Raw genomic sequence first — 72,089 nt, forward strand, 5'->3', positions numbered from 1 at the left:
GTAGTGGCTAAGGACTTGCCAATACCCAAATCAGTAAGGCATGTGAGCCAAACACACTCAACTGTAGCTGTAAACACTGCCCTTACTCAGCTTCATAGCTAAAAGTGGCCACATTGGGTTGCTTCTTGCTAAGCCTGATATACATGAATCACTAAGGCAAAAGTAAAAACCACCCATGGAAACTCATGTGTCGTAGCATCCAACCTAGTCTAGTCTATAAATGCATGGAGTTGTGATTTACCTCCCTTGGGATAAAATGATCCAAAGTGCCTTGTACCCTTTAAGTAACGGAACACCCATTTGAGAGACTACCAATCCTTGTACCCTTTAGGTAACGGAACACCCATTTAACAGACTGCTAATGCTTTGTCCTAGGTTATGCATAAATCTTCTCAACATTGAGACCCCATACACTGAATGTCAAGCCTGGTGTTACATAAGAAGATAAGGCATCCAACAACTTCTTGATACATACCATCACAAGGGTCACCTGTATCTTTAAGACTAAGTTGCAAACCAAGTTCTATAGGTTTAGTGACAGGTTTGCAGTCTCCAAGAGAGCTCCAAGATTGCAACTCTTCAACAATGCCTCTATGTATCATGTCTACAGCATAATAATGCCATCATTAAGATACCGAAACTCAATGCCCAAATAATAGTACAATGGGTCAAGATCTAACATTTCAAAAGACCTCTGTAAGTTAGCTATAAATATTGAAATATAATCATCATCAGGACTTGTGAGCAGTATGTCATCAACGTAAAGCACAATGAGCAAAAATTCAATCTTTAGTACCCTTAATGTAGAGGGTACTAATAGTAGAATTATTGTAAAAACCTTGTGCAACCAAGTATACACGTATCTTCTCATACCATGCTCTTGGAGCCTGCTTAAGACCATACAAAGCTTTTTTTAATCTGTATACTTTTGATTCTTGACCTTTTTAAACAAAACCATGAGGCTGAGATGCGTAGGCCTCCTCATCCAAATCTCCATTTAAAAAATAAATTTTGATGTCTAATTGACGTACATTCCAACTTTATGTGCTACTAATATAATGATACTCGGCATGGTAGTCATATGACATGTGGGTGCAATATAGTCAATGCCTTTTTCTTGTGCATAACCCTTTTTAGCAAGCCTTTCTTTGTATCACTCGACACTACCAACATTACATAAACTAGTAATAAGAGCATGACATGTGTCAACATCAGATGCGTGATAAGAACCTGCACGTGTTTTGCTAGTCAAAGGAGTGGAAAATTCGCTTGTCATAGTGTGTTTGCACCAGCCATTTTGGCCTAATTTTTTGACTCCTCAATTTTCCTTATTAACTACATCATCCACATTTGCCTCATCATAGACTGATCTATGGGATAAAAAAACATTCTAATTTTTAACTTGTGTGGGCTGATTTTTAGTATTCCTTTAAGTACCCACGTTCAACATCAATGTGTCCTACATTGAATATAATGGAAGGAAAGTGTCGAATATGTCATGCAAACATACATTTTGTTGTTTTCTACACAAAAGCAAGGGCTGAATTGCATCTTCCACAAATACAACATCTCTACTCACAAGAATCCACTTGGTAGCAGGATGATAGAGATGATAACCTTTACTTTATGAGCTATAACCCACAAAGATACATTTAACAACCTTATTGTCAAGTTTGCTATTCGAATTTGCTCAAGTACAAGTACATAAGAAAGACAACAAAAAATACGTAAGTGAGCCACAAAGGGCTTTCTACCTTTCCAAGCTTCAAAAGGCATAATTGTATGCAAAGCCTTTGTAGGACGCCTCTTCAAAACCTATGTTGCACACATGACTGCTTCTAGCTAGAAATCATGGGGTAACTCCTAACTTTTGACCATATAACATGCCATCTCCATGAGAGACCTATTTTTGTGTTTAACTACACTGTTTTATTAAGGTGTGTAGGGCACAATACATTGGTGTTTTATCCCATGATCAACCATGTATGCATGAAACTCCTTAGACATATACTCTCCCCCTTAATCAGTACACGGGTACCAATCTTACATGTAGAAACATTTTCAACCATAGCCAATAAAGTACATAAAAACCTCTTATTTTTGTTTCAATGGATATACCCAGGTATGTATGGAACAATCATCAATGAATGTGACCAAATAGAGGTAACCCCCAATAGATGGTATTCTCATAGAACCACATACATCACTATGTATAAGTTGAAATTTTTGGATAGCTCTAACTGAACCATCTTTAGGAAATGATATCCATTGCATTTTTCCAAGAACACAAGCCTCACAAGCATGTTTGATAGGGGGCTTCAAGATGTGACAGCTCATACACCATGCCATCATGCTTATGTAAACACAGAAAACTAGCGAAGTTCAAGTGACCAAAGCGTGCATGCCATAGCTTAGCATCACCCATTGCCTTTGTGGCATAAACTATACATACAACATGCTTTTGTCTTTCATATGCATATAACTTGTAAAGGCCATGAGACAAATTACCAAAACCAACAATTGTATTGCCATCACTATGATCATGAATAATACATCTATCATCCACAAACTAAACCACTAAGCTAGCCTTAGTAATGGCAGAGATAGATAAAAAGTTCTTCTTGATCCTTGGTACATATAATACATCTGAGAGCGTGATTGTTCTACCATTTACAGCAGTGAGAATAATTTTACCAACTCCTTTTAAATGATATAAGGAGTTGTTTGCACATGTAACAGTGTTTGCCTGTGGAGCAGATTCAAGTAATGAGAACAATACATCTATCATCCACAAACTAAACCACTAAGCCAACCTTAGTAAATGACAGAGATAGATAACAAGTTTTTCTTGATCACTGGTACAAATAATACATATGAGAGCGTGATTGTTCCACCATTTACAGTAGTGAGAACAATTTTACCAACTCCTTTTACATGATATGAGAAGTTGTTTGTACATGTAACAATGTTTCCCTATGGAGAAAATTCAAGTGATGAGAACAAACTGCAATCAGAAGTAATATGCTTACTAGCACCACTGACAAAATACCAAACATGTACATCTGTAAGAGCCATGCATACATCCTTATGTGAAGGGTCAAAAATACATTGCATAATGAAAGCTCAATCATCATGTGTATAGTTCGCAGATTTATTGTTTTCTACATTAGATGCTGATGCATCAACTATACCTGAGTCTTTATTTTTAGCCTTCTCCAGTCGCTTCTTGCACTCATTAATGTAGTGACCATGTTTCCTATAACTGTTTCATTTTCTCTCTTTCTTTAACTTGTCTCAAGGCTTGCCTGATGACTCTAATTTTTATTAACATTCATGGTACCTCCTACAAGAAGCTAATTAGGCTAATGACACATTAAGCACATACTAATGACACATGATTAACTTAATCCTAAGGTGGATGATGCCTAAGCATGATCATGATGAGAGTATGTGAAACAAAGTGATGATCACAAGCTAATTAGGTTGCAAGATAGATTAACTTATACTCATAGAGAAGCTTGAGATATGCTTGTACTTCCATTGCTTGAAAATGACCCCTTTTATATGGGTAGAGTACATCTTTACTTGGTCCATGCATGTGGGATAATTCACTTTTGCCATATGGCTTCATCCTCACCTACTCACTCCCTGCCTTTACATATGTGCTCTATCGCACCACACTTCTCAACAATTTTGGCTTGTAACTACCCTGACAAAATGATTTACCTTTGCCTCTTTGTTAAGACTACTGGCAACAAAAGCCTGATCTCCTGTACGCATGATAGATCTATTTTGCCTTGCAAGAATACAGAAACCAACTCCTCTAACTTCAAGACATTTGGATTTCCTTTCATCATAAGTCTAATGGGGTAAAAGCAAAACTTTTGATACATGTCCGGCAACGGCCTGCGGCACCAATGAACTGTCAAGATATACTTCATCAACACCACTAGCCAACTGCTCCTTAAAATCCTTGATTTTTGTAAGGAAATTGTCCATGGAGTCTCTCTCATTCATATGCTCTGACTTTAATTGTTTGCATAGATAAGCAACACGTGCTTCATTATATACCTGGCACAATGACACAAGTGCATCCCAAGCATGTTTAGCAATATTACATGACGGAATGTGAGGAATGATACTCCTCTTGACTAATAAAGCAAGCAACGCATGTGCCTGCACATCTCTTCCATCCCACTATAACATAAAGATCAGAATACATACTATAAGGGAATGGAATCAAAGCACCAGTCTCGCATGAAAAGCTCAAGAGGCATGCAAAGGAATGGAATCAAAGCACCAGTCTTACATGAAAAGCTCAAGAGGCATGCAAAGGAAGTGGGTGTGGTAACACCATCTCTTTCTCTTTAATTTAGAAGCAAATCTATGTATAGGTAGTAGCTAGTAGTAAGAGCATGCATGCACAATAGTACGGTACACATTCACATCTTGAGATACCCTTTATAATGAAGCAGAGGGGCATTATATTATGTGGGAAAAGTCATAGGACCTTAGTGATTTCAAAATTTAGATTTGAGGCCATTTTGTACCTTGTTTTGGCACTACAAATTTTCTACAAACACTCTGTGAAAGTGTCAATTTTGACTACCCAATTTTGACTACCCAATTTCAGATTCAGTGCATAATTGTAACATAAATTTAGTTACAAGATAGCTTGTGTAGAGAATTTGAGATTTGTAAGTTGTTGGTAAATATATGTTTATGTGTCTAATTCACATACATAACATGTTTACAATACCACATGAGTCTAAGTTGTTGGTAAATATATGTTTATGTGTCTAATTCACATACATAACATGTTTACAATACCACATGAGGTGACTATTTTGGAGATTACAGGTTTGTTGTAAGTGTAAAAGCTTTTTCAAGCACCGTTTGGTAAGTTACTATACGTCATTATATCTAGCGGTCTATCCCAAGTTGTGAGTTAGTAGACTCATTAAAAGTTAAAGGACTTGTAGATGCCATTGCCTCTATTGGAGATTCAGTTCATGATGATGACTTAGTGTCAGTCGAATTGAATGGGCTTGGCAAAGACTATGATTAGTTTTGAACATCTATGATTAGTTTTAAACATCATCTATTGGAGATTCAGTTCATGATGGTGACTTAGTGTCGATCAAATTGAATGGGTTGGCAAAGACTATGATCACTTTTAAGCATCTATGATTAGTTTTAAACATCTATCCAAACTGAGGGAAAACTTTCCAAACTTTAAAGACCTTATAGCCCTTTTAATCTTGAGGAGATGAATATCGAGACTAAATTATCTTCAAAATTATGCAGGAGCGGGCCTTCTACACATACACAAGTAGAGGAAGAGGTAGATATGCATCTAGAGGTTGAGGTGCAGGCCATTTTAGAAAAAGAAATCATGGTCTGATAAGAATAGGAATCTAATGCACAGACATGGAAGAAGCCACTCTAGAGGTAGGGGGAGGCAAAGAGGCCAAGGTGGATGGCAAAGAAATCAAAGTGAAAATAGCATGGAGTGAAATTACATATTGTGGTAAAGTAGGTTTTATAGCAAAGGAATGCTATAAAAAGAAGAAGGACATTAAAAGTGTGAAGTTGCAATAAGGAAATTATGCATGTTCAAGCAAACTGAAGCTAGAAGTGAGCATCTTATTGTGATGCAAAATATGCTTAGTTCCATGACTGCATATATGTAGAAAATGAAAAAAAAGTTATGTGGAGATAAGCTATGATATTGTGCATGTTGGCAAGGTGTCATTGTCTATATAGGATGGAAAAATCAAGTACTTGTGGTTTAATCCTTCTGGATGTTATGCTAAATATTTCAATAACCATTGCCACATAGTTACAAAGGAACACATAATTGAAAGAATGTTTACATTGAATGTTAACACGCCTGAAGTGAAGGCTGTATTTTTTACACGTGGTAACATGGGTGATTGCAAACATTAACATTTTGTATAAACATATAGGTCATGTTAATATTCAGTGCTGGTTATAAATATACATGCCCAAAAGTTTGCCGAAGTTCAAAGTAGATGGAATGCACAAAGTATGGGAAGCATGCCAATTGGGAAAACAATCTAATCATGCAATTCCACATGATAAGAATGTAAGTCAAGACCATTGGATGTGGTGCATTCTGATATTTTGGGACCAATAAAGATAATATACATCAAAGGATAGCATTATTATGTATCTTTCATTGACGATCACACTAGGAAGGTATGCGTATACTTCATGAAAGGAAAAAGTGAAGTGTTTATATACTTATAGAGCTTTAAGGCTATGGTTTAGAAAGCCAAAGACATGCATATAAAATCCCTGAGATCAAATGGTGGGGGAGAATATTTCTTCTGAATTCAGTGTGACTATTTAAGAGAGCATGGGACAAAGAGGCAATTTACATGGAGATACACCTCGAAAAAAATGGAGTTACATAAAGAAAGAATATGTATATTGCAGAAGTTGCACATGGGTTGATGAACGAGAAAGGAATGCCTCATTATTTTTAAGCTGAAGTAGTTCACATTACAAATAGGACCCCACTATAACAGTTCATGGCATGATGCTGAAGTAGTTCACATTACAAATAGGACCCCCACTATAGCAGTTCATAGCATGATGATGAAGTAGTTTACATTATAAATAGGACCCCCACTATATACAAACAACTCTCATGCTTGTGTTTAATGGAACGAAAAACTTCCACTTGATGTCAAAATAATTCACTAAAAATTGATTTGCAATAATAGACTATGTCATGTGCAAGTTCTCAAGCAATGGTGTGTTAATCCAATGTGTACACTTTTGTTTATTTGAATTACAAGAGATTTTGATATTCTTTGAAAAAAGAATATAGGAATTTTTGGAATTACTTACAGAGGAAAGGTAAGCCTCTTCTCGTAATAAGTTTTGTTAAGTTGAATAAAGCATGTAAAATACTCTTGAAATTGCAAAGTTGGCAATGCAATTCTTTTCGCCGTGGCGGCAATTCTTTTCAACTGTGCATAGTACAAATCCACTTGTCTCTTTCAAAGTTTTAAGAGAGCAATCTCTTATACCTTTGGGTAAAGAAGTCAAGGGTTTAAAACTTTGGATATAAGTAAAAGCTAAAGCTTAAAAGATTAGCCTATTCAAAAAGGGACAAAACAAGATTAGCCTATTTCAAACCCTGAAGTGAAGGGTTCAAACCCTTTGGATATAACTAAAAGATTAGCCTATTCCTCTCTATGTTAACAACCGCCATGGCGTTGCTTAGAACTAAAAGATTAGCCTATAACTAAACTTAAAAGATTAGCCTATTCCTCTCTATGTTAACAACCGCCATGGCGTTGCTTAGAACAGAACGGGAGATTTTCAAATCCTTAATCAACTATGCTTAGTACCCTTCAAAACGGCCTAAAAAAGCCCAACTTATGTGAGAAACTTCGCCAGCCTTCTGTCTTCCATCGAACGGCGCAGCCTCTGTTAGCACATATTTTGAGCTTCAAAGCTTAAGTCTATATTAATATATCATGTTTTAGCTTTAATATATAGAGCTTATAAAGCTTTTTACTTCGTTAATGCTTCAAAATGTCCACTCTTAGTTGATAATTTGTTTTTAGGTAATTACTTTTTCGTAAATTTATAAATACATTTTGTTGATCTTGCATGTGATTCTATCTTTGAATGGTATTTCCCGATAATTTTTGCTGCCATTATATGAGACCATGTCTAGCATTAAATTAATTGACCAATTAGAAAAAGTTGCATCCCTTAGTGGCTTAGTGACTAAGACTAGTTTAACTATAGTCACTAGTATAAATTGGAAAACTTAACTAGAAATTGATTTTAACTATGTTATAAGATCTAAATTAATTTTTTATTTGGTAAAAATATTATTAAAAGTTTGTATTTAAATCTTAGCTTTATTGTATCTTCTTTTAAGAGAGCATAAATAATCAATTTACATTTTTATTTTACGATGTCAAGTTTTATTTGCATAGTTGTTTTTCAAATCTATTGCAATTGCAACTTTAAAATCAAATCTAGATGTTCTTTTTCACTTTTTCATAAATGTTTAATTTTAAACAAATCTTATACTTTCTATTCATAGTAAGTATATGGACCCATGCTTGATAAATATGTTTTGGAGTATCAAAGTATGTTACCAGAAATTTCAAGGACGTTAACAACACAAACAAGATATGTACTTTCCGACATTCTTCTCATTATAAATATTTATTCTTTCTTAAGTTTCAGCTATGGAAGATTTATCACAACATCCCATAATCCAAGAACAAATCAACTCTTCAAAAGAACAAGAACTTCAAAAGAAAGTTTTAAAACGATTGAGTAGAAGCAATAAGAATCAAATAACAAAACTCAACAAATATAAGAAAATAGATATGCATGACCTAATTAATCCACAAAAAGTCCAAGAAATGTGTCATTACATGTTATAGATGTTGTCAAGAACGCAAGAGGATATCATCACCAATAACACTATCAAACAGCAGAAGTATGTATTCACTTTTGTTTTACAGTGCACATTTGTTTTATCATTTCTAGATTGTAAATACCTACACAATAAACCCTAGCAAACCATAGTTCTAAGGTTAATAAGTTAAGGAATATTTAGCATCCTTAGACTCTTATAGCTAGAAATTTAGTAACAAGAATATACAAGGTTAATACTAACATATTTTAGTTTAATCCAAACAAGTACGATTCATCAAGAATAAAAATCCCAATACCACTTGACAAGTATTGTTTGATAAATTAAACCAAGATAGATACATCTAATTCAAGTGATACTATTAAACGTTTAAGATGTATACCAACTTCATAGACCTAGACAGATTCTCAATTACACATTCTCAATTATCAAAAGATCAATAGAGACTGCACTTAGTTTCTCAAGAATATCTTCAAGGATTATAAACACTCAAAGAGAAATTCTAATTTTTGAATTCGAGTACTAACATCTATCTTAAGATATCTAAACAATTTCAGTTTGAGTCAAGACCATTTCAACCTCTACAACAAGCTTTGAAGAATAATATGTTACTCACTTTTCATTTGACGAATCTTGCACACTTTAGCACACATACTTTAATCCTTTTCACAACATAGATATTGATTTAAGACTTTCCAAGTAAGAATTTAAATTAAAATTTATTTTAAGATAAAGAAAATTTATGTCAGAATTTAAGTTTCAAAGGGAATTAGCCGCTCCGTCCCAAACTTCTATTATGAAGGAGTAATATATGGTGTTAATCCGCCGGTGGTATGGGATATCAAATTGATTTCATGTAGATACACCAAACACATTTATGTTTTCTATCCTGTGCCATCTTACGAGTGTATGTGGAATGTGCCTCTATGGAATAGGATAGTTAGACTCATTTCACATATGTTCATTTGATTGGATTGTTGTGTGCATTATGTATTAATCAAGTTTTCCACACCAATCATGAAGCCATTCTCTCACCGATTTATGCAATTTAGGTTAATTACAACCCAAGCAAGAGAGAATGTTACGAAAATCACTCTTGAGTTATTGGGAATCCTATTTCTTATTTTATATCGGGGATGTCTATGTGTGCCGTGTTAATGGTTACATGTGATTTGATATTATGGTTGTCTATTTCTCATGACAATGTAAAGATTCATTGATGTGTTCAATTGATTGTTTAACTAACGTGGATTAGGTTTCTGGGTATAGGTAGTGAGATGTGTGAGGGTACCGATTGAGGTGTCACACTGTACGAGGGTACCGGTTGAGGTGTTGTACGCATGGTGGATTAAGCGGTGGTGTGAAGATAAAGACCATGTACTAATCATGATATTTTTGTATTAGCATTTAATTGATCATTTGTAGCCTATCATGTGGCTAGATTTTATGTGCGTATGTGCACAAGACTATTTTTTGTGCATGTGTGCACAAGTAGTTATATGTATATGCCCATTTGTATTTATCATTAGGCTAATATTTTGTCATGTGTAAATCTTAGGAACTTTGTACAAGGTTATTTATTTGTAGAGAAAAAGCCAAAAAGTGAAAAAGTGCTATTATTGGCTCCAAGGGCTAAAAATACAAATGACATAAATACCGCGTGTGGAAGAGGGAGCCACACACGTCGGGGGGAGATTGCACTCAATGCTCTTGTTCAAGTGTTGATAAGTATTTTCTTCTTCTTATGTTATGCTATGGTGTGTTAATTCAATGTATATACTTTTGTTTATTTGAATTGCAAGCTACGTAAATACTTGGAGAAAGATTTCTGTAACAAGTGCCTATAGGCTTGCTTCATCATCACATAAGATTATTGATAGTTAAGAGTTTTGGTGGTTAGTAATGATTGAAAAAGAGTACAAACTTTCGAAGTCTTTAACAGCCTATGAGCTTAGACGTGTGATTCTAATTTTTTCCATAACTTTAACAAACCATAGGTTTAGGCATGCTTCATTACCACGCTATAGTTAAAACCTTTGATAGTCAATATATTACTCAACGGATTGTACACTTCCCATTTCTCTAAGCATAAGTGAAAATAGCTCAACCAAGTGAAAGTTCTCAAATTTTGATTTAGGTCAATATGAAACAAATGGAAATGCAAACTTCCCATGACTTTTGAAAAGTCTACACATATAACCTAAAGGTTGGTTGGATACTAGCAAGTCACTTCAAACTTGAAAAACATAATTGTGAATGATACTTTTTTCTTTGGAGGATGTGACTGTGAAAAAGAAATAGTGGGTTGAAGATTCCCAAGATGAGGAGTGTCCACTACAAAAGACACACCAAAGCTTATCCTAACAAATGAGCCAATGGCTAATGTTTTTTTTTGTGGTTTTTGTTTTGGGGACGAGAGATTGATTTGCACACACACGAGCAGGTCCTCACCTTGGCCCATTTTACAATATTGCAAATGCTATTGTAGGCGTCTTGTAGGTGTAGACACTGGGGTTCAAACGGGTTCGAACCTTCACCCTCTTGTGGGCGGAGCAAGTCAGACATTACACGTCCGGTCGACCACTACACTACTTGCCCATGGTCAAAGCCAAAGGATGTATGTGAAAACCTATCGAAACTTTCTCGATATCTAGATATCTAGATAGGAGTAAAAAAACCTATGTATGTAACCATGACTATGCTTTTGGCTTTCCATGAGTAAGCCTTACAATATTTATGGAGTCATGCATTATGAAAATTAGTGAAACTTTTTTGAGGAAGTCAAGTTTCTCGCTCTCTCTCTCTCTCTCTCTCCAAGCACACATCAGCAAAACACACACACACACACACACACACACACACACAAGAGCCAATTATGCCACCATTAGGGAGCACTTAAAATATCATCATCCATCACGAGGTCTCTGCTAAAACTTCGTTACTGGCGTAGCACATTTCACAAGAATTCCAATTGTTGTTCACTGCATCATGTTGCACGTTGCCAAGCGCAAACCTTAATCAAGGCTAAATTTCAACCTTTGATCGTGCTTAGCAAAGGTCTCTGCTGAACAAATCCAAAAATGGAAAAGTAAGTTCTGCTTCTCTCAATCTGCTTCTTCTTCTGTTGAGGGATTTTTTCCAGCTTATAAATAGTAATGGCAGGTTTTTTTTTTTTTTTTTTTTTTTTTTTTGCGAATAAAAAGGTACGCTGAAGATATTATATCATGGAGATCATGCTTGAAATCAAATTGTCAACTTATTTTCATTTTCTTTCTTGAAACCCACACCCCCCCCACCCCCCCCCCCGCCCCCCCCCCCCCCCCCCCCTTTTGGAAAAAAGAAAATAAACAAGGTGCCTTCATATGTTCCATTTTGAATCCTTGGAGAAAATGAAACAATATGCCCTCAAATTCTTATTTTGAATTTTCGGAGAAAATAAGTTGCCTTGATTATAGAATATTTATGCGTGTGTACATTCCAGTAGAGGCCATTTTGTCAATATTTTTGAGCCATTACCAAGTTAGCCATGGTAAGGTGCTTATGGTAATGTTGTTTTCATAGGGTGAGATGCAGTCCATTGTTCACACATGGCCACAGCCAAGATGGACCTGGTAGTGTGTTGCTTGTTGTAATCTGCATTTTTCGGAGTTGTCTGCCCATCTATGTGCAGGATTTGACAATGATGGGGCAGTGTCCATGCATGCAGCTGGTGAATACGACCTTCCCCTTCCTCTATTGATGAGGAAAATAAACGAAGGGTGTCGGTGGCCCTCAAAATCTGAGCCGTAGGATTACCGAAAGAATGGTGGAAGTATGGGGTTGATACATGGAAGAGTTTGTGTCTTGCAACTCCAGCAATCTGATGCAAAGGATCAACAATAATAAAACAAGAAATAATTGGCAACCATGCAGTGGTCTTCTTTGTTACCAGAGTCCTCAAGGTAGATATTTTTAAGCAGTTAAGGAAATTGAAGGGTACTATGGTATGGATTGCAAACAAGCTCACCCTAGTGCAGCTAAAGCAAAAAGGGATTGAACTTGCTAAAGTCAAAGTTACCAAGGAACGAGAACGGGCGAACGTTTCGACACGTGGAAACGGGGACGTTTCGGGGGATGGGGGGAACGGGGGAACATCACGTCATATATTGATACAAAGTGTGTGTGTGAGAGCATATCTTGATACAAACCCACTATTGGGCACTGATGACATTAGTGGGGATGTCGTAGTATCTAGTCCATACTATGCATAATGGAGTTGATAGTTATATAGTCTTGTGGATTGACTACCATGAGTATATAACATGCACGTTCCTAAGAGGTAAATTTGGGTATGTTCCTGGATTCATCTAGGTATATAATTTAGCCGTATTAGCAGACATGCAGATTTCACATTGTGAATTTTCATCCGAGTTGCGGCCAGTTGATATTGTGCTTATTCTTTCTATCTTTAGCAATTCTTTCAATTTGCTACTTCCCTTAGTGCTAGGCTTTATTATGACTGAGTCTGCCTTGCATCTCTGGAGGTTTGACAGAAACTCAGTAGGAAGGGCTTTGTGTGAATATATGCTCTTATGTGTGTGTGTGTGTGTGTGTGGAGTGCGTGTGTGAGAGTATATCTTGATACAAAGTTCTACACCCACTATTGGGCACTGATGACGTTAGTGGGGATGTCGTAGTATCTAGTCCATACTATGCATAATGGAGTTGATAGTTATATAGTCTTGTGGGTTGACTACCATGAGTATATAGCATGCACGTTCCTAAAAGGTGAATTTGGGCATGTTCTTGAATTCATCTAGGTATATATATATATATATATATATATATATATATATATATATATATATATATATATATATATATATATATATATTCACTTTTAATTAAAAGAAAAACCAAAATACATTGAAATTATAGATGTACAAAACATAATATACTGAGAGAACTCCAAAATGGACAGGTGAATCAATAACACATGATAAATCAAAACTACATAGTGCAATGATCAATCATGGAAATGACAGGTTTGCAAATGTGGCATTGGCAGAATCCGCATCAACTGCTGTAACATGCGGAAGCTTTAGGGGAGATCGGTAACTTCAAAGCTCAGAAAACAGCACACTTGTCGCGACGAAAATAACGCACAAAACTGAATGTAGATGTGCAGAAAGATAGATAGAGAGAGAGAGAGAGAGAGAGAGAGAGAGAGAGAGAGAGAGAGAGAAGAGAGAAGAGAACTTTTTAATGTCGTAGGAAACTATCCCAAGAGCGAGAGAGAGAGAGAGAGAGAGAGAGAGAGAGAGAGAGAGAGAGAGGGAGAAGCGGACACAGGATTGGGTCCCGAATACCCTCTGTAGGGCCCCCACCATGAATGGTGTATTTGCTTTATTAGAATGATGCAAATCTGAAAAGAAAATGCAAAAAACGTGACCTTTCTTGGCTGAGATTACTCTGCCCTTGACCTGCAGTCCTTCACCCCTTTTGTATTAGTAAATCCTTGGCTGTCTTGGCCCTTTGATCAACTTTAGCTCGTGGTGAATTATGAGATGAAAGAATGGATTGTGGGCTAGGTATTTATACTACTCCAGATGACAAGTAGGCTGCCTTAAATGCAGTCGGCTGTCATAAAATCAGTCCACGACTGGAAAAATCAGCAAATAATGCCAATAAATGCTGCGCATATTTCCCTTCTTGGCTGGGCGTTAGGCGCATGGTCACATGAAGGCTGGGCACTGAATACTTGCTGTTTTGGAGGCTGGGCAGCCTGTATGGGCTGCCCCATACTTGCCCTACAGCCATCATAAGACTGGATTACCTGTCGACTACCCCTGCCATGCCCCTAGGGCTGTCCTACAGCCCTCCATGGCCTACCCATGGCTGGTGGGTACAGCCAGGACCTTCCTAGCCCTTATGGGGGTGGTTTTACATTGTCCCCATGCCCACACAAGTACTTGGGGTAGCCCTATGGGTTGGCCCCTTTCCTATATGCAAACCCTAACTATCTACACAATGATCTGGCATCCAGTACCATACCAGATACACAGAATCACTGACATCATTCTAGAGGGAGACTCACAGCGCGGACTAGCACTGTTTCATGTGCAGGACGATACACACCTGACCTTGGACGGCTGGGATGGAACCTTGGCTGACTCATCCCGGACTGGGCTCACATGGGACCAGTTTACCATCCCAGGTCCTGCACCTTCGGTACAGATATGTCTACGTGGCATCCAAGTGTGGGATGCACGTGACAACTGCATCTCCCTGTGCTTTGTGACTACCAATTGAGTCATCATCACTATGAGACCCGATGCCAATAAAGCGCTCCTCCATGAACTCCCCAGCAACCTTGTTAAGCAAACACAAGTTTGCATTAACAAAGACTAGATCATTCACCTTCGCTATGCCAAGGCGATTCCTCTTCTTTGACGCTATGTGACCAAATGAGCTCCAGAAGCGCTCACAAGGAGAGGAACTAGCCCCCTGGCTAAGAATGCAAATGGCCAACCGCTGTAATTCCGGGGTGTTAGCTCCATAATCCTCCCACCATAAAGCTGATCCAACTACAAACTTGTTTGTCAAGGCATGTGCATATGAAAATAGACCCATTTTGTTCCTGTAAAAGCCCAACCGAGTTTTGATGGTTCTCTGAGTTTGATCCAGCACCAATCTATGGAGAGTCTTCTCGCACCCTCTGGCCACGTCTCCATCAGTCTCCTGCCCCTTGCCGTGAAACTCTGGATCCAATACAAATGCTGCTGCCTGCAAATGTGAGTGGTAACTATCTCACCGTGACTGGCATAGCTCCCTCGAGTCCTCAAACCTGTCAGCATCTGGCTCAATCTCCCTAATGTGCTCCACCATCTTATCCAGTACCTCATATACCTTGCCAATGCAAGGGTCATCACCATCCACAATTCTCATCATGCGAATGATAGCTGAGACAATAGCAAGCACATGAAGAACTTGCTTCCAAAAGCTCTCATCGAGAATAGTCTAAGAGCAACCTGTACCTGCACTAGAGTGGGACTGTGGCCAATGCACCCACTCATCATTCACCACAAGCTGCCTCAATCCATTCTTGCACTCATCCAGCTGCTCCAACATCAAGAAGTTATAGGCGAAGCGTGTGTGTCGGAGTACTTCAATAGATCCTTGGAGCCACTCTTGCGATAGACTGCAAGAATATAATGTTGGCATGTGATGAAGGTCACCACCTCTCTCCCCATCTCAATGATAGGCAAGTAGTAAGGCAATTTTCCAATGTCCTTATTGTTAAGACAATGGACAATGCATGGACTAAAACATTTGTGGGGATAGTGTGTCTCAATGATTGCTCCTGCTGCCCTATTGGCATTTTCCCCATCTCCAATAAACTGCAAGACATTTGAGGCCCCAATATACTCAATGGCCTCACTCCAAATATCACCAAGTCTCTCTGCGGTCTTCCCTCCCTCGGAGTTGTCAATGGAACTCACAAAGTATGACTTACCCCATGAGTATGCAACGATGCCCTGAATGGAGCGAGACCTTGTGTCGCTCCAACCATCTCCACTGAGAGTAACCCCATGCTTTTGCCACCTCTCTCGGAGAGTCTCCAGATGCCTTCTTTTGTAAAAGCTTGGTCCTCATGCTCCCATTGGCCGTTCCAGATCCCGGAACGTTCCATGGTGTTCCGGAGCGTTCCAGGATCCCTGGATCCACGGAATGACGTTTCCACGTTCCAGACCCACAGAATGCTGTTCCATGGTAACTATGGCTAAAGTTCGAGCAGGACATAAAGAAGATAAATGGGCTGTTTTCCGTGATGGAAAAGCTCTCATTCAAAAATTTCACAACCTGAAACAAGCTGCTTGTTTACTGGCACATTCTGTTAACACAATTTCACCAACATTCGATGACCCCCAATCTGGGATTGATGTATTTGTTGCATCTCCTAGTGGCATAGTAGATGAACTCTAGGACTTCTTTTTTTTTTAGTTCATATGATGTTTCTTTTCTCAGACTAGAGATTTGGCATAAGACCTTTATGGTCTTCATCTATGTATTTGGTCTCATAGGCCATTTTGGCCTTTCGTAGACGTTAATAGAACTTTCTTGATTTCTCACTTAGAAGAGCCACTATTCAAACCCCTCAAATAGGGATGTATAGACATTGTCACCAGCATGGACATTTCTGTGTCTTTCATAAGTGGACGGTCTTTGGACGCTCAAAAGATATGGATGTGCAGCTTTGGGAATATGTGATTTATCCAATACAAGAGCCATGGTGCCCAGAATCTGGTCATGGCACCCATGCCAATTCTTTGAGACAAAGGAGAGATTTAATGGGAAAACATGCTCTTTTATCATGGTTCATACTCACTTATGGATAGTATGACCAATTCATTAAATAGGCACCTTGTATGTAAAAACATTCATGCATATTATAATGTGATGTAACAGATTACTGAGGAGGGTGGACATTTTGGATATTTTGCACACATTTAGGGCAAGTGTGCATGTATTAGCTTGACAAGGGGCATTATGAGATTTGCACACATTTGGGGCAAGTATGTGTGTAACCCCCTATATTGGACAGCTCTTCTCTTTCTTTTGAGAGCTCCGTCTCCATGGTTGGGCTCTCTACACTCCTACAAAAAACCAGAAATCAGCCAGACACTGAAGCTATTCCATCCAATACAAATAAGAGTCCTCTTGTACTAGCCCAGAAACTGAAGCAACCGCCATTGAAGCCAAAGATTCTCAACCTAGTGCACACAACAACTGTGAAGACTCCCTCAGAGACTTGGCTGAAAACTTTCTTCTCCTGTGCCCATGGCGTGAAGCAATGATGCATCCTTGGTGTGTGCTTAACATGAGAAATGAAAAAGCTAAAATGCGCACACATGCATCTGCTTCATACTCATTCTCTGGTTCTAAAGAAGTAGAGAAATGCTTTGGAGACACCTACTAGCGCTGAGAATTGCAGATGATTCTGCCCATTTTCCTAGGCATGTATATATATGCTTGATTATTGCTTGTTGGCCAATATATTTGCTGTTGGCTTGTTGTCCAATGGGCGACTGCCACGTGGTATCTGTGTTGGCTAGAAGCCTGCTCGACTCCCTGCACACACATCCCGAGTGCTCCTGCTAGCTATGCATACTGCCTAACTGCCCTCCAAGGCTGGCTGACCTGTGTGCCTGCTGTACGACTGCTCTACAGGCTGTCCACTTTACAAGTTTACATAAGTGAGGTGTGTCACAACAGGCCACCCAACCCCATCAGAGATCCGGCGATTTGACACGCCTATGCTCAAAAGCTTTACCACATCCCCCATCCCATCCCCACAGATCTGTCACACCTCCCTTGACCCGCTTCGGCTACCCTCTTTACCATACGTAATGTTACTAAGGCCATACATAAATTGCAGCACGGGAAGGCCAAGGACCATGAGGACCTACTAGCTGTGCACATTGCCTCGTGGTCTTACTAGCTGCGCACATCGCTCATGTCTGTGACACTCCAGCGCCTTTGGAGAGAGACATGGGCATAGAGCTAGGAGACATGCCATAGGTTAGGCTTTTGATGATCCTTTTTGGGCAAGCCAAAGGCCACAGAACATGTACCTTTTTGTACTATATGAATATACTGAATACACAGCCTTCTCTCTCTCTTCTCTCTGTCTATGTTGATTGTTCTTGCATCAAGAGTTCCTATGCAGTGCTGAGGGCTGAAAGAAGACTACCAAGAGCTTCCACATGTCACAGTGGTATCAGAGCATCAAGCGCAGCTATGCTAAGTGCCGTTGGTGTCCTAGAAGAAGGAGGTCCAAGGAGAGAAACTGAGCAGCTGCCCAAGAAGCTTTTATGGAGCACTCCAAGGGATGGAGCCAAGGGTTCCAGGATCAATTTCAAGAAGAATGTGTTCAGGGACAGGGCAAGAATGCAAGGGGACAAAGTGGAACAAATGCACATATCTCTACATCATATTCGGAGTGGATTCAGAGACATAGGGCAAGGTTTTCAGTGAAAAGGTTGCTAGGAAGAGAAGGATGACAAGTATGGGAGACCATATGTGGAGACAGGGGATGATGACAATCATCCAAGGTCAAAGTTTGGAATCCCGTCATCAAGTTTAGCAAGGGATGTCATGTGCATGCACATGGACATGCTTAATCCCAGGCTAATCCATGATTTGCAGCAAAAAACATTAGGCTTTGGAGCAGTAGCAGCTATCACAGGCATGGGAAGACATGATGTGTGGACCAGGATCTTGTTGGCCGACAGTTGAGCATCTATCTCATGGTGTCGGCGTTAAATAGATTTATGCATGTCTATGGAACTGACCGACAACAAATCGGTGAGTTTTTTGTTCCTTCCAGGGCCTATAAAAGGCATCTCATTGCTCATTGTAGATTATCTCTCCCCAAGGTGGGGCAGGTCATAGGTAAGCCTTTTGATGATCCTTTTTGGGTAGGCCAAAGGCCACATAACATGTACCTTTTTGTACTATATGAATATACTGAATAGACAGCCTTCCCTTTCTCTTCTCTCTTTGTCTATGTTGATTGTTCTTGCATCAAGAGTTCCTATGCAGTACTTAGGGCTGAAAGCAGACTACCCACATCACGACGATATTTAGAAGATAAATTTTTGGACTTCATTTGGCTTATTCGAGTTTCTCATGATGCTATTTGGGTTAACCGATTGTGTAACTATTTGGCCCTCCTAGCTCTATTTCACATGATAGAATCCTTGCCCGGACATGAGACAAGTGGAAGAAGGCATGGGGGCAGGGACTGTAAGGTTTGCTCAAGAAAAAGCACTAGTCTTGGTCAAAAAGCAAGAAACAACAAAAAGTCAAACTAGGTTGACCACGAGCCAGGGCCACCATTGGCAAGAGGAGACTGAGCCGGACCAAAAAGCTAAAAGCTATTTTTCAAAAGCAGCTCCAGGGCTGAAAAGCAAGGCCCTGAAGTTAGAAAAGCAAAGGGAAAAGAACTTTGACAAAAGTGAGTAATTCGTATTACAAAGTGGAAAGCAAAGGGAAAAAGGCAAAAGCAAAAGCTTGGTTAAGCTTTTGGCAAAAAGTAGAGCCTCTTCAAGTATAAAAAGGCTTGAACCTCTCATGTAGCATCATGAAGGAGATCGTGGAGTGTGTGTGGCCATCATTATGATCATGGACAGCTTCTTCTTTGCCATCAACACCTTCTCCAACTTGCGTTTCAGTGTATGGTCATATATGCATGGGTGATACGGGCGTGTGTATGGAGTTGTACGGACATGTGCGGAGTTGTAAAGTAATATCTTATTATAAAGTGGAAAGCAAAGGGAAAAAGGCAAAAGCAAAAGCTTGGTTAAGCTTTTGGCAAAAAGTAGAGCCTCTTCAAGTATAAAAAGGCTTGAACCTCTCTTGTAGTATCATGAAGGAGATTGTGGAGTGTGTGTGTGGGCATCATTATGATCATGGACAACTTCTTCTTCGCTATCAACACCATCTCCAACTTGCTTTTCAGATGTATGGTCACCCCTAGACTTGTATGGGTATATGCATGGGCGATACGGACGCGTGTATGGAGCTATACGGACATGTGGAGAGTTGTATGTTTCAAAAATCCTAAAAATTTCAAAAACCCTAAAACTGCTCCAAAAATCCTAAAAATTATTTTTTTGGAGGTTTTTCTCCCAAATACCATTGAAGCAGGTTTTATATCAGTTTTCTTGCCAGAAAGAGCTTTTCTATGGTTTTCTTCATCGACAAGACTGTAGGAGTTGTGGAAACTACTCATGGGATATGCGAGTGATTCTTGGACTTGAACTTGGACTAGAATCTAGACTTGGATTTGGATCTAGACTTGGACTTGGACTTGGACTTGGACTTGGACTTGGACTTGGACTTGGATTTGGATATTGGATCTGGTACTAGTCTGGTGAGAGATTCTTGTGGGTCATCCCTATGGTGTGCTCGGCATCAAAGATCTCGTGCCTCGACACCGACTTCGACTTAGGGATTCTACATCGGCATATTTGTTTGCTTTTGTATTCATTGTTGTATTGATCTTGGCCAGCGTGCTCGTGAATTGTTCTTGAATAAATTTTTGAAAGGGGGTAGGGCCTGTTCTGTGTTTAGTGTGGTGTATTGTGCAGGATCCCTATCTCTATCATTTTATCTCGGACACGTAGTTGAATCTGTCATGGCACGCCCCGCTGGGCTTAAAAATGCCGCGGTCACCTTTAGCAGGACGATGCCCTGGATCTTCCAACCTTTCCTTGGGATAGGTTAATTGATGCTTATTAGTTGTAGCTTCTTCACCCTCGGAAGATGGAGTTTTTTACGGTCAATGTTTCTTTTTTTGGACATGTGATTTCGGAATATGGAATCTCAATGGATCTAGAGAAGATTGAGGTCATTGTTTTGTGGATCGTGTTGGAAAATGTATTTGAGCTTTGTGGTTTTCTTGGCCTTACAATCTTTATCAACGTTTTGTGAAGCATTATGCTTGGGAGACCAATCCTCTGACATATGCGCCAAAGGAAGATCGGGTGTCTTTTAAGTAGGCTTGTTTTTTGAGAAGACCGTCCGGTGAGGCACAAGTCTCGCATGGAGTCGCTTTTGATTGCCATATCCTTCCCAAGGCATGAACACTCCAGGTTACGTTCGCACCAGAGTCTGTGACTGACACGTAGATCTAGACCAGACCTTCCTGGTCCAATACACTCCGGTGCCTTCTCCGTCCTCACACCAGGCGTGTCAGGAGCACACTCATGTCCACTAAGATGGGTTAAAGTCTCTGATGACCGTCTTCGCGACATGACTCATCACTCAGATGACATCTATTGGGCATCATCTCAACTTGTGAGGTACCTTCACAAGTTCCACTAAGTATTTTAATAATCTCCACTAAGTATATTACAAACAATATCCAAATAAATATTAGACATGATCAAGCAACCATGAATCACGCATGCATTGCGAAACAAGGTAAATAATTTCAAGTTCCGATGAGACAGTCTCCTCCATCGAACCTCTGAATGCGTTTCCCGATCCAACCACTTTCCGTCCAAGCCTTTGAATAACAATTTCGGTTCTTTTCAATTTCTACGTTAAGTCCCAAGGTTACTTGTTTTTGATTTGATCCTTTGTTGCTAAGATGAGCCTTAATCTGGACTTTCACTAGACTAAGGCACAAGATCTCTTGATTATAATCTACACACTTTTTTTTAAAGCCTCCGATCTTACTTTCTAACATTGCGGTTTCTCTTGTTTCTCTAAGGTTTCAACTGAGCTTTAGTTGTCTTCTAAACTTTATGTTGGGGTCTTAATTTCAATATCTCAAACTTCTAGCTTTTCAACCAACTTGATGATGTTGGAGAATGGACATGCGGAAGCATAAACTGAACAAGAGAGAGAGTAGAGAGAGCTTGTGGACAAGATTACCTTTTATAATAGCAAACAACTTTACAACGGCAATAGCCAGCAGAAGTGTTGAACAATGTGCAAGGGATTGGATGACATCAAGTGAATATGTGAGGCCCCCTTTTATAGTGAAGCAAGCAGGCTGGCTGACTACAGGAAGAGCTGGCCGATTGCTCTAGACTTCCTAAAATAGGAGAAAAATAGATAAAATACCCAATAAATAGGGTAAACCTCATAACATTGAGATCTAACACCTCCTCTGCAGCTCATAGTGTGCAAGAGTCTGAAGAAGATAAGTTTATGAAGATGCAACCATGGACCCTCTAGCATCGCGAATACTGGAATCACCTCGAAGAGAGCATCCGCCAACCTGTTTCCTCGAAACAAAATGCCACCACAAACAACAAGGAACTTTGCTTGGCTATGAATTCCCACACAAGTGTGCAGTGAACTCCAAGAACAGATGATGAATTGTTGGACACACCACGCCCATAATCCCCAATAGTGGAAGGAAAACACATCACGTCCCAAAAGCCTCGAATAATGAACTTGGAATAGATCCAGTTAATAATTTTTGCTACACCAAAGGTAACTGTGTCGTGCCAGAAGTCTAATGCTTGGAACTCCAAATCACTGTTCCCATGCACTAGTAAGTGGAGTTGCAATCAGCCTCCTCTCCCACCCACAAGCCTCCTTTGGCTGGAAGCACATGGGGGAAACTTCATGTATACTAGAAAAGTACACCATCTTGGTCCTCCTGAGCCGCGGAAGCGCCCTGGGAGCCCTAGATGTGTTACTAGAGGAATTTGTATCACAGTCGTTTGTCGTGTCTTTGCCCTTTTTTTGAGATGAAGACTTGCCCTTGGTCTTGTCCTTCTTCTTGGACAAACAATCCTTGGATAGATGTCCTCTCTTCCCACAAGAGAAGCAACGACTCTAACCTTTCTTTTGAACTGTAGAAAGTGCCTGATCAGAACTGTTGAGAGACACCTTCATCTTACCCTGTGAGACTAGGACGGACTCTTCCTCCAAGAGTAGGGAGCGAAGATCATCAAAATCCAATTGAGTGGTTGTGCCCTAGCACCTCAAAGATCGAGAAATCACATCATACTCCGAGGGAAGCTCGGTGAGGATAAGTGCAGCCAGCTGAGCAAAGGACAAAGTAGCACCCATCGCCAGTAACTGGTCATGGATAACCTTAGCCTTCATGAGGAATGATTGCATAGAACTGCGTGTAGGAAATAACAAACCGCAGAGTTGTCCTTGCACAATAACTTCTCTCATCGAAGAATCTCGAGCAAAGAATCCTCCAATTTAGACCTGTCACGTGCATCCCGCACTTGGATGCCACGTAGACATATTTGTACAGAAGGTGTAGGACCTAGGGTGGAAAACTGGTACCATGTGAGCCCAGACCAGGATGAGTTAGCCAGGGTTCCACTCCAGTCGTCCGAGGTTAGGTGTGCATTGTCCTGCACATGCGTCCAAGGTCGGGTGTGCATTGTCCTGCACATGAAGCAGTGTGCCCGTTCGTGCTGTGAGTCTCCCTTTGGAATGATGTCAGTTGCTTTGTATGTTTGGTCTGTGACCAGATGTCAGACAACTATGTAGAAGTAGGTATGCATAAGGCATGGGCACGGGAAGGCTATGAGCCACCCCAAGGGGGCCAGGAAGGCCCTAGGCCTTGCCCACGAGCCCTAGAGTGGGCTGGGCAGGCTGTCGGCCAGCCTAAGGGGCCTGGCCAGGCAGCCGACAAGGCCAAAGGGCCAGCCCAGCAGCCAGTCGGCTAGGCCAAAGGGCTGCCCAGCAGCCAGTCGGCCAGTGCCCGGGACTGTAACATGTGGAAGCTTCGGGGGAGATCGGTAACTTCAATGCTCAGAAATCAGCACACTTGTTGCGACGAAATTAACGCACAAAACTGAATGTAGATGTGCAGAAAAATAGAGAGAGAGAGAGAGGGAGAGGAGGACACAGTATTGGGTCCCGAATACCGTCTTTAGCATAGTTACTAGGAGTTTTAGAAACGCGTGATTTGAAACGGGTTTCAAAAAGGTTTCAGAAGTTTCATATTTTTTTGAAACATCCAAAAAAAGTTTCATACAAAAAATGCAAAATATATATATATTTTTCAATATAGAATATACATGAAAATATGTATTTAGGCCATGACCAAGGCTCAAGCGTCCTTGTTGAGATGGTTAACTAGTCACTACCAAGCAAAAAAGGAATGTCAAAAAAAAGTTTCATACAAAAAATGCAAAAAATATAAGTTTAGAATATACATGAAAATATGTATTTAGGCCATGGCCAAGGCTGAAGCATCCTTCTCGAGATGGTCGACCAATCATCGGCAGGCAGGAAAGAACGTGCGTGTGCAAGTCGAGCAGCAAGCAACAAGAAAAAATGTGCTTCGGACGTAATGTATGAAACTGGCATGTAAGGCTTTTGGGCCTTAAAAATTTTAGGTGAATAAAAAACGTGTTTCATATTCTAAAACATTTTGTAAAAGTTTTGGTCGGTTTCATATGATTTGAAACGGGTTTCGTTGCTACTATGCTCTGTAGGGCCCTCACCACGAATGGTGTATTTGCTTTTATTAGAATGATGCAAAACTGAAAATAAAAGTCTGAACTTGAACCTTCTTGGCTGAGGAATTCCTCTGCCCTTGACCTTCAATCCTTCACCCTTGTGATAGCTTCTCCTTGGTTGTCCTGGCCCTTGAGTTTGCTTTAGCACCTTGATGAAATATGAGATGAGTGAACTGATTTATGCCTTGGGTATTTATACCCCCTAAAGTATCCAGTCGACTGGCTATATTTTCCCTCCACGACTTGCAAAAATAGTATTTAATGCTAACTAAGTCCACGTGTTCATACTACTGCCTTGGTTGTTGGGCAGCAGAGCCTACTTCAAGTGTAAAGATTCAGCAAGAAACCATAATTTTTTTCTCGCTTGTGATTGTTTTTTAGACTCTGGTGGACCACCCCTTTCGGAGTGACTCCTGTCCCTCGAAGGACGGTTGGCTCTGGAAGTCTCTCGCACACACAGTGGATGGTCAAATTGCGCTCGGGAAAGGAGGTGCATTTTCTTGCTATGGTGAGCTTTGACGACGAGAGAGACCAAGAACCTTGGGACCAAAGTGCACCAGGCAGCCCAGCTAGGGCATCAGGCATGAGTGTTAAAGAGATTTCATTAGATGATGCGAGCAATCGCAGACTAGAGTACCAAGTTGGAAGAGCAAAAGGCGCAGATACTGGCTCTGGAAAAGCGCTCCCGTTCTCTAGTGCTGCGTTTTCTGTCTCCTCGTCCCTCTCCTTCCGTATCCCAGATTCCAGATCCTCTACACAGGGACCCTCTCGAAGTGTCACGGTTGCAGTGCCATTCCTTGGTGGACCCAGTGGGCTCATGTCCACACCAAATTAGGTATGGCAGCTTATGTTTGAGACGAGTTTGTCCACGACCTTAAGCAGCGATTTCTACCGCCCCATTACCTTGAGCGACTTGAAGATGAGTTTAGGGAAGCGCGTCAAAACATGCAACTAGTCCTTTAGTTTGCCAACAAAATTTTGAACTTATGTTTGCAATTAGGCTTATCTGATACAGACAAGAAAGGGCAATTCCTGTATGGCCTTGACATGCAAATCCAGTGGGAGGTGCGTATGTTTAGGCCAGCCACCTTCGAAGACGCACTCTCGCTTGCGCAGAGTGCTGAAATGAAGCACAATGGTGGAAAGCCCAAGACTTCCCAGCCGGCTACTCCCAAGGTTACCACCTCTACATAGGTGGCCAGAGAGGAGTCGTCTTGTTTGATAGCGGGAGCACGGAGGACGTAGTCACGGAACAGGCCGCTCGGCGTGCCCGTTTCGTCCTGACTTCGGTGGACAAGCAAGTTGAGGGTTTTAGCATAGGCATGACAACGAGCATCGAGTATGAAGGAAGCTCTTGGTGCTAAGTTAGTTATTCAAGGCATAGAGTTTGTGCATGATTTTATGGTTGCCTCTCTTGTAGGAGCAGACATAATATTGGACATTCAGTGGTTTCACAAGTTCCTTCCTAATGTCAAGTGGGACAAGCACACTTTCTAGATTAGTCGGAATGTGTCAAACGTCCTAGTGACCATTAAGTGTGAGCTAGGAATTCCAAACTTTCCGCTCATAAGCCACTTGTAGGCTAAACGAGCAATCAGGAAAGGCTCACATTGTGCGATGATCTACACCCAGACTGCCCAGACGGTGGCCAGTGCTTCCGAGAAGTATTTGGCTTTCCATGAAAAGTTCCAGAAGATTTTTCTTCGGGACAATCTCCCTCCCTAGCTTCCCCCATCCAAACCGGAGGACCGCGGGATCGATCTCCTCCAGGCTCGTAACCCTCAAGCAAGTTTCCATATCGCCTTTCAAAGGCAATGGAATCGGAGTTGGACCGCCAACTCCAAGAATTGTTACAATCTGGCTTCATCCGTCCCAGTGTCGCCATTTGCAGCACCGATCCTGTTTGTCAAGAAGAAAGATGGGTCTTCTCGTTTGTGTGTCGATTATTGTGCACTCAATAAGCTGACTATCAAGAGTCGATTCTCAATGCCTTGAATAGATTATATTCTCGAGAGGTTGAATGGGGCTAAGGTGTTCTCGAAACTCGATTTAAAGAGTGGGTACCACTAGGTGAGGATTGTGGAGGGGGACATCCCCAAGACAGCCTTTCGTATGGAACGGACCCATGCCTTTTGGCTTGACGAACGTCCCAGCCACATTTAACCGCATGATGATGTAGGTGTTTCGGGAATTGATTGGAAAGTGTGTTTTCATATTTCTGGATGACATACTAGTATTTTCAGCTACAGTTGAGCAGCATGACATTGATGTGGAGAAAGTACTGAAGTTGTTGGAAAGCAACAAGCTCTACGTCAGAAGCTAAGGTGGCCGAGATTGTCAATTGGGAAGTCAGATCCTTTGTGGGTATATGCTAGGTATACACCACCCACATAGACAAGTTTTCTGACCTCTTGGCGGATCTCACCGATCTGTGAAAGGGTGTCAAGACAAGAAGGCAACGGATTCGAATGACTCCACGAGCGTTGGAGGCATTCAAGAACCTCAAGGTGGCCTTGTCAGAGGCACCTTGTCTAGCACTTACCTTGTGGGATGAGCCATTCTAGGTGATCATCGATGCGAGTAACATCGCAATTGGAGGTGTATTATAACAAAATGGCCATCCAGTAGCTTACATGTCTCGTAAGTTACTGCTCGCAGAAAAGAATTACTCAGTCTACAATCGGGAACTCCTTGCTGTTATACATGCCTTGAAACATTGGAAACATTTTCTTTATGGCCGTGACTTTGAGGTTCGCACTGACTATCAGGCATTACGCTGGATTCAGACAATGCCAAGTGCATAGTGGAGTGACCGACAACACCGCTGGAGCCAGATATTCCAGCAATTTGGTGGTATGATTGAGTACCTTCTAGGAAAGGCCAATCCAGTGGTGGTTGATGCTTTGAGCAAGAAGGGACAAGTGACTTTGATTCTTCAGACCACTAGACTCGACCTTGTTGGTACGGGACTCGACGACATGAAGCACACGTACGCGGATTCCGAGGAATTCGATACACAATGGGAACAAGCATTGGATGCCACAGGACCATGCCACTTTTTGATATGCGATGGTTGGCTTTTCTACAAAGGCTGACTGTGTGTCATGAAGTCATTCAGGGCAGCTCTTCTCCATGACGCCCATGACGCCATTATTGGTGGTCATAAGGGCATGAATTCGACTTTGGAGAAGTTGGAACGGCAATATTATTGGCCAAAGATGAGGCGAGATGTGTTTTCATATGTACAACACTGTGATATTTGTCAAAAGGTGAAAGCTCCTCATGGGAAGAAGATAGGGTTGTTACAGTCCTTGCCAATTCCTGAGGGACCTTTCTAAGACATTTCGATGGATTTTGTCACGAATCTGCCTCCCAGTCCGGGTAAGCGTAATATATTTCTAGAGCCCTCCCCATGCCTCACGTATATAGAGTTAGCTTAGGCTTGCTTTAAACTTTAAAGCAAGTTTTGCTTTTAAAAAGCACTTTAGAAAAGTAACTTGCTTTTAAGAAGCACTTTAAAAAGGTAACTTGCTTTTAAAAAGCAACTAAAAAGCAGCTTTATTGACTTTTTATGCAAAGTCATTCTCCTAAAAATGCTGTAAGAGATAAAGTTGCTCCTCTCAAGGAGCTGTTTGTGATGATGCGAACAAATCTTCATTCTAACAAATACCCAAGTCAAAAGATACCATAAACCATGTGACTAGTATAGATATCGTAGAAGTGTTGCTAGCAGACGTACAGCCCTTGGTACCTGGGGTGAACCATAAAGAGATCACCAAGCAACTCCTAGATCCCATTTGAGTGCGTCTGTGGACAAGGAAGCATAGGAACCCCCCTCTTGAGCATCAGGCAATGCTCGAGACCCACACTGTGTTGCTGAAACTTGTGAGCACTTTCCATGGTAGGCTCCAAACCAAAAGCATTGAGATAAAGTTGCAAAACCATAGGTGAATCTGCTAAGTCACCCTTCTCTATCCACTTTGAATCCATATGTGAATAGTTCTTGGACTTAACCAAATATCGACGTGAAACTTTACCTTGTACTTGTCTTTTAAAAGCTCTATAGAATCCAATCACTTGTGTCCAACACCACTGCTTGACCATGTTGGTGTACTGTCCACTTAGCTTTCTCACGAGTCTTTGCAATAAAAGCTCAGACCCCCATTGAAGATGATACTTGCCAAACCTTTGAAGCCTCCCTGAAGTTGCCTTCTCACATGGCTTCTTCACCTGCATCAAAGCCCCTTTTGGCCTTGATTGCATCGTCAGAATCAGCCCATAAAGTTCCCCTTTGGAAAAGCTGATAAGCACACTTGTTCGGCACCTCTTGTTGTCCCTCAAGTAATTATGTCCAATGCTGCTTTTTGGCCAGTGATTTTCCCCTCCAAGAGGCCCTGATCTTGCCCTCCAACAAGCTGCCAAAAGCACTTCTCATCAAGCCCTGAGAAAAAGTGACTTTTCCAACCAAGAAAGCACAAAAAGCAGCTTTTGTAGACTTTTTGCTTTTCATAACCAAGCTAACCAACCTAAAACCCAACATTAGTCCACCCTTGGACACCCCTGTCCATCGAGTCAAATGCTGGTCGGTCAAAGTGTGGTCAAACCTGGTGAACCCCTGGTCAAACTTGGCCAAACATGCTTGCCGTTGTTTCAAACCACATACACGCCATTACCTTGATGTAGTCGACCTTTCCATACACTTTGATCCGCTTTTTGACTTGTCAAACTCAGCTTTTTGGTCAAAATAGCCCCGCTTTTTGACTTTTACCCACTTGAATGCGCATGGCATGATCTATACATGCCAACACAGGCCTTCATTGTGCATCTTCATGTGTCTTTGGTCCATGTGAATTCTCTTTGCTTTTTCCCAAGAGAAACCGATTCTCTTCTTTGGCTTCTTTCTGGTCTCTTTCTGTCATGCTTGCGTGGAGATGATCATGAGCTTGCACCCTTGAGAAAGTTGATGTGATACCGGCAATGTAACCTTGTAACCGGCCTTCAATAAAACTGATGGGCGGTAGACAAAAACGTCACCAGACACAAGCGCTTAAAGATAGTTTAAATCACTTAAACTTGAAGAGAGAATGTAGACAAGGGGAGCTAGATTTCTCCCACACAAGAGAAGTGGTGGCCCCAAACCGCTCTGGCATCCTCACAGGTATGTCTTTACTCTTCACAATGTTGGGTTACAACTTCACTGGTCTTGCTCCGCCCTAGGCGTGCGAGTGAAGGCTTCTTTGGCCTCCTCCTCTCGAACCCACGTTGTGGTTATAACTACAGCCCTCTCCCATGCCTCACTTATATAGAGCCGGCTTAGGCTTGCTTTAAAACAAGTTTTGCTTTTAAAAAGCAACCGAAAAGCAGCTTTATGTACTTTTTATGCAAAAAGTCATCCTTCTAAAAATCTCTCAAATCACTTTGAATTTAAAGATGCTGACAAAGTTGCGCCTCTCAACAAGCTCTTCGCGATGACGCAAATAGATCTTCTTTCTAACAATCTTGAAAATTAGAGTTGGGGTTTCCGCCGAGACAAAACATGCACTATGGTGACATACATACACACAAATCTCCACCTCATTTTCAAAATCAAGGCTAGAGGGTATGAGAAGATGGAGGTGACTTTGGAGATGATCAACAAGGAGAAAGATGATGACAGGCCATAGTGGTTGCGTACTTTAGGTACGGTGCGGTATGGTACAATATGGGTACGAGTACGCAAAGTACGCATCGAGATACGTACTTTAAGTATGTTCACTTTTTTAAAATAATATATATATAATAAAAAAATATATATTATAAACCATTCATAGTTTAGTAACACTGGTATACAAAATTACGAAAAAAAAGTCAAACATCTATGCTCTATAAATGTCAAATGAGCTGCGAGCATACAACATGTGAAGTCATGGTGAATCTGAAATCCTAGTACAACCGCCAATCAATAGCCATATGGCCGGCACAAAATAATATAACATCATACATGTTTGATTATAAATCATGAAAGTACAAGGCTAGCCACTAGTAGCTACAAGATGAATATGTAACTAGTCAGTGATCACACTACTGAAATAAATATTGATATGCTAACTACTAACTAGTAGGAGCGACCAGTCCACCACAAGGCCAGTGGAAAATAAATCAAGTCTTGTGAGTCACCACTCACTCATTATCATGCAAGCCTGAAGATGAGGATGATAAGTAGTTTCCATAGATTCCCATCAAATTTATAGAGTGGCTCTCCCTCTCCACCACATCACCATCAGTACCCGATATCTCCTCAACAATGGTAGAGGGTCCAAGTCTCTCCTCTGGAAGAGTCTGCATTTGGTGCTCTATTAGTCGCTTTGGCGGCTCTCCCTCTCGAATGTGCACCTTGAGCATACACACCGTGGTGCCTTTAGAGGTGGAAAGACGGCACTATTGAGCTTAAAAAGTGAGGGAAGTGGTCGTGAGAGCTCGAGACTAAGCTCAAGTGATTCGTCTATCAATGCCCTCGAGCTCTCTGCGTGGAGCTGTCTATACATCTTCTTGTGCTCATGACATACTATGTCGCGACTCGCTCTCCTCGGCATGCTGTTGTTTGCGATGCTCCAGCTCTTCAACATCAACATACATACCATGTATTCACTAGTAGTTATTAGTGACTAGTCGCTCTAAACTTTTTTTAAAGTACGGGTACGGAAAGCATGGTACCGGTACGGAACGTATTGAAAGTACCGAACGGATGAGTATGAGTATGGAATGCAACTATGTGACAGGCTGATTGCTTTGCAAGAGCCCCATGAGCTTGTGGAGGATGGGGACATTGGGGGAGATGCAGAGCCCATAAATGCTCAAGTGGAAGTTGGTAGTGAAGAGTTTGCAAACGGTGACTCTGATGATGATGATGTTGCATCATCTCCCTCTCATGCAGAGGAAGAGGATAGGACAAGGAATAAGCCTGATTCATATCATATTATCATGAGTCATGAGTCATGACACGTGTATTGTATCTGCGCAGTAATATCATTCATCATTCATGTATGGTGTGATTGTTTGTGGCTTGGCATGTCACACGACACTCATTCGCAAATTCCTAGAAGCGAGACTCTAGTTATCAGGCTTGTATTATCAAGCTTTCTTGAATGTCATATTTATTTCAGCCTTAAGTTTCAACTTTCAAGTGTCAAATTCTAACTGGTTAACTGTTTTTAACTTTCAACTCCCACATGCATATATAGCCGCAAATTTAAGGCCATGTATGAAACTCCATCAGGAGCTGAATGATACTTTATCATACCTATCATACTCCCTGACGTATGGCAGTATGAAAGGTATGATTGGAACTATGGTGTACTATGAGATTTGGGGGAGATTTCATTACCTATCCAAAGAGGGATTCAGCCCACTGTCCAGGATCACCGGCTTCCTTGACCAACACTCCATGGGACTTCACCTGATGGAGCTCCACAAACATAGAGACTCCCTCCTCAAAGAGAGCAGAGCCCAGCCCCAAGACACCTCATAGTTGTCCATCTTGAGTTTCTTCCAGATACTGGAGGGCAGCAACAGATGACCTTGGAGGCCAAGGACCCCCCTAGGAGGATGAGACACCATCCCCCACGAGTAGTGGACACAGAGAGCCAGGAGCTGAATGATACTTTATCATACCTATCATACTCCACCAGGAGCTGAATGGTACTTTATCATACCTATCATACTCCCTGATGTATGGCAGTATGAAAGGTATGATTGGAACTATGGTGTGAGATTTGGGGGAGATTTCATTACCTATCCAAAGAGGGATTCAGCCCACTGTCCAGGATCACAGGCTTCCTTGACCAACACTCCATGGGACTTCACCTGATGGAGCTCCACAAACATAGAGACTCCCTCCTCAAAGAGAGCAGAGCCCAGCCCCAAGACACCTCATATTTGTCCATCTTACTAATGCACTTATAGTTTTATCTAGCATAAATAAACATTTTTTTCTCTCTTACGTACATGCTTCTCTGGTGCTTTTTCACACATAGACATATACATAAAGATAAACTTTTTGCTCCTTAAACATTTTAGCTGCCATCAATAGTTTGTTATTCTTGTGAACCATGTGGGGACTTCTTTTTCTTGCATTTGAGGTGGTCTGACACCTTCTTCTGGTGCCATGCAGGACGAAAGTTTTTTGGAGTCTTTCTATCTCAGCTTTTCTGATCAATCTGGCAGCTATAATGGAAAAAGCTGATGAGACTCTACTGCCTGCTGTGTACAGAGAAGTCGGCCAAGATTTTGGAGCAAGTCCTTCACAGCTTGGATATCTCACATTTATCCGTGCATTTGTGCAGTCATTATCCTCTCCTTTGGCTGGTATCTTGGCTTTGCGTTACTCAAGGCCATCGGTTGTCGGGTTTGGTACTCTTTTCTGGGCATTCTCTACAGCAGGCGTGGCTATCTCACAAACCCTTATGCAGTGTGCAGTATGGAGGGCTATCAATGGCATGGGACTTGCAATTGTCATCCCATCGTTACAATCTTTTATTGCCGACAGCAACAGTGAAGATGGAAGAGGACTGGCTTTTGGATGGCTAAGCTTAGTTGGCTGTATAGGTGGGATAGGAGGAGGTATGCTGGCTACAATTTTAGCAGGTCACAGTTTTGGGGGTTTCGCTGGCTGGCGTGTTGCTCACATGCTTGTTGCATTGATCAGTTCGGTCATAGGTTTACTGGTATATTTTTTTGTGATTGATCCAAAAGAAGTAATGGGACGAACAACAGGACTTCGGAAGCCTAATGAAGGGTAACTTATTTCATCTGCCCTCACTGCTTTTACATTGCACAAAATGTTAATCTCTCTCTCTCTCTCAAAGTCTGTCATCGTGTCCTATCTGTATTCAAACAATGTTTTCACGTACTTGACATTCTTACGGTTAGTCTCATCAGCAAGCAGGGTTGCATTTTAGTATTTGAGTTTAACATCAAGGAGACTGCAAGGCAATCCTAGCAAGAAGCCCCCAGAAATCAGCAGAGATTATCTGTCTACCTTGTACAGTGGTGGGGACATGGCTTTTTTACCAAGGCCAAGACAGAACTCTAGAGCACGGATCACCTTGTCTCCAGCATCTCCTCATAAAGTTGCAAGGGAAAGTTTTAGTGACTGCTTTGCACGTTTTTGTCAATGCAGAAAAGATGATATAAAACAAATGCCCATCTTATCGCCAAGCATGTGGAGAGAAGCTTGGTATGCAATACGGACAGTTTTGAAAGTCCGTTCTTTTCAAATTATAGTACTTCAGGGCCTTGTGGGATCAATACCATGGGCATCGATGGTTTTCTTCACAATGTGGTTTGAGTTGATAGGTACGCTTTATCTGTGTCTTCACGCTGCAACTGAAGTCGTCATTTTTTCCCCTTTTTGTTTTGAAAATGAAATAAACGATGGGTGGTGAACATGTATGTGTGGAGGATAAGATAGTGTATTTCTCAAACTTTCTCTACAACTGTCTACCTTGGTCTTAGGTTTTTTATGAGTACCTTTTTTTTTTTTTTTCGAGGAAAGATTTAGTTATATAAAAATGCCCGTAGGGCTACAAAAGATCTCTCCTGCTCATAAGAGAAACATAGCAGTGAATACAGCAAGTCAGCCCGGGAGACTCTCCCTAGGTGCTGCAAAATACAAGCATCAGTACAAAGGACTGATGGGCTAAATCATACAATAGGGGGGGGGGGGGGGGAAGCCAAACAGGTGGCCTGTAATGCCAATGGGGGGATCCCGTGTGTAAGGTATAGAAGAGGCCGCTGCGCCAGGTGGTGTGAAAGGCGTGGCGCCGCAAGATCGCCTCATCCGAGTCGCCCCGGATGCGGGCATACTGTCATCGCAGGGTGTGGATCAACTCCTGCCGAATCCCTCGTACAGTCTGTGCTGGTGGCTCCAGTCTCCCCTCAAAGGCCGTGAAACACCGGGCCCTCCAGGTGAACCAGATGGTGAGGCTGTTGAGGAGCTCCCATCGTAAATCCCTCTCTTGTGTCCAGCTGGCGGACGAGAAATCCGGTGTCGGAACCAGGCGAGGCTGGCCCCTAATGAATCTGTGGCCTGACTGTCCTACTCCATCTCATAGCCTATAGCAGGCCCTGACGAAGTCGACCAAGCAGCGGCACCCCATGTAAACATACCCTTTGGAGAGAGGGGGGCCAGAATATGCAGCATCCGCAACCAAATCTGCTGCGCCTGAGGGCAATCCCAAAGGCAATGTCTCTGTGTCTCCATAGGGTGGCCGCATCGGACGCAGGCCGTCGGAAGACCGCTGTAAACAAGCCAGGTGCCAACTGCTGAGCCCCTGTGGGTGACCAGCCCACTGGAAAGTCGAGATCCTGCGGGCCTGTCGACTAGCCCAGAGCCGAGCCCAAAAATCCTCCAGGAACTCCTGTGAGAGTCCCTGTAGCCGCCAATGCCCCGCTGCAGCCGGAGAGACCATCCTCCTCGCCATCAAAATATGCCGCCCCAGCCGAACTGTATACTGGAAAAAGGTGATCTCTGTGGCCTCAAGGGATGCATAAGGATCATGCCACTCGTACTCCCCCGGGTCCCACTGTAGCCGGGCCAAGGGGCGCGCTGCATATGCCCATATGCGCCAATCCGAGAGCACATCTGCAGGGTCGGTGTCAATATGCCACTTCGGAGAAGCGGCGGCCACTACCCGTATCCTCTGAAAGGTGCACTCTGCAACCAAAGGCGACTCCACCTCCACTCTCTGAAGTCTGCCCTCATCCTGAATCTCATAGTAGAGGCATCTGCCATCCTCAGTGTAAGCTCTGACAGCAATCAGGATCTCCAACTGTGTAAAGGCTCCCATCCACCGTGGGGCCACTGGCTCGAAAGGCGTGAACCACTCCTCTGTGAGTGCCTCCTGAATATCATCCCTCATAATCAACCCCCCTCTGAAGTGACTCAGCCTCTCCACTTGGATCTCCTCTGGGAGACTGCAGAAGGCCTGCCAGTCTCCAAAGCTACATGATGGGCCTGCCGCTAAAGGTCCCTAGGCTAGACGAGGCCGAGAACCCAGCATATGACCCTGCTCTGTGCGAAGCGCTGGGCTCCAGATGAGCGGCTGTCTGGCCCGCTCCTCAACACAAGGAGGAGGTCGCTGAGAGAGCCCCGGTCTCAGCAGCTCCCAAGCTCTCAGGATGCTCAAAGCAAATTTGTCCTCCCATCCTCTACTGAGGCCTGTCCTCCTCATCTCTATGAAGATCCAGCGAATCTCTGGTCCCCAAGTGCCCCCTGCTGGGGGAGCCCGAGCCTGCAACCGCTGCAAGAGAAGCTCTTTCCAAGGCTCAGCGCCTGGAAGCAGCCCTCGAACAATAAGCTTCCCCAATAAGGCTCTACTCTGATCGACTGGATCTATAATGCCCAAGCCTCCCTGAGCCAGCGGAAGTGTAATAACTGCCCATGCAACCTTTGCCCGGGCTGGCTGACCGTCCCGCCCAGACCAAAGAAAGTTCTTGATCAACCTCTGTACCTGGTTGATGCAAGAGCTCGAGAAGATCCAGCAAGACGTAATGTACCACATGGTTGCTAACAGCACCTGATTTGCCACCACCACCCTCCCAGCCAAGGATAGTCGAGTTGTACTCCAATACAAAAGCTTCTTCCGAATGCTCAGAAGAAGCGGGGCAATCTGCTGCTCAGGTGACAAATCTAGTCCAATCTGGCATCCCAAATACCGCACTGCTGTGCCAGGAGGAATCCATCTAAAACCGGGGTCCGGGCTCCATGCCGGAGTGGGAGCACTACTGATCCAAAAGGCCACTGTCTTGCGCCAATTGATCAATGCTCCCGAAGCTGCACTAAAAACCTGGAGCGACTGCTCTGCCCGAAGAAGATTGGCCTCTTGGCCATGCAAAAATAAGCCTGTCTGGGTAGCATGAATCAACTCCCCCAGGAAGCGCTGGATCCTCAAACTCAAGGCCTTTGCTAAGACCTTGTAGACAGTATTGAAGATCGTAATAGGCCTCCAATGCGGAATATCATCTGATACTCCCTCCCCCTTGGGGATAAGAAAGATCAAGCCCTCTGAAAAGCTCTGTGGCATCACCCCAGTGTCCAAAACATACTGAAAGCCCTTGTGGAGGCCTGGCCCCAAAAGGTCCCAATAGCGCATGAAAAAGGCCGGCGTCAGTCCGTCCTCCCCTGGGCAACTATGTCACGGCAGGACCCTCAAGGCCTCGGCAAGCTCAATCTCTGAAAGAGGCGCACCAAGAACTGTACGCATACGATCTGTGACCCTCCTCTGCACATGGGCCCACACAGTCTGTCTGCAAGCATCTCGATCCTCAGTGGCTGGCTCCGCTGAAAGCAGGTCTCTATAGAATGCAGTGGCAATGGCTCTGATCTCCCCGGGCTCAGTAGCTACCGATCCATCCAGTCTACCGAGCTGACGGACTCCTGCTCGAGCATGGCGGGGTCCAGTGATCTCAAAAAACTCCCCAATCACTCTATCACCAAGCTGCGTCCACTGAGAGGCCTGACGACGATAGGAAAACTCATGTCTCTGCTCCTCTGCCTCTCTAACCTACTGGCGTGCTTGGCTCAGGTGTGACGCCACCCACTCACATGCAGGCTGCTGCTCCTGAAGGCGCTGTAGCGAAGCAAGGCTGTGTCTCAGCCGATGCTCCCGCTCGCGAATCTCTCCCAGCCGTGTCAAAGCTGCAGCGTGCAAAGAAGAGCTAAGCTCGATGAGTCCCTGGGCACACTGGCCTGCTGCATCCTGGTCAGAGCACTGACTATCATGCCAGATCCTGTCAATGTCCTCAGCGAGACTGGGATCTGTAAGTACCCTCTCTGGGATCCTCAACTGCAAGCTGGGCTCCCGTGTCCTCTCCTCCAATGTCAAGATAACTGGCGAATGATCTGAAAATGAGGTGCCAGCGAGAATGCCGACGGAGCCCCCTCGCTCCCCTAACCAGTCGCCCACATAAAAGTGATCAATCCGTGATAGATTAGTCCCTCCCTGTCGGCGATCCAACCGGCCGCATCTGTGGGCGGGCCATCAAGGGCCTGCTGCTGTGGTGAGGGTCGGGGTCTCCTGCGAGGGCAGGCCTTGGCCAGATGACCGATCTGCCTGCAAATGAAGCACTGGTTCGGGAGCCCCGAGAACTCCACTCTCTGATCAATCCATCCCCCCCCTATCCTAGGTAGCTGAATGACCTTAGGAAGGGAGGAGATGTCAGACACCAAAACTCTGACCGAAGGTAGCCCAGCTGCTCTGGCCACCACTGAAGCTGCTGTGAGGCCAGTCTCTAGTATCGAGCCCACCAATGCACCGAGCCTAGAGAGGAGCGGAAGATACTCCCGGCGGAGTCCAGGGAAGCAAACTGTAACATGAAAAAGGCGCTCTCCCTGCTCAGCCGCTGCTGGGTCAAAGCCATGCTGCCAAGGTCTGAAGAAAGCCCGAGCACCCCTGATGTCAAGGGGACTCATGGCAAGGACCTTGGCCACGCTTTGGGCGGTCTCAAACTCGATCTGGTAATGTCCACGGCCCAGTAGCTGTACGTCCAGGATCTTGCCCACATCTGCAAGAAGGCGGGCCTGGAGAAGATCCCGGATCTCCCCTCTGCTGGGGCGAGTGCCGACTATACGGCAGATGGTGGAATGAGCCTGGAGGCGTTCCACCTCTGCGGTGAGGCTCGCTTCCTCTTCTGGCGAAAGAGAAAGCCTGATGGGGCTGTCCTTAGGGGCGAGCGAGGGGGCTGCGGATGAGTCCCTCTGAGGCGGGGCGGGAGGAGCCTCCATCGGAGTCTGAAGCTATGGCGAAGGCGAGGCGAAAGCGGAGATCCTGCAAGAACCGAGCTGCACACAGAGAGGCGGAAGACGAAGGCCGGAAAAAAAAGGAAAAAACCCCCTGGGGGCGGAAGTTAGCAAGAAAAAAGTGGGGGGAGGGGGGGGGGGTGAAACGGCGAAGGAGAAACCCTGGGGGGGGGGGGGGGTGAAACGGCAAAGGAGAAACCCTGGGGGGGGGGGGGGGGGGGGGGGGGGGGGGGGGGCTGCGCGCAATAGGGGAGGGGCGGAGAAAGAGCTGGCGGAGGGGGGGGGCGGGGTGCTGCAGAGTGGAGGTGGGCGCGAAAGAAGGGGGGGGGGGGCGCGAAGGCGAGGAGGGGCGGCGAGCAATGCAGCGAGGGAGGGGGGCGCAGCAGCGAAGGCAGGCGGGGGGGGGGGGGGGCAGCAAAAGGAAGGGCGGCGGGCAGTCAGCGATGGAGGGGGGCGCAGAAGCGAAGGCAGGCGGGGGGGGACAAGGGGAGGCGCGAGGAAAGAGGGGGGGCGCGAGGAGAGAGCAGGCAGGTAGGCGGGGGGGGCGCAGGTATGCAGGCAGCGCGAGCAGGGAGGGGGGCGGGAGCTTCAGCGAGCACACCTCGTTCAATTTCTTCTTCTCAGCCCTTTTTTTATGAGTACCTTCAAACCTTCTGAGAACCTTTGGCTAGCCGAGAGGGTTCATTCCTATTAACAGGCATGCATTCATCCGGGCATACCCACGCAATGGACCTTTTCCAATCCAAAGTCTTCTTAGCTGATCTATAAAACGATGTATTAAAGTCGGGTCTGTCCTGAGTCCTGATCCTGCCAGTTGTGGTGCCCTGTTGCGCGTGTATAACTGAAATGACATGAACATTGCTGGGGAAATGCACAAGGCAAACTTGCTATCAACTTTATTGCTGTAAACTGATATCTTTTGTGGGATGAATTGTAGGGTCAGAGTTAAAAATTTGAAGAACTGACCGACCTCAGAGCTCTTCATAGTAATGATTGTGCTCCTATAAGACGGGCCTTTTGGATGAATTTATCATCAAATGCAACATGTCGAGGACTGACTTGCCGCACATAAAGCACTCAGGAGATAGTGGAGGGAGGGAGGAGGGTGTGGGGGGGGCGTTTTTACTTTTATAAACTGGGCATATGTGCCTAGGCTCTTGCCTGTGCATACTTACAGCCCTACTTGTGCTCTCAGCCCAAGGCAAAGAAGCCGAGTCTCTTCAGGAGTATTCAACACACCTACCCTCAGTCTCGGGCCGGTGTATTTCTCTCGAAGATAGCTTCAAAGTCGTCTAAAGTTTTGCCCAGCCTTTGGTTGCTTTGTCCTTGCATTTGGCGGTCTGTCAGTCAGTTTGTCCTCTCAGTCTTGTGGACACAGTTCAGCTTATATACAGTTCTCTAGAAGAAGAAATAAAGCAAATACTCCTGCTTGCAGAGGGGGGCTATTCAGTGGGTAATTCGGGACCCCATCCGGTGTCGTCTCTACTACATCTCTTTCTGGTGGGTGGCAAACCCACGGAGGCACAAGTAACCTGACAAGTGGAACCCCCCTCGTAGGGTGCACCATCGACCGACCATGATCTTTTGTGAAAGGTTTGAGTGGGAGCGTACCTGCTGGGACCCGAAAGATGGTGAACTATGCCTGAGTAGGGTGAAGCCAAAGGAAACTCTGGTGGAGGCTACTGATGGCAAATCGTTCGTCAGACTTGGGTATAGGGGCAAAAGACTACTCGAACCATCTCTGGTTTATGTCTAATGATTTATGGACTGATATGAACTTGTCCTTTTATATGCTTCAGGGTGCCCAGTTGGCTGCCCTTAAAGCATGTCGGCTGGCAGCAAATATCCACGACTGGCTTAAATGCCAAGTTGGCTGCCTTGGCTAGTCGGCTGGTTGGTTAGCTAGTCGGCTGGTTAGTTAGTAAAGCCGACAGGAGCCCCAAGCCCACAAGGACCTAGCTGACAGCCTGCACAGGCCATGAGGCCTGCCGCCTTGTCTTCAAAGGTTGGCTAGGGGTACTAAGTACCCTTGCAAGGCAATGCCCATGTTAAGGCTGCCTTGGGGCTGCCCCCCCTTCTACATGGAATGCAACTGAGTGCCTTTAATGCATCTATTGCCATGGCTGACATCTACATGCATCTGAATGATGAACACTTGTTGAATTCTCCACACAATGGGTTAAGAGGACTGACCGAGCTAGGAGACTGACCTACGTAGCTCGTGCCTGACATGTCTCGGCGGACTGGGCTCACAAAGGGGTCATGACATACGACAAATATATCCTAAAAGGTACTACTTCTGTACATGATTCTTGCACTGTTGATGAGCCAGTTTGTCACCGTGTACCATAGTGCATGGATGCACGTGACATTTCCTCCTGCTTAGCTTGGCGGCAGGTTCAAAGCTTCGAGATAGTCTGCCGATAATTGTGGATACTTTGAGGAAGAATTCTTCATCTAGCCAAATGGCTTCATGGGTCCCTCAATCTTTGAACTTTGCATAAAATTGACAAAGAAGTCGTCCAAAACCATGCTTCCAGTGATGTAGAAGGATCTGCTCGGGCTCTATCACCTTTGCTTCATCAACCATTTCTGGCTACTGCTCTTCTGGAACATTCTGCAACGAAGGTCCAATATAAGGCTTTAACCAAGAGACGTGGAAGACGACGTGCATTGTCCAATTGTTTGGCAATCTGAGTTGCATGGCAATGTTGCTTATTTTTTTTATGATGGGAAAAGGACCAAAACTTTTGAATGACAACTTTGGATAGCGCTTGCCCACTTGCTTGAGTCGTTGCTTCATGATCCTTAAATATACCCATTCACCTTTTTTGAAATTGATGTCTCTCCGTGACTTGTTTGCCTATCTGGTATAAGCCTCCTAAGCTTTGGTAAGACATTCTTTGATGGACTCAATGATGGCTGAAAAAGTTTGTTGTCTTGTTGGCTTCCAAGGAAGGAGAGATCATCCTCATGAGAAGGGATGAAAATCTTCGATCAAAGGCTGCCTTGTACAGAGTTCTGCCAACACTGGATGAGTGAGTGTCATTGAGAATCGCCTGTACCAATGGTAGATGAAGCTCCCACTTCAACTGCTAATCATGGCAGCACGCTTTAAGCACATTGAAAGCCAACTGGTTGTAAATCTCGGTTTGTTCATCGGTCTGGGGATGGAATGCATTGGACAATTGCAATTTGGTACCAAAGTTGTCGAACAGAGCTCGTCAAAAGTGAGATGTAAACTTTGGGTCTCAATTTGAAGTGCCGGTCTGTGGCAAACCACAAACTGGATACCAATGTGGGAGAAAAAGCCAGGCTATATCTTCTGATGTGGCCGTCTGCTTGCATGGTATAAGCATACAAAATTTATTGAATCTGTCAACTATTGTCATACACTGAGTATTTTGAGATCCAATAGATGTGGGAAGGGTCCAACAAAATCCATCGAAATGTCGTGAAACAGACCCTCCGGAGCTGGCAATGGCCGAAGCAACCTTACTTGTTTGGTATCTGGTATTTTTTTGACATTAGAACACTGCGAAACATAGTTGTACACATCCCTGCGCATCTTTGGCCAATAGAACGATCTTTCTAACTTCTCCTAGGTATTGTTAATCCCGCGATGACCACCAACAAGTGAATCATGGACATCATGGAGTGCCAGTCGTTTCTCCCTGAGAACACATAATCGACTCTTGTAAAAGAGCGAACCGTCTTGAATGGTGTACTGTCTGAATACTACCTTTGCGACTCAGAGCGTCTGCTCTACGGGGTTGTTCTTACCTGGTACATACTCAATCATTCCTCCAAATTGTTGGAACAACTGACTCCACCGATGTTGTCTATTGCTTCACTAGGCACTTGGCATGGTTTGTAACCACTTCAAGGCCTCGTGGTTTGTCTTCATAGCAAATTCTCTTCAATAAAGAAAAGGTTTTCATTGCTTCAAGGCTGTGATAACTCCTACCAACTCTTTGTCATATACAGAATAATTTTTTTCTTTGTCATTTAACTTTCTGTTGTAATACGCCAATGGTCTACCTTCTTGTTGCAAAACTGCTCCTATGGCAAGATTACTGGCATCGGTGATTACCTCAAAAGGGTCATCCCATGATGTGAGTTAAGAACTGGTGCTTTGGAAGCTGCCTTTTGCAAAGCAAAGAAAGCCTCTAAAGCCTTACCTATGATTGAAACTTTCTGTCTTCTAGTCTTCACTCCCTTGAGCAAATCTGTCAATGGTGCTGCAAGGTTAGAAAACCGATCCAAGTGCGAGCTATATGCTTGGCACAAGCCCACGAAGGAACGTATCTCTTGGGCTGTCTTTGGAACGTCCCAATCGAGGATTGCCTTTATCTTTTCAAGTCAAGGCAAATGCCATTGGAACTGATCACATAGAGCAAGTACTGTACTTCTTGAACTCCAAATATGCTCTTCGTTGCATTAATGTAGAGTTCGTTGTCTCGCAAAAGCTGCAAGACGTTTTGCACATGTTTCACGTGCTGCTGTGCAGTGGCAGAAAAAATAAGAATGTCATCCAAAAAAATGAAAAGACATATATCGATGAGTACGGCGAAGACTCGTTACATCATCTTGTTGAATGTCGCCGGTGCATTGGTCAAACTAAAAGTCATGACCACAAACTCATAATGCCCTCGTTTTGTTCGAAAGGTAGTCTTTGGGGTATCGGCCTCGAAAATCCTGACTTGATGATAGCCACTTTTGAGGTCGATCTTCGTGAAGTACTGAGCACCGTTGAGCCGTTCAAGGATGTACTCTATCCTTGGCATGGGGAACTTATTCTTGATTGTCAACTTGGTCAAGGTTCAGTATCCCACACAGAGATGTGCGGTCTTATCCTTCTTCTGTACAAATAGAATTGGTGTAACAAATAGAGCGAAAGAAGGCTTGATGAAACCATACCTCAACAACTGTGCTAGTTGCATCTCCAACTCAGCTTCCAACGCCTTGGAAAGACGATACAGAAACTTACTGGGTGGCTCAGCTCCAGGTACCAATTCGATATGATGGTCTTCAGGACGAGAGGGTGGGGGTCTTGGTGGAAGATCATCCCTCAACATGATGTCTTGAAACTGCTGGAGGAGGCCGGTCATCTGGGGTTCTAATGGAGTCGCAGTGGATGTTGCTATTTGCGGTGGGCGGACATAGATCATCGCACAGTCAGCTCTCTTTCTAATAGCTCTACTGGCTTGAAGGTGGGAAATAAGTGGAATGCCTTGAACGCTCTGATCCCCGCGAATGATAGTAGGCTCAGGCAAACCTTCGATGATTGTGAAGGTGTCCTGCCTCCAATGAGGAATGGGTGGATACTGGTGGAACCGTTGAATTCCAAGGATCATGTCGCACCCGGGAAGGGGTGAGATGATGAAGTCCCTCTGAAACTGGGCCTTTTGAACTGTGAAGGCAAACTGTTGAGCTTTCTGGGAAATATGAGTACGTAGGCCAGGGGTTAACCCGTCCATGTCCAAATGATATGGCACAAGGACACATTTCATCTTGGTTGCCAACTGTGGAGAGATGGCGTCTTTAGAACTGCCCATATCGAAGAGGACAAGAAACTGTTACCCCTTCGATGTGCCATAAGCTATGGTAAGACCTTTCTGATGCTCCTCAACTCCGCCTTCCTACTTATCATCAAATACCATTGCGGGTACATCAAATACCACTGCGGGTACCGCATTCAAAGCGGGCAAAAACTGAACAGCATTGGTGGTTGAGGGCGGGGGTGGAGGGGCTGGTACAGTTGTGGCGGTAGCCACTGTAGAGGCTTCTTATTTACCTTTTTCCGCTTGCCATTTGGTACAATCGTCCCATGTGGTGGCAGAAAAAACAACGGTTCTCTTTGAAGTACCATTCCTTCTCATCTGACTGTAGGAATCCTCCAATAAGGCCCTCCTTGATCTTTTCTTTAGGGGTCTTCTTAGGTCCATCCTGTCGCTCCTTCCTAGAGCTATTTTGGCTCTTATTCTTTTGATCCTTGTTGTTGGGAGCCCCCTTACCTGCTTGCTGGTTAGACGCATGGTTCTGCTGAGTGGTCTGCGTCTGCTGTTGCTGAGGTTTGGGGCTTACTGGAGTGATTTTGGTCTTGCCTCCATTGAGCATCATCTCGTGATTCTGCGCAAGAGTCAAAGCCTTGTTATATGTCTGAGGTTCAAAATTTCGAACGGGGAACCAAATGTTTGGATCCAATCCCCGAATGAACTGCTTGAGCTTCTCCTCCTTGGACTTTCAACTGTCGAGCTGATGTGATCACTTTGTTGGAGTAAGTGAGCACAGGGAACCGTTCTGGGTAAGTTTATAGAACTCATCTTCAAGATTTGTCATGTACTGTGGAGGTAGAAACCTAGTGTTCAAATCTGACACACAAGTGTCCCAATCATAGTCCGGTAAGCCCGTGAAGGAATCTGTGTGCAAACGGGACCAATGTTGCCACCAAGTAACTGCATCACCCGTGAGGTGTAGAGCCGGTAGATGGACTTTGTGTTGGGTTTCTCTGATCTTGGAAAGAGGAAAGTGGGCAACAAACTAGTGAATAAATTGAGTCACAACCGAATGGTCGCACTTGCCGTCGTACTTGGTGAAGTTCGGTGAGGCACGGATAACTGTTGTCGAGGCTATGACTGGGGTTATGGAGGATTGAGAAGGGTGGAAAGAAGTTACCAGAGTCTGGAGTGTCTATTGAAACTGGTCCCTCAATTCTTCTCGGGCTTGTCGCTCGTGGTTCGCCTTCGCTTCAAGCTCCGCCCGCTATTACTCCTCTTTGGCCTTGCGTTTGGCTTTCTCTACCAGTTGTTCACCCAGTCTTGCTTCACGGTCTCGCTCTTCCTTTTCAGTTATCCATCGACACCATTGTTCCATTGAGGAACTTTGTTCTTTAGGTCTCTTGCTGGGCCAAGGTTGCCTATAATTCTGCCAGTTTTTTCTCCACCTGTACTCTTTCAAGTTGAATCTGGAGTTGCTGTATCTGCTCCTTTAGCTTTTGGTTGTCTTTGTCTCCTTTTTGCGGAAGTGTTTCTTCTTCGAACGGTGATGTCTTCGGAACTTGATGCCATTGTGGATGGGCGAGTGGTTTTCCTGATCTTAGCTTTACCATCCACAGGATGCCCTCACCCTAGGCTGCTTGGTTGAATCACATCCCAAGCTCTAATACCAATGTAGCATGCACCGAGCTACGACCGTGTGAAAGAATGGAGCTTTTCTTTAAAACTGAGTTTAGTGAGTCCATAGTTGTCAAGTACGAAGGTACGAAAAAATAGTACTGGTAGGGGACTTTATTTCGGAAAAATAAGTTCGATAGAGGCACGATCGACTTTAAAAGAACACTTGAAAAATAGATATTTGTACACATTTAGAGATGCAAAGTCGAGAGAAGGTGGCAAGGTAGAAAGCCCCCATTGCCCAAACGGCCATAAAAAATAGTAAAACAAAACAGGAAGAAGAAAAACTGACATTAAAAAAAGTCACCCAAAAAAAACGGCCATTAAAAAAAAACAGTTTCGCAATAGTTTCACTTGCATAGTTTCGTACCGTACCGTTTTTTACTTACCTCATGAGCGGGACTAGTTTCGTAGACAACTATGAGTGAGTCCTTAGCAATCCTTTAAAACAACATACATGAATCTGAAAGAGATGTAGTAGAGACGACACCAGACGGGGTCCTGAATTACCCACTGAAGGGCCCTTTGCAAGCATTGTATACAAGTTGAACTGTGTCCACAAGATTGAGCGGACAAACTGACTGATTGACCGCCAAACGCAAGGACAAAGCGACCAAACGCTGGGCAGAATTGTGCATAAGCTTTTTTGAAGTTATCTTCGAGAGAAATACACTGGCCTGAGACTTAGGGTATGTGTGCTGAATACTCCTGAAGAGACTGAGCTTCTTTGTCTTTGGCTGAGAGCACAAGTAGGGCTGTAAGTATGCACAGGCAAGAGCCTAGGCACACATGCTTGACTTCTGATGATAATCTCTGGTTTATGTTTGATGATTTATGGACTGATCTGAACCCGTCCTTTTATATGCTTTGGGGTGCCTAGTCGGCTGCCCTTAAAGCTTGTTGGCTGGTAGCAAATATCCACGACTGGCTTAAATGCCAAGTCAGCTGCCTTGGCTGGTCGGGTGGCTGGTTAGCTGGTCGGGTGGCTACTAGACCTGGCCGACAAGAGCCCCAAGCCCACAAGGACCTGGGCGACAGCGTTGAGGCTGCCTTGGGGCTGCCCCCCCCATCTACATGGAATGCAACTGAGTGCCTATAATGCATCTACTGCTATGACTAACATCTACATGCATCTGAATGATGAACACTTGCTGAATTCTCCACAGTGGGCTAAGAGGACTGACCTGACATGGCTGGAAGACTGACCTACGTAGCTCGTGCCTGACATGTCCTAGACTGGGCTCACAAAGGGGTCATGGCATATGACAAATATATCCTAAAAGGTACTACTTCTGTACATGATCCTTGACTGTTGATGAGCCAGTTTGTCATCGTGTACCACAGTGTATGGGTGCACGTGACAACGTGACATGACCTTTGTAGACTATTTGCCACATCTCTTGAATCTTATAGGTAGAGTTTGTGATTGGAATGACAATAGCCATAGGTGTATTGTAGAGCTCCCATCATGGACCTAGGCCTAGTCAAGGTGGTGACTGAACATACCACGTAGGAAAGACACTTGGCATTCATTTTGGGCAACCGGAAAGCCTCAGATCTATAGATCTACGAGGCATGACATCTATGACCCTATAGGGCATAGTTGTTAGTAGATGTGCACAGGCTCAAGGGGCAATATACCAAGTGGTAGAGCTTGACATTGGCATGCCCATGGCATCTCCCCCCTTCTTCCTCTCCTACTTCTAGAACAGGTTTTGAGACAGCTTTCATTCAAGGAAGATCTCTCTCTTCCTACGGTAGGTAGGCAGCCTACAAGTGTCTTGCAGTGGGCATCTAGCTTGCCATTGTGGCCTCCTTGCCTCTTGTGACTTGTGTGGGGTTCTCTAGGAGTCTTAGCATTATCATCTTTAAGATTGCCCAAAGGCACATGAAGATGGATGGCTCAAAAACATCATGATAATCATAAAACGTGTTCATACTCTGCCACAAAGCTGTCCCATCCAAGAACAGGCAAGACCTATGGGTGTTTTCTAGACTCAAAATTTGATTAATGTAAAATTCCTCTCCTTGATGCAATCGATGCAAGAGGATAGTCTAGCTATGGTCCTCCATTTGATGCTGGATCTAAACTTCTAGTACTCTTTCAACATTTGCCTCTAGAAAATCTGCCTCTGTTCTTACTCCAAGACAAATTGGTACATGTGTTACTCCATATATATGTGGAATGACTATGTGCTAGGGCTAGGTAAACTGAAATTGGTTGGCCCTAATGTGAGCCCATGTTTAAGGAGGAAGGACGACTATGGAGTGGACAAAGAGTTGGGTTACAAATGGGCTGCAGTCCAAGAGAATGTAGTACCCTGAAACCATACATAAATTTTCCAAGATGCAAAAAACGTGCTCGTAAGCCTCAACCTTTTCCATGTAAAGTCTTTCTTTCCCCCCTTGAGTGGATCCTTCTGTAGGGGAAGCTTTCGTGCCCACCCGCAGGTGGCTTGGTCTCCCACATGAAGGCGGTACAATTATGGCCGTAAATGGCCCGGATGCTACCAGGAAGCCTGTGGGGATTTGAACTCGGGACCTCCTCTTTCCCGGTCACAAACCCTCACCACTAGGCTACACACCCATTGGTTCCATGTAAACTCTCTTACGCAAGGCCTTCCAACATCTGGGGCAAGGCGTATTTTTGATGTTGTAACTAAAATGATTTTCATGAAGCTATGCTGTGAGTTTGTGTCACTTAATCTCTGTTCTGGTCAATTAAAAGCCAAGGCATTGGGGTAAGGTGCTCTATTGGTGTAACACTAGGAACCTAACAGTCTTCTTCGCACACATCCAACAGGTTTTGGCCATGAAGGAGCAGCCACTCTGATGGGAATATTTGTAACGGGTTGTGCATTCGGGTCTCTTTTCGGCGGCTGGATTGCTGACAGGGCAATGAAGAGGTATCCTTTTTTGGGGCGGGTGACGTCTGCTCAGTTCAGCTCTTTCATGGGCGTTCCTTTCTCATGGTTTTTGCTTGTAGCTTTACCACAAGACTCTCAACAGTGGCTTTTATATGCCACTACTCTGGCATGTATGGGTTTGACGATCAGCTGGTGCCAAGCCTGTGCAAATAGTCCTATTTTTGCAGATATCGTGCAACCTAGTCATAGAACTATGATCTATGCGTTTGATCGGGCTTTTGAAGGCTCGTTTGCTGCATTAGCTGCACCACTGGTAGGCCTCTTGGCCGAGAAGGTATATGGCTACAGAGTTGACAAAGTTATTCCAGAGTCAGGTTCCCAAGTGGAAGCTCTTGCCCTTTCAAGGGGCTTGTTCACAATGATGGCCATCCCATTTGCACTGTGTTGTTTGTTCTACACTCCCTTGTATGTTACTTACAAAAGGGACTACGATGCCATAAACAATGCCAATTATTTTGCTGACGAGGAAGCAGTCCACAAAAGAGCAGTTGAGTGAAACCATATGATGTGAGGACTAGAGCATGTGCTAGATGTGCTTTGGATGGCATGGTTTTTGGCTAAAACAAAGCTCATCTTGATTTTGATATCCGTAAGCTCTAAAATAATTAAATGTTGTTGTCATTACTATTTTCTTGTATTAAAAAATGTTATGTAGTCATAAGAACATCAAATCATGGATGTTATAGTGATGGCAGCCCTCTAGAGCATGGTATCAAATGTCTCAAAGTATGTGTGCGTTTATCCTTGTTTTGAATGTCTGCTGGTGTAAATGGAAGGGACCTCTTTGCTCGTAACCATGGGGGACATGGAATGACAAACTCAGTTATTGTGAGTGTGGTGTTTGCTCTACTTAAATGTAAGGTTCAATGTTCACATTATGAAAACATCTCAAGTAAAGTAATGAAGGCCGTGGTTGGTCATCATTTTTTCGATATGTTCGGTGATACTTAATAAATATCATGCAGGTATACGTATACACTGTATACATATACGCTAGTAGGGAACGTCGGCTTAGTCTCTTAGAACATATGTAACTACAGGGAAAGTAATTGTAAAAATAATTAGAAGTTAATACAGATCTTGTCCCACGATACTTATTGTCTAAAATATTACCCTATGTATGAATCCAATCAAAGACAAGTACCCACTCTATCTACTAGACTACCAACCTATGAAAGCGTATATATATATATATATATGTATGTATGTATGTATGCAAACATATATGTTTATAAAAACATAAATATATGTATATGAATGTACGCATATATGTGTGTGTATGTAAATATATATGGATAGACATTGTAGATGTATGTGTATATGTATATATGTTTGTGTATGCGAATTCCTAAAGTATGCATGTAGGTGTATACATATATGCATCTCTATATTATTTTGTCTCCGCATGTATTTATACACAGAATTGCATGTATATGTATTTGAAAATGTGGCTTTCACATAAGTGAAGAGATTTTGTATAAACTTGAGAGAGAGAGAGAGAGAGAGAGAGAGAGAGAGATGTGTGTGTAAAGGAGAGAGAAAGACTCACCCATATACGTAGACATAGCTTAGAGTGTAAAGGAGAGAGAAAGACTCACCCATATACATAGACATAGCTTCTCTTGTTGGAAGTAAAAAGCTCCTGCTACACTTGTAAAAGGTGAATATATTTGGAATTCATTGCATTTCTTTTACACATATGACAAGGTCAAAAAACTCTATTGTGAAGAGCTTACCTTCTAGTTCCAATGAACCATCTAGAAGGAGGATGCTAACTTGGTCTTGTTATGGTTTACTCTAGGTATTACTCTAACTCTTAGTGCATTTTTGTTGAGCTGATGAGAACGTGGCCTAGGTACTGCCTAACCTTTCTACTATCAAGTAGGAGGTCATGGTTCTCTAAGCTATGTCTATGTATATGAGTGAGTCTTTCTCTCTCCTTTACACACACATCTCTCTCTCTCTCTCTCTCTCTCTCTCTCTCTCATGTTTATAAACCTTAGTGTTTAGGAAAAGTAACCTTTAATGATCCGCTTTGTGCAAAGGCTTCTAGATTATAGGGAATCCCTTGACAATAAGGAGGTGCCTTTGATATAAGAACGCGGCTTGATTTTAGAAGGAACTTTTGAGATTCCTTATGACTTGAGATACCCTTGTGAGAGCCTATTAATGGAACTAAGTGAATTTGTGTGTTGGTTTTGTATAACATCATTATCATCTTGTTTCATGGTTCCTTGTGTTCGTGCTCTTATTGAATATAGTCTTGTCTAGTGAGCAAGTTAAGTTATAATTTTTTAGAAGAGTTTGAAAGCAATCAGTTTCTTAAGTTGGTATTAGAGATTCCTTCCATGGGAGCTCATTCGTGTGTGGGCCAAGGGTAAGTGATTTGTGGGTTGAGGATTCTCTGTGAGTCTTTGTAGAGTTTAACTTTTGTGATCTTCTCTTCATGTGTAGTGCGTGGCACACTAGTATAGAGAAAGAGGTGTAATTATGAGTGAGCTCCATCATCTTCTATATGTGTGTGTGAAAGAGAGTTATATCAACATTTAAAAAAGGCCAAAAGGACCTATGAGACCAAAAGATTATACATGTCCATAGAATACATCATCATGGGTACAAAAAATAAAGGAAAGGAACAAGAGAGAGAGAGAGAGAGAGAGAGAGAAAGAAAGTTATACTAACGTCTACAGAAGACCCCAAGGGCCTATGAGACCAAAAGTAATACAATGGTACCATGGATATACTGGGCCATGGAAAATTGAAAGAAAAAGCAAAATGAAAATATATGATAGTACATATGATCAACAGATGATCTTGTGTAGAGTGAGATATGATGTGATCAGTTAATGAGGATACTCGCCTCGACCAGAACCGATCTGATGGTGGAGTGAATGTCAGGCCTCTGTGATGGGACCGTGTCATGTTGGCGGAGAACCTCATGAATCTGTTTGTGTTGGAGGGTCACAATGCTCTCGGTCGGGGACATTTGGCTTGCAGAATGGATCGAGCTCTCACTAAGAACTCCTCTGGGGTGTGGACATGGAGCATAGGTACGGGCGGTGGGCTTTGATGTCGTAGTAGAGGAGCTGTTGTGGGAAGTGGGTTCCGATGTGGATGTGTGTACCACAAAGAAATCTATGATGGCTCTCTGTGAGGTGTCCTGTTCGCTGTCTCTCAGCATGTTGCCTCAATGCTACATCCCTATGTCATTTGAGCTCCATCAAGTACATGCCCAAGAACCTCTGATCCTCAAATTGTATCACATGTGGGGTGTGTGTGTGTGTGTGTGAGAGAGAGAGAGAGAGAGAGAGAGAGAGAGAGAGAGAGAGAGAGAGAGAGAGAAACTCTTCAAAAGGCCAAAGTGACCTTTGAGACCAAAGTTACAACCATGTTACAACCATGTGACATATGATACACTGTCTGGAAAAGAAAAGAAAGAACTGAAGGTAAGTATCTAGCCCTACAATACATCAGTAGAGGGAGCATCTGGAAGTAGCAACTAGGGAGAATGGGAAGCTAATGCTACTAGTCGAAACGGGGGTACATGAGTACATGGATACATGAATATGGGGGAGTACAAAAGTGACAGTGAGTACAACAGTATATGGTTGGAGTCGTAATCATTCTAGGAGCTCTAGCATGGGTCTCTGTTGGATGGCCTAGATATCTGCCATAGTGAGATGCCTGGTCGGACGAGCCCGATGCCTCGCAATGATGCTCTGAATCCTCTGGTGTAGGCACCGTCTCCGATGTGAGGATCCGCGTACCCTCCAACTGGATAGCTCTCTCAACTAGAGTCCCACGGGGTGCCCACTGTTGGGCTGTCGGCTGTGTGTCCTCCCGGGGTAGTCCATCTAAAGAAGTCAGTAATCTGTCTCTATGTGGACTCCATGCCAATCGGGCATCTGCTCTTGATAATGGACTCTTTGAGCCTGTGGATCTCCAGGAGATAAAAACCCAAGCATCGTTGATCACAATAGTCCATGACTCTAGCCAGTGGTCCAAATCCCTCTCTGATGAAAAGGCAATGGTAGTGCCCTCGAATCTCATAATATGCTGTGCAGCGACAGATGTCCTCCGTCTCTCTGGCTCTATCCAACAAATCTGACAAATCCTGTCCCCTGGAGGTATATGCCTCTAAATCTTCCTGTCTCTATCTTTAACTGATGTGAAGAGGTGCGGATCTACCCAATGGCGCACCTCAATCCATGAGACAGATGGGTATCCATGTAAGCTCGGTCTAAGTATAAAGCCGTCCTCATCAGTCTGGTGTGGAGAAGATGGTCTCTATAGAGAAAGCCATCTTCGTCCCCAACTCCCGTGAGGGCTCTAGCCATGTCCTCCTAGTGTCCAACTGAATGAGGTCCTGTCTGATGACTCTACTAATCTCAGAATGTGTCAAGGTGAGAGAGGGTGCCTCCAGAGAGTACTGGAAGGGTGGAAGTCTGTCTAAACTGAACCCGTGGAGCTCAAACCAAGATGCTATCTGCGCATACCAACATGAAGTGTCTCCCTCTATGGCTAGCTGATGAGAGGACTCTAAAGCAAGTCATGCATACCGGTGTCGGGGAAGCTCCCAGGTGCTATGAATGAAGTCTCGCAAGAGCCTCGACTACGATCGATGGTGCTCCCATCTCGGCTCGGATAATCTCATGGGGTACTGAGGCCTTAGCCCGAATCATCCTGGAGATCATGGACACAAGTGCATGGACACAAGTGGTCTCTCCATCGATCTCCATCCATCGTATGTGCGTCCTGATCGATTGTGACGATCTAGGCTAGGCCCCCAGCTCTGTACTCCATATAGCATAGCCGATGTGACCAGCGTGTCAAAAAGCCACAGCTTAGTGTGTGGCTCTTGAAACTGTACCTATGAGCACATCCTCTCTAGACCTCCTAGTGCTGCATATCCTCTAGTCAATCTAGCCTTTGCTACCCCCCTCATGGAAAATGTGGGCCCAATGAACACCACTCCACTATCTCCTGCCCATATGTGAAAATAGGCGCTAATCTCCAGACCCACTGATGAGCTGTAGTGTTGAACACCATAACCTTGGTCTTACCAAGGTTAATTGAGAGCCCACTGTCCTGTGCATAAGCATGTAAAGTATCCAAGTGCCTCTGCATACTCTCTGGTGAGTCTGCTATAAGCACAATATCATCAGCATATAAGAGCAGAGGTATCCAAGTGCCAGCCAACTGGGCTTCTCTGTCCCCTCGTGTCCCAATATAATCAGAGATCTCATTAATGTATAGTCCAAATAGAGTCGGAGAGAGCGGGCAGCCCTATTTCACCCCTATAGTGGTACTGGTTGGGAGAGACCCTCTGAAGTCCGCACCTGCCCAACTATTGTCTCATAAAGTGCCATAATACCCCAAATGAGCTCACATGGAACCCCCAAGTCTTGCAGCCCTGCGCATCAGTCTAGCTCTGGGCACTGTGTCAAAGGCCTTGCGGAAATCCACAAAGCCACAGTAGATCCTACTCCCATGTGTTCTGCCCTCCTCAATGATAGCCCCGAGGGTAAAGATATGATCCAAAGTAGAGAATCTCCTCCTGAAACCGGCCTGTCCCTGAGCTCGGACCCCTTGTCTCTCTGCCCATCTGCTCAACTCCTGCTCAAGAATAGAGGCATATAGCTTGGCCGGTGAGTGACCAATCATAATGGTGTGGTAGTTAGTCGGCAGGCTCGGATCTCCAGACTCGGGTACCGACACAATCGTAGAAGTACTCCAAGTCCCTGGAAACCCCTCACACATGGCTCTATTAAACATGCAATCATATCACTTGAGAGAGAGAGAGAGAGAGAGAGAGAGAGAGAGAGAGAGAGAGAGAGAGAGAGAGAGAGAGAGAGAGAGAGAGAGAGAGAGAGAGAGAGAGAGAGAGAGAGAGAGAAAGTTGTATTAACGTCTTCAAAAGGCCAAAATGACCTATGAGACCAAAAGGTTACATCATATCCATGAGGTACATCATCCTGGGTACAAAATAGTAATAAATAAAGATAACAAAAAATCTAGAACTTTAAAATCTAATCTAGGTACATGAGCAGAGAGCTCTCATATCACCCTAATACATCCCTCATGGGCCGCTGTGACATGGTGCTCAAGGTGGTAAAATTGAGCTGGCGCAAGAAGGTCCTGAGATGATGGGAGATGATGGCCCGGATCTTCTTGTGGTGGTGTGGCCGTGGGTGAGGGCCATGGGGTCTTGGGCGTCGAGTTCTACATAACTCAGTGGCTTTGTCAAGTGTCACACATCTCGGTCCAGCTCCTACACTAGCTTGTGGTCTGGGTATGATGGGTGGATCGGCCATTGAAGTGCTAGTATGGAAGAAGTCGGTGAGAGCTCTCTATGCTGGTCCTCGAGCAAGTACAGCTGATCTGGATCTCACTAAGAACTCCCTATGTCTGCGGAGCTCTAGAAGAAAAAGTCCCAGGCATCTTTGATCTAGAAAGTCCATGATCTTGGAAAGTGGTCCCCGAACCTAGCTCGGAAGAGGCAGTGGAACCTCCCCCCCGAATCTCATAGTATACAGGGCATCGGCATATGTAACGGTCCTTTGTCTTGGGCTCTATGTGACAGAGCTGGCATATCCTGTCCTTTGGTGTGGCTGCCCCAGGCCCATATCTAGCAGTCTCCACTCTCAACTGGTGTGGGACGAGGTGCGGATCTGGCCGATCGCACATCTCACCCCAAAGGATAGGTGTATGTCCATGTAGCGTGGACGGATGATGAACCCATCCTCTGTCAGGCATAGGAGGTGATCTCTGTAGAAGGCCATCTTCGTCCCCAGTGGTTGGACGACTAGGTGAACTCCATGTCCTTTGAGTATCTAGTCTGACAATGTCCTTCCTGATAACCCTGTTCCGCTCTGTGCGGCTGAGAGCAAATGACAGGGCCTCTATGATGTATTGGAAGGGGGGAGTGCCTCCATCTGCATACCGTGCATTGCAAACCAAGTGCTACCTATGCATACCAACACTCTGTATCTCCCTCAAGTGTAAACCGATCATCGAGGATTCCAGGGCAAGCCGGGGGTATCTATCAAGTGGAAGCTCCCATAGCCTATGCCAGTATGTCATTGTTTGGAATAGAGCCTCTGTTACAATTGGTGCAGCGCCCATCTCTGCCTGCACAATATCATGTGGCACTGATGGTTTACTCCTAATCATGCGTGAGATCATCGCCACTAGGGGCCTCTCCATCGGCTTCCACCTATCATATACCTCCTTTGTATCTGTCTCAGCCGGCTCTCTCCTCTGTCTCCTCCTGTGGTATAAGCTAGGACCCTAGATGGGGGCACCATACAGTAGTGCAGGTGTAACTAGAGTATCGAATAGCCAAAGCTTCGTCCTCGGCTCCTGAAACTGTATCTGTGAGCATTGCCTCTCTAGCGAGTCAAAGGCTGCATATCCCCTCGTCAATCTAGCGTCGGCCGCCTTTCGCATCGAGAACTGAGGTCCAACAAAAGTGATCCCAAGGTATGCATATGAGGTAACATACTCCACAAGCTCTCCACTATATGTAAAATGTACTGTAGATCTAGTTATCCATTGTGAGGAGGTGTTAAAGATCATGACCTTGGTCTTTCCAAGGTTCACAGTAAGGTCCCAGTCCTCATCTCACAAAAGGCCCGTAATGCATCCAAATGCCTTTGCAACCCGTTCTGGTGAATCAGAAATAATAACAGTATCATCTGTATACACATCTGTATACAAGAGGATCGGTATCAAGACTCTTGCCAAATGTGCTCCTGGTCCTCCATGTCTGTCTATGTAATCTGAGATCTTGTCAACGTATAGACCAAATAGAGTAGGAGACAAGGGGTAGCCCTGCTTCACCCCGATAGTGCTGTGTATGATCTTTGAGTCACCTCCTAGAGCCCGTACTCTGCCTGTGTGACTGACTCATAGAGTGTAATGATCCCCCACAGCATCTCTGCTAGCACTCCCATATCCTACAGTCTCTTGATCAGTCTGGCCTGTGGGACAATATCAAAAGCTTTGTGGAAATCCACAAAGCAGCAGTATATCCATTGCCTATGAGCTCTCCCCTCCTCAATGATCCCCTGTAGTGTAGGATATGATCTAGTGTGGAGTGCCCTCTCTTGAAGCCTGCCTGCCCCGGTGCTCTGAGTCTCTGCTCCTTGGACCATCTACTAAGCTCATGCTCCAAAATCAAACCATAAATCTTGACCAAGGTGTGACAAATCATGATAGTCCTATAGTTGTTGGGGTCCATGGGGTCACCTTCTTTCAAGATAGGTAAAATAGTATTCGATGACCAGCTAAAACGGGGAAGCCCTCACATAAAGCCCTGTTAAACATGTGAACCAGTAAAGGGGCTAGCGTGTCCCTAGCATGGGAGAAATTCTTGGTGAGGAGTCCATCATGATCTTGTGCTCTCCCAGTCTGCATCCTGTCAATAGCATCTCTCACCATGCTGAGGTGAAAGAAGGAAGAGTGTAGGGGATGAGGTTCGGGTGGATGGGGGAGAGGTGGCTGCTCGGGAACATGGTAGAGAGAGGTGGCATAGGTGTGCCAGCAGGTGCTGGGTGAAGTAATCGGAGTTGGAAGAGGCGATGATCCTGGAAGATGGGTAATCAAGCATCCATTTAATCTTTGTGATGTATGTACTTAGATTAGTTTTAATCTTTCAATTTAAATCATTTGTGGTTGTCTTTACTATTATAAATAGAAGATAAGATACCAATGGTGAAATAAATTGTGGGGGTGTGAGAGAGTGAGAGAGAGACATACTATCTAAAGAGTATCTAAAGGGAATGTAAGTACCAATGAGGAAAGAAATTATGTATGTGTGTGTGTGTGTGTGTGTGTGTGTGAGAGAGAGAGAGAGAGAGAGAGAGAGAGAGAGAGAGAGAGAGAAATGTGCCAATAATTCTCAGAAAAGATTGACCCGGTTTCTTTTGTTCCTTTAGGAATTTGGGAGGAAGAGAAGGCAAAATGTTATTTTTATGCTATTGAGAAGGGGAAAAAACTTGTTCAAGGTGGTCTAGATGATGAATCGCCAAGAAAACAAGTTTCGGGAACCAAATTAGCTTCTTAATAGGTGATTGAAATCAAAATATGGCGATGGATGTTGTGTAGCTGAGGGGAAGCACATGAATCTTCTATTTGTGTGCATGTGTGAAAGTCTTGCCCGGATATCAAACTTGACTAGTGCGGATATAGATGACACACTTGGATGACACCTCCGCACTTACGCCATTGGCATGGTTGATGAGATTATAGTTGATATGTTGCTAGTGGTTTATAGGTTGTATGAGAGCTACTTTGAAGTACTAGAGTATGGCATAGTTACAACACCAACTCATATAATCGATGAACCTTGTATATTTTAATAGTTGAGTACTTTCCCTTATAGTATGTACTCTTATCTTCATATTATGGTTGCAAAGACGTTGAGAAGGAGCTTGTCTTCTTTTTGTGTGTGTGTGTGTATGCGCGCGTGCGCGTAAACAAGTTTGCTTTGAAGGAGCTCAAGCTCACCCTCTTCCCTGCATTCTTCTCATGATATCAGAGTGCCGGTTCATGTAACAAGCTCAAGAGGCAAGAAAAGGAAGTGGGACACGAGTAAGGATAATTCCACCCTCTTCCCCTTTGATTTAGAAGCAAATTTGTGCATGTAGCTACTAGTCAAGGACATTGGCAGTAGGTGGCAGGAGGAGGCATTACCTTATCTTGGGGAGCCCTCTTAGGTGAATCAAAAGAACACATGAAGGGCCTTTCTCATGCTATTTTGAACATCCAAAGTCATTTCGGACCTTGTTTTTGGCCTTGCAAGGGTTTTACAAACACACTGCAGAAGTGTCGATAGTGAGTTTTTGGTTGTGTTGTGTAAACAGTGTATTGTGCACAGTGGTTTGAAGTCTCTACATAGATTTTAGAATCTACACATGTATGGCAGATGTACATTGATTCACATAAAGTGGTTGCATAGCTGTTTAAGTCAAGAGCTTACCTTGGCCTTGCCAAAGCATGTGTCATTGGGTCTTGCCTTCGAGCTGCTAATGTAACTTCCCATTGTGGGTGTGCTAGCTTGTCAATCACGTCCTCACTCTGTTGTTACACCGGAATGCTCCTTGTCATAGGGGTGAAGGGAGAGCTCTCAATTCCTAGATGAGGGAGACAAGAAGAGATAGTCCTAGATGATGGAGACAAGAAGAGATAGTCCTTCGTGATAATTCTCTCACGAAAGGCGAGGGAAGAAGAAGAAGCTATTACAAGAAGAAAACCTATAGTCAAACCTATGTAGCAAGCAAAGATCAACACAAATGGCATACAAGAAAGAATTCAAAGAAGAAAAGCTCATAAGTTAACTATTGCAAGGGAATGATTGTGTGTTGCTTATTGTAAAAAATGACATATATGAGTGACTAATTTTCACACTAAGCGCCAAACCTACAAATGGTCCAGACTCATTTGCTAGTCTTAAGTAACTATGTACACTAAGTCCTCAAACTTTCTCTATTGACATTAAGCGTAGGGGTAAGGCCGCTTTATATGGTCCAATACCATCTTACAAAAATGATAAGTGCATGTTCGCCATGTGTAAGATGGCAAAGTGCCTTACGACAGGTCAGGCACGCGCGAGTGAAACTGTAATGACCTATGGTCTGGTTAACATACCTCTCTTCCTAATGGTGACCGCATCCTTATGTCACCTGAGTCAAACGTAAAGCTATTGCCACCACGATGGAAGGTGTGGATGGTCTAGGATACGCCATGAAGTTGGTGGTCAAGGTTAAGTGGTATAGTTTGAGACTGATCTACAACCAAATGTGATGGGAAGCTTTGGGTAGCCCTGACGGTAGGTAGCTTGTCGAGGCAGCATGGAAAGTGATAGGTGAGATGTAGAGGTTCTTCATGCCAAGCTACCATTGGTTGTGGAAGTGGTGTGGTTGATAGAAGCGATCTGCATCCTGGAATGGGCAGAATGAGCGCTAGGACCACCATGTAATGATTTGCATGGGTAGATGGTGGTCCGGATCTTCTTGGCACGAAATGATATTATACCGCAAGCTCATAGTGATGCCTGGAGACTTTTGCGTGATGAATACATCGGCCAAGGAAATGTTTTTTTGGTGTTGAATTGGAATCAAAGTAGAGGATACAAGCATGGAAGCTCGTTCGAGCTACTTGTGAGGTCGAGGGTTCTCTAGGTGATGGGTTGTACCGTGGGCCACCTTGGTCCCCCATCTCGAAATGTACCTCGAGGGTTGGAAAACAATTGTGATGCGTGCCCGTTTTGTGAAATATGTTGATATCCCTTTGTTGGAATGGATTCTTGCCCTCCGCTTCTCATGCTGCCATGTAGCAGTCTATTATCCGACATAGTGGGTTGGGCTCATCTTAACCCCTCTACATAGGGCAAATTTTGCTTGGTCTCCTGTTATCCCCTACCTTTATTGGTGGTCTCATGGGATGTTAGGGTGGGGTGGACTGACCGGTAGATGGCCGTCTTCCACGTGCTGTGCCTCTATTTCGCTTGGTGCTACCTGCTCTTTCAAGGTATTAGACCTCGTTGGCTCCTGCTACTAACCTTCGGGCATCTCATCTAGGGGGTGTTGGAATGGATTCTTGCCTTCTGCTTCTCATGTTGCCATGTGGCAGTCTATTATCCCACATAGTGGGTTAGGGTCATCTTAACCCCTCTATAAATGCCCCTTGGTCTCCCCTTATCCCCCACCTTTATTGGTGGTCTCATGGGATGTTTGGGTGGGGGGACCCAGCTAGATGATGGCCATCTTCCTCGCTCGTGTTGTGCCTCTATTGCTCTGCACTCCGCATTCTTTCACCCTTCTCTCGGGGAGCCAAGATTATTGCATGGTTTGAGACATGGCAACGCACGTGCGCATGCCGATGCCCACAACTGCAACGGAGCTGGGCGGCCTATGTGGCTTGAGAGATTTGGCATTGTCAAGGACTTGGGATAGAGGTAGTATGGATCAAATGGGTGGTGTGGCCGAAGACATGGTCTTGGTTAGGTGTGCAAGTCCCACACATGAAGCAGTGCCAGTCCGTACTGTGAGTCACCCTTTGACAGGTGTTCCGAGCATTAGGCTTATATTCAAATGCAAGGCACTTGAGGAAGCATGTAGTTTCATGTAGGATTGCATAGAGTATAAGGTTCTACCCAATACTTAGGCCATGTGGGGCTTTGGCCCATGAAGCCCCATTTCATGTGTGGCCAGCCCTTATAGGGCATAGGCCTTGTTGGCCATTCTTTAGGAGGCAAGGGCCAAGTGCGCCAGCCCCACTGGGCAAAAACTAGTTGTCAGCCAGGCCTAGAAGGCATGGGCAGCTAGTCGGCCAGCCCAAGAGGCCTTCTCAAGTTCTCAGCCAGTCGGCCAACCATGGAGGGGTTAGCCCAGTAGGCGGCTGTCCTCTAGGCAGTATGGCCCAGTAGTAGTGGCGGCCAGTATATGGAAGCAAGGCGACTATTTAATGCTAACCAAAACAAGTCGTGGAGCATAAAATAATGAGCTGACAACAACTGTTTTAGAACAACTGACCAACATCATTGAAGACTATAAAAGCATGGGGTAGTTAGTCTTTTAGGCATCTCATATTCACAAAGTGCTGAAGGTATTCAAGGGAACTTGAAGGAGGTCAAGAGTTAAGTATCTCAGGCTGCAGATTTACAATCACGTTGTGCCTACAAATTTCAATCATTTTTCTCATCATTCAATAATTTGCAAATACACCATCCTTGGTGGGGGCCCTACAAAGGGTATTTGGGCCTAATCCGGTGTACCGTGTCTTTATCGTGCTTCTTCTTCTTCTTCTTCTCTCTCTCCCCCTTTGTCTTGCACTCTCATCTTTGCTACATTGTGAAATTGTCTGGAACCAAGGTGCTAAATATTTGTTATCTAAAGTATAATCATGTCTGTAAGCTTCTACATGTTACATACAGTGGTTTCAGAGATTTACCTTTTGGTAAAGAGATTCAGCCAAGAAAAATGATAATTTTTTTCCGCTTGTGTGGTTGGTTTTCAAACACTGATTGCACTCGCATTTCGGTGTGACTCTTGCCCCTCGAAGGATGGTTTGTTTCTAGCCTCCGAAAGCCATTGTAAACCTCTCCCATACACATACTGGATGGTGGTGTTGTGGATCAAGGAAAAACTTGACCACTCCCACTATGGCGAATTCTGATGATGAGAGAGAACACTGGATCCCAACAAAAACTGTTTCTTCAACCAACGACTACTTCCTCAAGCCAGGTCATCAGTGAGATGACATAAACGCCATGTTGTGAGATTTCATGCACATCATAGCATAATAAGGGGAACAGATGCAGGCATGCACGACTTCTATTAAGGCCTTGGAGAACCCCCCGTTCCCCCATCCTTTGCTTGTCTCATCATAGAGATCCCTTCCTAGACTTGTTCCTACATCCATACTTGGTTATCTCCCTTGAGGAGTTAACATAGCATTCCCGTGTGTTACATGAATTGCAGGTACGGGACGTAGAGCTTCAAACACAAGCGGTAGTCTACGCTGCCGCACTAGAGGACCAATGTCGACATGTGGAGCATGAGCAATGCTTTGCAAGGATAGTACCCAATGACTTCTTCGATTCATCTTCACGAGAAAATGAATTCTAGTAAATATAACGGTAAAATCGGTCCCCACGACTATTGAAGCCTACTCTGATGTTGGTAGGAAGTCAGACATAGAGGAGGTGGCGTTAGCTAGTTGCTACATTGAAGGGGAAGCCATCTCATGATGGACTCATTGGGCCCAACTCAATTCCAATTATGGAGTTGCTTCCTACAATTGGAATCAATTTTTCATTGACCTCAAGAAGCGGTTTCTACCACCTCATTATCTTGAGTGACTCAAGGACAAGTATCAGGGATTGCACTAGAACGCGCTACTTGTCCTCCAATTTGCAAATAAAGTCACTCACCGAGCTTTACAATAGAAATTAGATGTGGAAAAAAGAGGTAAATCCTCTATGGTTCAGACATGAAAATCCACTGGGATGTGTGCATGTTTGAACTCGAAACTTTTGACTCGACACTTTCACTTGAGAAAAGTGCCAAGATGAAGTATACAATGAAAAATCAAAGATTTCCTAACCTGAATTGGCCAAGGCATCCATTGCCTTTGGTAAGGGCCAAAACCAGACCTATTCAGGGTCTACCCTGGGAGCCTCTGGCTCCAAGAACTTGAACAACAGACCTTGCCTTCCTCCGAACTAGTATTTTATTGATTATAAAAAGGGACACTCCCATTAGTTTCATTTGAGCGTGCCTCTTCTCTCTCTCTCTCTCTCTCTCTCTCTCTCTCATTTGAGCTTGAGGAGTTTACCTCTTAACGGTTGGCTAAGTGCAACTCTCTAGACTCGACCCTTGCATGTATCTCTCTTATCTTCTCTTTCCTTCTTGTGTACAAGGTAGCATGTTATCCTTAACATCTTTGGTGGTCCCGCTAGCCGGGGAATGCATTGAGCTTAGGGTCCTCCACTCTATTCATTTGCTAGTGTCTGTTTAGTTTGGTTAGAGTACAAATCCACCAGTTGGTTGCATGATTTTGTGTTTGTTTTATTTTTGATGGTGATTACTTGGAGCATTGAAGGTTAATCGAGCATCGGAGCATTGAAATCTTCATCGAGCACGGGAGAAGCAAGTAAGTGCCCTCACATTGGAATATACTAGGTGGCTGTCAGACCTGCAGCCTTAAATTCCCTGAAATCCCCAAACAAAACTTTACATTTCTAAATTTGACAGTGCCATGACCGTTCCAAATGTCCACAATCGTTCCAACCTTGCCACGGTCATGTCAATTTTGCCACGCCCGTGCCATTTCCTCTCTCACTTGATTCAGGAAGCAAAAGCCCGTTCCTTTCTCCTTCCAGAGACTGAACACCCATTCCCTTCAGCCTTTGGAAGAGAATGCTTGTGGCAGCCTTGCCATGCCCATTCCATTCTTGACCCCATCTTGGTACGGCCGTTCCTTTCCATTCTTGAGCGAATGTCTGTTCCTTTCTTCATTTGTGTGTGTGTGTGAGTGATGTGAGCTGCGAGAAGGGACGAGTACACGTAGTGCATGACAACTCTCGCGAGAGACGCGGTGGAACTTCTTCTCAAGGAGTTGTAGAGCTTGGAGACCTCGAGGGTTACAAGCTCGGCCATTGGAAAGATCCTCACGATAGTTGCGGTTCACCAAGTAATCTTTTGTTAGATGTGTTTCAAGGAGGGTTAGGGTAAGCCATAACATTTTTGGTGCCATAACACGACAGTTACCGGGGAGTCATTCCTTGGCTTTTTCCATCGATTTTCTCTAATCTACGCATTACCCATTGCCCATTATCTTTATTAATGGCTTCCCATGAAAAAGATGTGGTTTTGATGGAGATTTGTTGTAGAATAGCTCTCTTTTTTGTTTTATAAAGAATATTTTTTAACTTAATTTTTAGCTTAAATTATTGTTTTTATTGTTATTACTGTGGTTTTTAATGTTCATAGGGCTTGCATATAGAGTGTATTAGGCTTTGTTTGCATCCATTGCATCAAACAATGCTATGGAATGCAATTTCTATTGCTTTTAGCTCTGAATCATTAATTTTTGGTTGATTTGTATGTTTTTTGTTTGATTTTTGCGCATGAGAGTGCTAGAGCAAGCATTAGGAGTATCTTAATCCTTTAAAAATTTCTCAAAACCATCAACAAATCCTTGAGATCGACTAATCTTCTTTAATTGACTTGTTTTTGTCATTAAAGGTGATTAATCCAATTCAAGAGGTTAAAAAAATAGAAAATATATTTTTTGGGATTGAAATTGATCATGTTGTAAGAGGTAGAAATTAGTTTTTTTGGGTGTTTTGGGAGCATCTAGATGCATTAAAACATCTAATTGCATCAATTTCTTCATCAATTGGAGGAATTTGGCTCTCTTTTGCTTAATTTTGCATAAAGAGAAAATATTAGAATTAAGAGTTTAACTAATCTCTAATTATAGATTAATTTACATATTAGTTGATGCACATAGCTTAGTAATTCCATGCTCTATCCAATGATGTGCTCAATGGTGTGAATTAATTAGTGATTAGTGGTTAATTAGAGTCCTTGATTGTCTAAAAGAGGGAAAGGTTAGTGAAAGGATTAATCTTTGATTAATTTCTAATCACTTTTTTACATAACTCATTAAAGCTAATGAGTATTGAATGAAAAGATGCCAATGAGTTGTCAAATTGTCCATTTTGGGAGTACATTTATGAATGGTGTAAGGGGGTGTCATAAAAGGGTTGACTCTTTTTATTCCCACTTGCCTTTTTTTGGAAAATGTCCATATCTCCCCAATTTAAAATTCAAAAAATATCCTCGCAAATAAGGAAATTCAAATTTACCACTAGACAAAAAAAAGCTTTCAAACTTTCACGCCTTAAGGCCTCATGCAAAAAAAAAAATCACGCCTTAAGGTTTCACGCCAAAAAAAAAACTTTCACGACGTGAAATAGTCCCCACACCTAAAAGAAAAAAAATCCATGAGCCACGTGTTTCACGCCGTGAACCATTCCAGAACTTTCACGTCGTGAAACAGTCCACACAAAAAAAAAATCAGACGTTTTCACGTGTTAAGGTTTCACATCATGAACCGTACCTGCAGTTTCACGTCGTGAAATAGCCCCCATGAAAAAAAAGAATCGTACCTGTAGTTTCACATCATGAATCAGCCCTCTCGCAAAAAAAAAATCAAATTTGATAAAATCCGTGAAGTCCGTTTCACGTCGTGAAAGGAGGTCCATCTCAGTAAAATTTAAAAAAAGTGAACATTTTCATGTGTTAAGGTTTCATGTTGTAAACCATACCTACAATTTCACATCGTGAAACAACCCACGCCTGTGAAAAAAATAAAATTAAATTTGTGAAATCCGTTTCACGTTGTGAACTACATCCTGCTAGTTCACGTCGTGAAGGGGGGTCCGTTTGGAAAACAACCCTATTTAGAGGCTCGTATCTCCTAAACCATGAACCGCTCATTAGAAAGTCGGCATTAAGCTCTTCAAAATTGGTCTAAGCGTCCGAGGGAAAAATCTATTGTAAGGGAAATATCCATCATTTTGGCCTCCAACCAGTAGCCTCAAAATTTGATCCAAAAATCGAGGCAAAAAGCGGTCCTTCAAGCACTAAGACTCGCCAAAACAACGCGAAAATGATTGCGAACCATATTCGGGCTACTTTTTGAGGGTATAAATGACAAAATCAAGAAAAACTTAGAGAGACAAAGTTGTAGTAAAAATACTACAACTCTCTCAAATAGAGTTTTTCTAAATTCCTTTTGGAACATATCAAAAAATGGGTTGAGAAACTAGAAAAATCTTACTGGAAAAAAAATTCATCTTGCGACAGTGATGGAAAATATATTTTGAGACCTCCTCTTCCATCTGGGATGCTACTAGCATGCACTTTTTTTGAAAAAATATCTCAGAGATTACCGTGCATGTAATGCCTAAGCTAACTAGGACCAACATACACTCGTTTGACCCAAAGAATGGTACACCAGGACTTTTGAGGCTATAACTGTAAGAAAACCTAAAAAGAAAAAAAAGAAAGAAAGAAGAAACTGTGCTTGCTCATTAAAGGAGCAATTGGCAACGTCAAGACATAACAACGATAGAGGGACTAGGTGGGCTGACACCGTCATTGAACCCAATGGTGGCTGACATCTTCGAGCCATTGAGATCCATGCCCCAAATGCACCTCACAATACCAATTGCCATGCCAACAACAAGCGTGTCATCGGGATTTACATCCATGTCACTTCAATCCCATCGGGCTTTGGTCCTTTGCCTAACGTTCCCACAAATCCTATAGGTACCAATCCTCTTCAACCCCTAGATGCTCATACCTTGAACATACTGACTAATCTAGGTACCAATCCTCTTCAACCCCTAGATGCTCATACCTTGAACATACTAACTAATCTAGGAAGGGGGGTTGCCCAAGGAGATTGACTAAGTCCTTACCCACATTAGCACTCACACGTAGCCTCAGTGACCCATACAAAAACACGGCCGTACAAATTTCCAAAATCATGGGCAAATATGATGGAACAACTGATCTTGTTCAATTCATACAAATGTTTGAACAAAGATGCGAAGCCTTTGGAAATCCAAAATTTTCCACCAAGGTACATGCGTTGAACCTATGCTTAGTGGGAAAGGCTAGCCAATGGTTCATCACATTGATGCCTGTAAGATGAACTTCAGGACTTTGAGAACAGTCTTTATCCGACTTATGTGATTGGTGGAGTGCAGTAAGAGAACTCTATTCAATTGAGCGTAAACCAAACGAAATCATTAGTAGATACTTTATCCTTCTGATAAAACTCTTGGACTCATGATATGTGGCATGGAAAAAATTAAACGATTCTCAATTGAAGACATGTTTCATGATGGGCTTAAAGAATAACAGCTTACACAACTTGATCATTGTATCTAATAATCTCGAAACATTTGAGCAATGTTGTAAATAAGCAATACGTTTGGATGATAACATGATGGAAGATGTCACGATATGAGATGTTCCTCATCTAAACTAAGTGAAGAAATGGCTAAAGAAAAATTGATCTTGAAATTGTCATTCCTGAATTCTATGTAGCCTTGCTTAAAAACTTACAACCAACATCTCTAGGAGAGGATGAGCTCCTCCAAAACCAAACATCCTTAATGCCTCTCCAAGTGATGAGCGGAATGTCTTATGTCCAGTGCAATCACTACGACCATCCCAATCCCCATTGTGCATACAAAGCACCTATTTTTCTGTATTGCATATATTGCAAAACCTTTGGTCCATGACACATCCCAATGTCCCAATTCATCTACAATTAAGTCAAAACCTTTTTTTCCCATGCACCGAACAAAAACAGTCCAAAGGGTAGAAACTGCTCACACGAAGCAGTTAAGCAAACACTTCAGTGTTTTTATAGTCGTAGACTGCACAAGTGGCATATTGCATAGTTTGGAATACGTCCATCCCCACAATCGCTGACACCTTGCAACCCCTATGTGAACTATGTGGCATCGATCACATATTCCAAGATTTCCCAAGGCGAGTTGCTTCTCTATCACAAAATACAACTCTTAACATCTTAAGTGTACAAAAGGGCAATTGTCCACGCTACATGAGGATGAAACAAGTTCTGATTCGTCACTCAGTACACCAAATAGACCAATCAAGAAACTAGAACAACCCGCCCAACCACCCTAAATTGAAAATCATGATCACATGACATGTGCGGAGCGCAAAAAGCAAGCTTAAGAGAGCATGCTTAGCTTTGTTGAGTGTCATATAGGATCACCGATTGTGATTGAATCTCATAATGCCAATCCTAAAAAAGCAACCAAAATACAAAACCCGGAGGAGTACCTCTTCCCCCTTCAAGAGGAAGACGTACTCTCTACAGAAGAGTCATTAGAGATAGACTGCACGAATTATGCGGTTGAAAAAGCACGTGAGGAATTTGATGAATCCCTTACAAAATCAAAGAAATCTCTCAAATCCTCATTTTTGGAGGAGTGCTCTTCTCTCATGGTGAAGCCAACATAGCATTAACACTCGCACCTTTAAAGGCTAAACATGAGTTATACCAAGACATCAAGAGCTACATAGAACAGGACTGTGAGGATTCACAAATCTCCAAACAGACCTCAGTTAGAATTGCTAGAGGACCAAGTGTGCCATTGTACACATTAGGTATTCTTGAAAAAGCTGAGAGCCAAAAAGAGGATGAAAGTGAATGGGAATATGAAACAGAAACAAGATCTGAAGCTAAAACAAAAATTGAAACATCCATGGTTCCACTTGAAGATTCTATTATGGTATGGTTAGATTTCCCTATGGGCAATGATGTTAAGTGCAAATGTGCATTGATTAGCCCTCGAGCTAGTCATAACATCATGACAATAGACACTTGGGTGTCATTGGGACAACCTAAAATCATCCCTAAAGATAATGGTCTTGCAAGAGGTGCCAATGGAAAAAAATTGAAGTTCCAGGTTACGTTAGCTATACTACTCAAACAATCGGTTGGAAATGTAGAATTTAGATTCCATGTTACCCCAGATCCTCTTGAGTATGATGTCATCCTGGGTGAAACTTGGGTGACTCATTGTATTCAATTGATGAATCCATGCAAACAGTCACCTTGAATACTCCTACAAGGCAATGTGCAATTGCTATTATGAGAGGAAGAGACCTTAGAGGATTTGGAACTTCCAACATATCTTACAGATAATATCCCAAGAATTATGGTTGTATTGGAACTTTCCAATAAAATCACCACAATCCAAGCACAGATTTATCCACAAAGAGAACACATTCTCATGACCCTCGAGTTATGGGATCTATTAGGTCAACCAACACTCATGGCTCATCCTAAAAGAATTTCATTCACACAAGACTTGAACATGCCATGTTTGGGGTAATTTGAACATACAATGTATATTGAAACTAACCCCTTACTTGCAAGTTTTTTGTGGTTGAGTATGTGTTGGAAGAAGATTTGATCCTGGGGTATAAATGGATTATTGCTGCCAAACACCACTGTGCTTTGCTAGCAATAGGGTCATCACATGATGGTCGATGACACAAAGTTAACAATACCCTACTGCTAGGAAGAGGATTCAACCCTAATGGATTTCTATGATGCTGAATGCAAAAAGTTACAAGCCTCTTCCACGGAAGCCCCTCTACACAATGATCTACCATCTGCATTAATGACCGACTCCGATAAAGCATCTACCTTAGGTTTGTAGGACCCAAATGGGCACCCAATTACCACCTTGTATTGATCATGAGGGAAAACATGACCTACGAGACTCCTTAGATTCAAGATTTTATCTTAGGATGTATGAGTGTAGCCTAATGGAGTGTAGGACACACTATCCCTTGGACGTGGATCCTAGTTATCTTGTAATTGGGTGATGTGGTTAGTTCTGTCCCGTTAATACCAGTCTGGCCACCTTTGGCTAGCCTATGATACAAATAACCTTGGGTACTATATATAAATAGGTTGGTAGATTCATTTATAGTATTGAGATCATTTATTAAGATCTCTCTACATTGTTTTGTGCACCCTTTCTAGTACTACATGACATCCTTTATCTCAAAGTTTACCTAGATTACCATCAAAGCTACGTACCAAAGTTCAAAAGTGGACTGACACCATTAGTTTGTAATTCAATTTGCAACAATAATTTAGTATCATTCTCCATGTCTCTTTCAAGTTGTTTGCTATTTGTGAACACACGTCATATTTTCTTACAATCACATCATAAATAAGCACTTCGTGAAGAAAAAAGATTACAAGAGTTGTGTTTTTTGCCAAAGTGGTTAATAAAGACTATTGACACTTCCATGTATATATAAGCCTTAATCTGGGAAATCCCTTCTTGTCCCCTCCGAGGGTGTTGAAGTGTACAAGTTCAAGCTACATGGATAGAGGATGCGAGCATGAATCCAACACGTCAAGAATGAAGGCAAAGGATTGCCTAGAACAAAAGATATGTAATTTTTTATGTTATGTATAGAAGCACACTCTTAGAATATATATATTTATGTTTATTAGGGAAATAAAAGAAAAACAAGTAGAAATCGTTAAGATGCTATATTTAAATAAAAATAAACTTTTTACTAGTATAGACATCACATTTGTAGCCATCACATTAGTAGATTTGTAGAGGAACGAGCTATTGTAGATTAAACACTCATTCAAACTTGTAATGGAGGTGAAAGCCTGCAAAGGCTACAACAATGATGTCACCAAAGCCTAGAGTGACTACAAAAGCAAAGACAGTAGTGAAGCCAAAGCTACAAAGGAAGTGAGTGCTAGTTATTTACAGAGTAACAAGAAGGAGTTGAAGGCTACTACAACAAATCCATAGCACAAGGAAAGTAGGAGCATTGCCTATAGAAGGGTTGAAGAAAAGCAAACTAAGTAGAAAGGGATGACCAACAACCAAAGCATCCAGCAAAGCCACATGCAACACAAAATAGTCAAGAGTAGCTTGACCTACATGGTGATGGTAGCAGATGATCATGGACAGAGAGAGAGAGAGAGAGAGAGAGAGAGAGAGAGAGAGCAGGCCACTGAGCGTGTAGGATATTTGGAGGTACTGTGAGTGGTGGCTAACGACTACAATACACCACAAGAGCAAAAATCTTTAGATAGCTGGTTCGGCTAGTAGGCTTCCGACAAGCTCAGCTCTCCTTCGCTCTCTCTAGCCAAGGGGACTCCATCAAACAGGCCGACAAGAAGGTCCATCTCTTCGACCTGGGACGTCGTTATCTTCCTTGAGCATCATGGTTCTAGGTTAAGCATTAGAGAGCTTCTAGAGTTTAATGTCTTAAATGGATATTATGAGGTGAATTGGCATCTCAAATAGTTGAAGAGTTCTTTAGCCCCAATGGCAGAGAAGGAGAAGAAGGTTCGTGCAAAACGGGGTGAACAGATTCTACCAGTTAGCTTCTTTGAACGCTGTCTTAGTGCATAAGCAGAGAGATATCACAGTCAGTTGCTCATCACCATGAACCACAAAAAAACCTTCTCCTATCATCCTCCTAAGAGGTTGTTCACATGGGCTTATACAAAGGCGTGTCCACATGTGGAGAGGCATTTATGTCATTTTGTAGTCTATTTTTGGTGCTCTTCAAAACCTTTTTTCATATGCACATTATATGCATCATCGTCTGTTTCATGGCATGTATAAGGGTTGCATTATCTAGGATGCATGTGAGGATGATATTGACAAAAAATGCATCCAAGACATTGGATGAGGATGCCAACATGAAGAATAGTTCAAAGAAAGAACTTAAAAGAAATCATTCTACAACGACCTTAAGTAAAAATGAAGCGACAAAGATGGATCCAACAATCAAAGAAAGAGAAGTGGGAAAAAGCCTTGCATCAAAAATTCACCTCACTAACCATTTCTTAAACAAAAATTTGTTCTAAAAATCCTACTTCCTACAAAAAGTGCTTGTAACTAGCTTCTAGGACTGGTGATGTACCCAAGATGGAAATTCATCCCCGTCTAGAGCTAGAGTAGAATTAAGGGGGGGAAGTGCCACAATAGCACATAGGCCAAAGTTTCTTATAGCACACAAGAGAACGTAAAGAGTAAAAAGTCAAAATCATTTGGTAATCGTCATCCAACCACCTTGAGTAGCCCAAAGATTTGGCACCAAGGGGGAATGTTGAGAAAGTGGTGCTAAATTGCACAAAAGGGAGTGAGTTAATAGAGGAAGAGTGAAATTTTAAAAGTTGTACCCAATCTAGCATCAAGGGGAGGTGTTGAAATGAGTGATGCTTGAGTGCCACGTCGGGCCCAGTCAAAGTTATCCCACATGAGCAAGCAAAGCCAACATGTACTCTCCTAATATAAAAGGGGATCATTTCAAGCAATGTAAACACATCATTTGCACCTATCTCAAGTTTTTCTATGTATCCAAGCTAACCTATCTTGGAGTCTAATTAACTTGAGTGCAATTTAATTAGCACACACTCATCATCATGAGTTCACTTAGGTATCACCCACCTTAGATTAGTCATGTTAATCATGTTATCATTAGAGTAGGATTAGTATCTCATTAGGTAGTTGATTCTTGCTGATCTGCACAATGAAGAGTCCATCTGGATTTTCTTATGTGATTATATTTTCACATACTATGAGCTAGGAACTATTAAAAAGGCCCCTAAGTGAACAGGTAGTGAGCGTTCTGGTTTGTCAATGATGCTATAGGTACATCG

At 43.3% G+C, this 72,089-nt stretch overlaps 1 protein-coding gene across 1 annotated transcript; it reads left to right on the top strand.

Annotated features, from left to right (window-relative positions):
• The first annotated feature begins 11,248 nt into the window (after positions 1-11,248).
• On the top strand, positions 11,249-48,997 carry LOC147634305 (Major facilitator superfamily protein). The gene is made up of 4 exons (XM_086805443.1): positions 11,249-11,525; positions 32,579-33,202; positions 33,587-33,762; positions 48,185-48,997. Exons 1-4 carry the CDS (start codon positions 11,518-11,520, stop codon positions 48,802-48,804), a joined length of 1,428 nt encoding a protein of 475 aa, XP_086661569.1. The 5' UTR covers positions 11,249-11,517; the 3' UTR covers positions 48,805-48,997.
• Positions 48,998-72,089: the final 23,092 nt, after the last annotated feature.

This window comes from Cibotium barometz, chromosome 11, assembly GCF_041138505.1.
Source record: "Cibotium barometz isolate CiBa-2024 chromosome 11, ASM4113850v1, whole genome shotgun sequence".
Taxonomy (NCBI): Eukaryota; Viridiplantae; Streptophyta; class Polypodiopsida; order Cyatheales; family Cibotiaceae; genus Cibotium; species Cibotium barometz.

Bases quoted from the DNA above. Each gene is read 5' to 3' on its own strand.
- LOC147634305 (XM_086805443.1), top strand. The intron at 33,203-33,586 runs GTAACTTATTTC...TTGTCAATGCAG, and splicing joins CTTCGGAAGCCTAATGAAGG to AAAAGATGATATAAAACAAA. The intron at 33,763-48,184 runs GTACGCTTTATC...CACATCCAACAG, and splicing joins AATGTGGTTTGAGTTGATAG to GTTTTGGCCATGAAGGAGCA.